Source organism: Chenopodium album, chromosome 16 (assembly GCF_948465745.1).
Source record: "Chenopodium album chromosome 16, dcCheAlbu1.1, whole genome shotgun sequence".
NCBI lineage: Eukaryota > Viridiplantae > Streptophyta > Magnoliopsida > Caryophyllales > Amaranthaceae > Chenopodium > Chenopodium album.
In genome coordinates, this window is record NC_137849.1 from 25841553 (window position 1) to 25913641 (window position 72089).

Below are 72089 nucleotides of genomic sequence, written 5' to 3' on the forward strand. Positions count from 1 at the left end.
CAACATCATTTGAAGAAGCATTATCAACAGTGACAGTAAAAAGTTTATCATCAATACCCCAATACTCTAAACATGCTTCAACTGCTTTTCCAATAGCCTCTCCTTTATGACTAGAAATTGGACAAAAATTTATAATTTTTTTATGCAATTTCCAATCATGATCAATGAAATGAGCGGTAAGACACATATAATTGATTCTTTGTATTGAAGTCCAAGTATCAGTGGTCACAGAAATTCTTTGACATGTCTTAAACATTTCCCTCAATTTATCATTTTCACTATAATACAACTTTAAACAATCACGAGCAATGGTAACACGAGATGGAATGTGAAATTGTGGACATGCAACTTGCACAAAATGCCTAAAACCAGGTTTTTCCACATGCTAAAATGGTAACTCATCAACAATAATCATGTGAATCAATGCCTCTCTAACATCATTCAAGTTAATATTCCTACTCCCACACTTCAATTCACCAGCACTCTCATGTTCTTGATCAAAATACAATTTAGTTTGCTTTTCTTTGCCCTTTTCTTTTTCTATATTGATAGGATTACCAAGACATGATTCAGCATGATTTTTAACATTTTTTGAACCATTAAGATTACCATCAGCAGCAAAAGTTTTAGTACAAAACTTACATTCAGCTCGTAGTTTTCCATTCTCAACATACTCTAAGTAATATTTCCAATACTCAGCTTTCCTCTTACTTTTTCTGTTCCATATGTATTCCCGCCCCGCTTTTAACTTCTTATCTGGAGGCAAAGTAGATTGCAATTCTTCCATATCCTTTTCAGAAAGTGGCTGTGACATTTCTTGAGAAAAAGCAGCAGATCTTTTGGATTGAGAGCTCTCCATCTTCAATATAATTATACACAATATAAGTAATTTTTAAGTAACAATTATAAACACATAACATTTTATAAAAAAATGTGAGAACAACTTACATTGCAAGAGTAAGAATCCGTGGTTCTTGTTGATCCTAAACATATAAAACGATAGAAATCAATTACAATTCAAATTGAATTCACAAAATAAAAAAAAATACATGCAAATATACAATACACCAGCAAGGCAGCAAGGCAGCAAATTCTACAATATGAACTAAAATCGAAAGAAACAGATTTTAAACAAATTTATCAATCTACTCTAAACAGATTTATCAATCTTTTTTTATTTATCAATCTTTTAGACGGATTTATCAATCTACCCCCATGTCCCCCAGATTAGATAAGTATTTAAGGGTAAAAAAGTACACAGATACAGCAGAATAGCAGATTATGCATAAGTGTTATGAAATACATAAATCTGTACAATCATGAATTCGAAAAAAATGAATTCGAAAAAAATGAATCAAAAACAGAACTAAAAAAACCTCAAAAAAAATCATGAATTCGAAAAAAATGAACTACAAAACATAACTTACAAACATGCAAACATCATACAATCTTTATAAGCAATACCAAATCAGAATTATAAACCCAGAAAATCAGAATACCAAATCAGAATTATAAACCCAGAATTATAAGCAATACAATCTTTATAAGCAATACCAAATATAATTAGATTTAATTTAAAAAAAAAAAAGAACTTACAATTCACACCGTTTTCGTGCAGATGCAGGGTGTAGTCGTTGCAGACTCGCAGCCTCGCAGGTGATGCAGCGTGTAGTCGTTGCTGGTCTGGTGGGCGGTGGCGACTGCCGACTGGTTTCTGGGCGCCTGGGCGGTGGTCTGGAGGGAGTGGGTGTTGGTGTGGTGTCGGCTGAGAGAGAGAGAGTGAGTGAGGAGTGAGTTAGGGTTAGTGGGTTTACAAAAATGCAACTGACTTCTTTTGAAATTTGGGATTTTTTTTTTTTTAATAAAAAAACGCATTTTTTACGGGTTTCAGGTCCAGACCTGAAAACCCCGGGTTTGGACCTGATCCGGACCGGGACCGGAAACCTTGATTTTCAAGGACCGGGACCGGACCTGAATCTACAGGTCCAGGTCAGGTCCGGTCCCAACAGGTCCGGGTCAGGTCGGTTTTCAGGTCCGGTCCTGTTCATGTACACCCCTAGTCACGGCGTTGTGCACCGTTACGCGGTGTTCAGCACCGTGACACGGTACATTCTGTCGTGTCATGACAGTCCTGAAATCTTTCTAGTGGCTTATTTCTCTTCTCACAGTCAGCTTCCTTCAGTTTTTCTGACAAAACGTGTGTGTTCTACATATATCTTAGCCCCGGGGGATTTAAGCCCTATCAACCCAAAAACGCTTATGGCAATAAGGGTTCATCCGAGTTATTAAATCCACCCAAACCATGGAGTCGAGTTTGATTTCATCACGAACTCGTGGAGTCGCCCGTTGGCATACACCCTCAAGGGAGGCTGCCTTGCTAACGCGTCTAAACTCTTAACCATGGTACCCTTTGACACCAAAAAGCTTGACCATAGTTGAACATAGATCTTGACCTTAGGTTGTGAACTTTTTTTGTATCATCGTGACTAAGTGCTACGTGGTTTATTTGGTGCTAACCCCACATGTGTTTGTTCATTTTGTTCTTTGGACTAACCTATGACCTAGGGTTTTTTTTCCACATAGTAATTAGTACGGACTTAAAATTGAATAAAACCTAGAAAATTCACAAAACCGGACCTGGAACTGTGCACCGTGTCACGGTAGCTCTGCCGCGCCATGGTGTGTAGTGCCGTGACACGGCACTTTGTCTGTCTGACGGTGCACTGCACTGTGTCACGACAGTCAGCACCGTGACACGGTGCCCAGGAAAAGTGTACTGTCAGTTTGTTTTTATGTGGTTCGTATGTCTGGTTTGATGTCATCTCTAGTTGTACGGTCATAACACGCGTCTATAACCTCACTTAATCACTCACAAGTCATGTCGAGTTCACACACTTTTCCTTGAGTTGTGCACCATTTTGTTTATAACCGTACTTTAGGATGGTCTTGTGTCGTTTTTTTTAGGAGTATGTCGGATGGTATCCTCCCATACATACTTTTATTCTTCTAAAATTTTTTTTTTTCCGGATGGGCCAAGGTTAAGTTTAGTCATTAAAGGTGTGTTTGTTTCAATGTCACAGCACTTGGTCAAGAAGCAAGGGTAGATTATTACAGTTCGAGTCAATACCTCAACAACCTCTTATACCTAAGAGGCGTTTAAGAAAACCACCACAATCATCTCCACAAAGTCCATCTCCAGCTTACTTTCAACCAATGGACACTAAGGAAGAAGTTGAGAGTCTCAACAAGACTATCGAGACACTTGCTGCTATGGTGCAAATACTCACCACTAAGGTCCACACCATGGAGCAAACTAATGTCACTACGGCTGCGATGGACAAGATCAAGGAACAAGTGAGCAAAATTTCTGAGGACTTCACCTACGTGGAGCAACCTGCCACTTCTTTGGCTGTCAAGGATAAGCTTCCTGAGAAGTTTTCCACTGCTGACATCCCAAAATTTAAGCCTACTGATAACCCTATGTTTCATTTAAAGGCTTGTTCTGCAACTATGGCTCTCAAGGGAGTAGATGTAGCACTCTTCCCTACTGTGTTCCCTCTTTCCTTGGAGCACGCTTGTCAACAGTGGTTTTACTCTTTGGATTCCAAGCATACTACGACTTGGGAGGATGTTACTGAAAGTTTCATGAGCCATTACAAATGTAACATCCAGGCTAATACCTCTGAACGTGAACTCTCCATTCTTAAACAGAAGGAAAATAAAGGCTTCACTACCTATATGAGCAGGTGGAGAGAAACAGCTGCACTCTTGGTGGATCCTCCTAAAGAGAAGGAGATGGTTCGCCTCTTTATTTCAAATCCGACTCACAAGTACAAGCAACATTTGAAGTTTCTGCCTTTGAACACCTTTGAAGCTGTGTACGATATTGGGATCAATATTGAGGATGAGTTGATGAAGACTGCTGGTAGCAACAATAACAACAACAATAACACATGGAAAAACAAGAAGAACGACAATCCTTCTTCTTCGTCTTCCAAGCCCAACAACGCTACCAACAATATTAACCTCAATGATGTGTTGACTCTTAGTGCTCCTACTCAGAGATTCCAAAGGCAGAAGAGGGTTTACACGCCTTTGGGAATGAGCTATGACGCTGCTTTTGATCGTCTGCACAGTCAAGGATTGATCATGCTTATTGGACCCTTTCCAAAACCTCGACTAGAGAATAGAACTGCTAGCTATGACCCCAATGCTCATTGCAAGTTTCATCAAGGCAAGGGTCATACTACTGAGAAATGTTGGAGGCTGAAGGATGCGATCCAAGACCTGATCGATGCTAATCAGCTTCCTGTCCCTCCAGGGGGTAAGAAGCCCAATATTCAAACAGGTCCTCTTTTTTATGCTTTGGCTATCACGGGAGATGAAGTCTCCTTTGATCTGTCACTACTTATTCAATCTGTGAATGAACCTCTACCAGAAGTTGTTTTTGTTTCAAGCTATGAAGAAGTGAATGAAATTTGGGATAGTGACGATGAAGACGTCTATCTCAAAGATATAGCCTGTTCATCTCTTGGCACTAGCGAAGATATTTGGGGGGACCTTGAGGTCAAGGTTCTCACCAGGAATGGAAGGTTGCAACAACCTAGTCCACCTCCACCTCCACCGCAAGCACAACCAATAGTTGATCCCATCGACCCTGTGAGCAACGATGTGATCAAGTAACTACAAAAGACTAAGGTGGAAATGAATGTATGGAAGCTTTTGGCTACCTCCCACGAGCATCGAAAGGCTGTGATGAATGCTCTGGTGAAGATAGGAGTTGATAGTGACATGACTCCTCAAGGGCTAGTCAGCTTTCTCACTATTGAATTACCAAGTACCAATAATCTGATTTCCTTTTTTGATAAGGATTTTCCCCCAGAAGGGGATCAACATAACAAGGCCTTACACCTTACTATGGTGTGTAGGCAGATGAATGTTCCCATGAGCCTAGTTGATAATGGCTCAGCAATCAATGTATGCCCACTGCGCACTGCAAAGAAGTTGGGCATAAAAAATGAAGAATTGATCCCCTCCACTCAAGGGATTTGTGCTTATGATAATACTCGCCGTCAAGCCGTGGGTAATATCATGTTAAACATAACTACTGGAGCCATTGAACGTCGCACCAAGTTTCAGGTGGTGGACATTAAGGCTTCTTTTAATCTGTTGTTAGGTCGTCCTTGGCTTCATGAGCTAAAGGCGATCCCGTCATCGTTGCACCTAAAGTAAAAGCCATAGTTGGAGGGGTTCCAATCACCATTGATGCCTCTCCTATGCGTATTCAAGTTATTGACACCCATTGTCCATGTCGAACATGATGAAGAAGACGAGGATCTCTGGGGGTTTTCGCTAGACGATGTTCTCATGATTGAAGAAGAGGAGGAGTGTCACCTCGACTTTGATCCCTATTCAAATACCAACATCAATGCAATCATGAAGAAGCAAGGACATTTCCCTAGAATGACCCTTGGACTTAAGAAAAAGATGGCTGAACTCTGGGGTCACCCTGGTGCACCCAAGAAAGACACCTTTGGCTTGGGGTTTAAACCAACAAAGGAAGATGTGAAACAAGATCTCTCGAAGATGAAAGCTCACAACAATGCTCGAACCATGAAGACAGAAATGGCCATGGATCCTTATCCCTTCACTCTTAATGGCCAGTACATCAAAGAGGGGGAAAACATCCCATGCTATGAGTTCCCTGAGCCTTTCGTCCACAATGGGAAGCGTGAGCCAAGTTTCGAGGAGTTCTTGGATTGTGATTTCATCGACGAAGCCGATGAGTTCTCAATAGCTGAGAAACCAGTTAGTCCGAGCTCTGATGATATGAATATTAATCTTCTTTTCGGGCTGGAAAAGAATGAACCCGAGCCTATCAGCAATGACAATTCTGAACTCATTCAAGCTGTCATATCGAGCAAAGATTTCGACCCCTTTGAGTTAATTGTCCCAGTTGATGGTGTTCTAAAGGGATGGCATAAGACGGTGAAGATCACTACGCCGAGTGGAGAAAAGCTGGAAGTGACCACTGGCGAAGGTCCTATGTTTGATGAATCTGAATCGTCTGGTTCCGAGTCCGAGTCTGAGTCTGAGTCTGTTGATGATTCTTTAGGATCTGAGGCCGACCCCCTTTCTGCTATTGAGTCTTCTTCTGTAGTTCCTCCTATTGTTGAGCCTCTTGTCAGGTCTCCTCCCTCTATCCCAAATAATTCCAGCGAGGTCGTAGCTGACCTTGCCCTTTTTAATGTAATGACCAATGAATTCAATGAAATGAGTACCTTTGCTTACGATGCGTGTCATTCCCCTAACCCTGATCAATATTGCTTTGCTAATGATAAAAATGACAAAAATAATAAAAGCAATGGAAGAACACGAAAATAAAACTGCAATTATTGAGGATACAGAAACAGTTAATATTTCCAATGATACGAATATCAAAGAAGTTAAAATTAGATTAACACTAAGTCAAGACGAACGCAAAGAGCTAATTCACTTGCTTAGTGAATTTGTTGATGTATTTGCTTGGTCATACCAAGATATGCCAGGGATTGACAGGGATATAGCTCAGCATACAATACCACTCATTCCAGGTATGAAGCCAGTCAAACAAAAGCTACGCCGTATGAAACCGGATGTGGCTCTCAAAATCAAGGAAGAAATCAGAAAGCAACTGGCTGTAGGTTTTATCAAAGTGTCCAAGTATCCAAAGTGGATAGCTAATGTGGTTCCAGTTCCAAAGAAAGATGGAATGGTCAGAATGTGTGTTGATTATAGGGATCTCAACAAAGCAAGCCCAAAGGATGGTTTCCCTCTACCTCACATTGACATTCTGGTCGACAACACAGTAAACCATGCACTCCTATCATTCATGGACGGCTACGCTGGATACAATCAAGTACTAATGGCTAAGGAAGACATGGAGAAAACCACATTCATCATACAATGGGGAACATAATTCTATATGGTAAAGCCATTCGGGTTGAAAAACGCGGGTGCCACCTACCAAAGAGCAGCCACAACGTTATTACATGATATGATGCATAAAGAGGTGGAGGTCTATGTTGATGATATGATTGTCAAGTCAAAAGATCGGCCAGGCCACATCATTGCATTTCGCAAATTCTTTGAAAGACTCCGCAAGTATAACACGAGATTGAATCCAGCAAAATGTGCATTCGGAGTTACATCAGGCAAACTACTTGGCTATGTGATCAGTTCTCGAGGAATTGAAATAGATCCCACAAAAGTCAAGGCAATCATGGCCATGCCACCACCCAAGACTAAGAAGGAGATTCGAGGTTTTATCGGAAGGTTGCAATATATAAGTAGGTTCATATCCAAACTCATTGCGATATGTGAACCTATATTCAAGAAGCTAAAGAAGAACGTTCCAGTTACATGGGATAACGATTGCCAAAAAGCTTTCGACAAGATCAAAGAGTACCTGGAAAATCCACCAGTGCTAGCACCAGCAATACCTGACTTTCCTCTTCGACTCTACCTTACGGTCATAAGAGAAACGATGGGGGCAATGCTAGCACAAGAAATCGAGAGCAAAGAGAGCGCAATCTATTATTTGAGTAAAAAGCTTCAAGGTTATGAGACCAGGTACACACCACTTGAAAAGTTGTGTCTCACACTCGTGTGGGCCGCACAGAAATTAAGGCATTACATGCTCACTAATACAGTTCATGTTGTATCAAAGATGGATCCTCTCAAGTACCTGTTCAAAAAGGCAACACTCAATGGCAGATTATCTGGATGGATAGTCAACCTTGCTCAGTTTGACTTGAAATTCCACCACAAAAGGCCATCAAAGGTTCTGCAGTTTCTGACTTCTTAGCAAATATTCCATTGAAAGAAGCTGAGAAAGAAGAAGAAGAGTATGATTTCCCTGATGAGGATCTACTAATGACTGAGGATGATAACTGGACATTCTATTTCGATGGAGCTTCGAATCAAAAGGGTTGTGGTGTAAGAGTCTTGCTCGTATTGCCCAACGAAGAACACATCCCAATTTCCATGAAGCTCGACTTTGATGTCACCAACAATGCTGCAGAATATAAAGCATGCATCCTGGGATTAGAAATAGATGTGGCCTTGGAAATTAAGAATCTCATAATCTATGGTGATTCATCACTAATCATCAACCAGATCTCCAAGATATGGAAAGTGAGAAGTGAAAGTCTCGATACGTATCAAGCTCATCTGGAAACTCTCACGGAGCAACTAGATGAAGTGGAATACACATATTTGCCTAGAGAAGAGAATCAGTTTGCCGATGCACTAGCTAAGTTGGCATCAATGGTGCGAATTCCAAGAGATACGATTCGAATGCCATTGACCATAGAACGAAGATATGAGCCGGCTTATGTTCATGCACTTGATGATGAACAAGAATCGCAAGAAGAAGATGAAGAGCCATGGTATACAGATATCCTTAACTATGTGACGAAGGGAGAATACCCTCCTAACACTGATAAAAGAGCACGTCGTGCTTTGAGGCTCCTGGTCTCACAGTATGTGCTCATTAGGGGAGAACTCCACAAAAGGACCGCTCAAGGGAGAAATCTCTTATGCATAGTTAAGAAAGAAGCATACAGAACCATGGAAAACCTTCACGCCGGAATATGTGGAACGCATATGAATGCTAAAATGTTAGTCCAAAAGATTCAACGACAAGGTTATTATTGGACTACCATGGAGAGAGACTGTCACGAATATGTAAAGAAATGTATGAAGTGTCAAGTCTACGCAAATTTGCAACACGTTCCACCTTCGCTTCTCTACACATATACTTCTCCATGGCCTTTCTCTACTTGGGGAATCGACATCATTGGGAAGATAACACTACCCGGACAAGGAGGACACGAGTTCATCCTTGTAGCAATCGACTACTTCACCAAATGGGTCGAGGCAGCTTCATATGCTAAACTCACGGCAAAACATGTAGCTCAATTCATGGAGAAAAATATCATATGCCGCTATGGTGTACCGCACGAAATGATCAGTGATAATGGGACGCATTTCCAAGCCGAGTGCACAGAATTGTTACAAAAATATCATATCAAACATCACAGATCGTCACCCTATAGACCACAAACAAATGGTGCGGTTGAATCGGCCAATAAGAATGTGAAAATTATCATCGAAAAGATGACGGAAAATTACAAAGATTGGCCGAGCAAGCTACATTTCGCTCTTTGGGGATATCGAACTTCTGTTCGTACATCAACGGGGGCTACCCCTTTCTCTTTGGTCTATGGAGTTGAAGTTGTGCAACCAATAGAGCTTGAAATCCCTTCTCTACGAATCGCGTTGGAAAGCCAACTGGATGAAGTCGACTGGATTAGAGCGAGATATGATAAACTAGTCTTACTTGACGGAAAACGCTTGGTAGCTTTGCATCATGTCCAAATCTACCAACAGCGTATGCCATGACATTTCAACAAGAAAGTCAAGACTAGGAATATCAAAAAAGGTGACTTAGTACTTAAGGCACTTCGCAAAAACGTGTTGGATCCAAGGGTAAAATTTAGACCAAACTGGTCAGGTCCATACATTGTCAAGTCCATTTTGTTTGGCGGAGCGGCGCAATTAGTAGACATGGATGGCAACGGTTTCCACAATTTAACCAATTTGGATCAACTTAAGAAATTTTATGCCTAGTTTCAAGGGTTTAAGACCCAATAGAGCTACGTTTGGCCTGATTCCTTTTAAGGATACGTAGGCAACCCCTCAAGGGGGTCCGGCCACTTTAAAAATAAAAATTCTTTCTTCGTCAAAATACCTAGAGCCACCGTGTCACGTTAAGAAAACACCGCGACACGGCAGAAAACGAGGCGAAACGGTAGAATTTTGGTAAACATATGCAGCAATAAAGGCACCGTGCCACGACATTGAACGTCGCGACACGGCAGCAGCCACCGCACAGCGGCACATATTACCGCGACACGGCAGCATTTTGGCATAAAAATACCACACGGCAACACCGTGTCACGGCAAGATGTACCGCAACGCGGCAAAAACTGTCGTGATACGGAAAATATTCACCGTGGCGCGGCAGTACTTCCAGGATTTTTGTAAATTGTTTTGTTTGATTCTTCTATTGCATCCGACTTCTTGACTTGGATTAAAAAAAAATAAATAAATAAAAAGTCATTGTAATTTTTAATTAAAGCAAAAATAAATATGCTATTATTATTGAAATAAATGTGACTACAACTATTGGCATCATACGCCTTATTAAAACTTAAATCATAAAAGCAAAGCAATATTGGTCTAATCCTTCTTCACTTTAGGAGCTTCCTTCTTCTTTTCAACTAGGTCGGCCATCACCATTAGTGTATCTTTTGTAGCTCGAACCGTCACACCTCTAGTTGAACTTTCACCCCTTTTATAGTTCTTAGGTTGCTTCTCCCTATAAACCATCTTTTCTTTACCCTTTCCTTTTACATAACTTTTCTTTTTAGGCATTATAGGAGTCTTAAATTCAATCCCTTGTGTTCTCGGACCTAGACGATCTTTAGGAGGCGCCTTCTTACTTCCAAGTCGTCCCTTCACATCAAACTTACGTGATCCGACTCGCTCCCTCCTATTTCGAGGATTCAACCATGCCTTGTATACACTAGACAAGGGGGGAGGAGCTTGGTTGCTCGCAGAAACAGTCCACATAGGCCTTCCAATCCAATAGGTCTCATACTTGTGAACATTACTTTCATGCAATGATACTTCACGGGGACTATCGTTATATCATGGAACTACTTGTTCAAGTCCATATTGTCGCATCAATCGGGAAGGGCAATAAAAAGTCAACTTTAACATACTAGGAACACGACAATACGGTGTATCATTTGTCCCAACCATCCTAGTGAGCCTCCACCAAGGCACTGCCCATCGAATGGAAAATTCTCTCTTTGCAAAGAATACCTTCCAATCATCATATGACATATTTGCAGAGTAATTTTTCTTCCTACAAACTAGATCATTGGGACCATATTTTGCAATATTGTCGGGGGCTTCAAAGAGTTCCAACCGCTCCATCAACCAAATCTGCAAATTAAAAAAAAAAAAGAAAAAGAAAAAAAAGCGCAGATGGTCAATCGCGTAAAAAAAAAAAGGAGCGCCGTGACGCGGCAGAGAGCACCGTGTCACGGTAAGGAGTACCGTGACACGGTGCATGCCACGTGTCACGGTGGTTAACCAGAGTGTATTTTTACTTGCAACAGTACTAGAGAGCCCTTCCTGATGGCTTTCCGGTCAGATTTTACTTCGTCGAGACCACGCAAAGTTTCTCCAAGGAAAGTAGGCATAGGGAATCTTCCAGATTCAACATGTTCAAGCGCAGATGCTAAACTAGCATGTCCTACTCTACCGTTTGCAAATAAAAGCTTGCTAAACATGCAAAAAATATAAGCCCTTCTACGATATACATGATATGCCTTAGAGACAGGACGATTAAAATATAAATTTGCAAGCTTTTCTAAATCTACTTCATTACCACACACAATTCTATTCTGGATCGGTCAGATTTAGATGGCGTTCAAAATCCTGGTAATAATATTCACGCAGAGTAGGCATTGCAACGAGATTTCTAACAGGGAAGCCAAAGATAGCACCAAATTCTTCTGGCAGCGGACAGATTTCATCATAATCGAACTTGAAACAATGAGTTTCCGGACTCCAATAATCTAAGGTTGCTCTCAGAAAATCATGTTCAATTGCTACATGCCTTAATGCTAATAAACCTCTGACATGAAACAATTCTAGCTCTCTTTTGTCTGCATTAGTCAAAGAATATGACTAGTCACGCAATGTACTATCAAAATTCTGAGACATTATTATTGAAATATGAAATTCTAGCTATTTTATGTTTCGTAATTATGCATATCACGAATTAACTGGTCGTAATTTATAGCCAAAAGCGTTCAGAAACGCGAAAAATCTATCCAGTTACACGCGCAAAACACACTGCGGCAATATTTGCGCGCCGTGACACGGGAAATTCCACCGTGTCACGGGACAGAATGTCGTGGCGCGACAAAAGTTACCGTGACGCGTATATTCTGACGTGTCACGGTGGTCACGTGCTTTTTAATTTTTATCCTTGACCTATTTTTTCCGGATTATTGTTGTATTTTCCTTCACCGTTTATCCTTCAATCTCGTTTTTTGAGAGTTTTATTCCTAATAAAATTCTCCCTTTATTTTATTTTTATTTTCTTTTTCTTTTGGGGAAGTTGTAAAACTTGTCCCATTTTTTTTATTTTTATTTTTTTGGGAAGTTGTAAAACTTGCCCCATTTTTTTATTCTTATTTTTATTTTCTTTTTGGGGAAGTTGTAAAACTAGTCCCATTTTTATTTTCTTTTTCTTTTGGGGAAGGTCAGTACCCTCCACTTATGAAATAACGTTTTTTTTTTTTTTGCGTCATTAATAAATACACAATCACACACAATTAGTCTCAAGCACACACTAACATGCACACTAATTAAATAAATAATTTCAAATACATAAAGTGTGAATAAAATATACAAAGTGTGTCATGATACATAAATAGTGTCAAGTGTTATCAACCAAGTACATAATGAAAACCCTCGGTCAAAACTGCTCAGATCCAGAACTGGGATCAATGTCATCATGAGACCGCGAGTAAGAGAATGGCGGACCAAAAAGACTCTGCATCATCCGAGTGCGAGGAGTAGCGTCCCTACTAGTACCAACAACTCCAGCGGAAGACGTATTCAAAGCAGGGCCTGTCCAGCTAGTAAACTGCGTAGGCTGACTCCAAGATGTAGGAAGCGTCGGTGGAGGCATCGTCTCAGACAATGGAACTGAAAATAAGCCCTGGTCCATAGAAGTAATGACCAGCCTAAACTCAGGCTGTGAAGGCTGGAATGGCTGAGAGGGCCGAGACTGCTGCCACCGAGTCTCTTGAAATGGTTGAGAAGGCCGAGTTTGCTGCCACTGAGTCTCCTGAAATGGCTGAGAAAACTGAGATTGCGGTCATCGAGTCTGAAGCCCTTGAAATGGCTGAGAAGTCTGAGTCTGTTGCCGCTGCGTCTGAGAATGCTGACGAACCTCAAGGGATCGTCTGCGGTGACTAGGCTCCCCCTCGCCCGAGACTCTATGCCTCGAGCGCGAGCGAGACCTCCGTCGCCTCCGTCGCTCCTAAAAGACACAAAATTAAAAGATATCAGTGATGCAGGAAAAGATAAACATGAGAAAACAGGTGAATATACCTCATGAGCATCGTTTGAGCCACTCTAACAACTCGCACAACGTCGTAGCTTGATGACACAATACTTCAAAGCATCAATCAACTTCATAAAGCCCATCATATCCGAATGTGTGACCTGAAACCAAAAACTCAGTAACAAGCAGTAATAAGAAGAATGAAAGATATATCAGAAAGCTTACCGGCTCGAACTCATCGGGCAGGGACTCCTGCGCCTGTCTGAAACCCTCCGGTGCATCAGCAATATGATCCTCAGTCATGCCAATCAGCCCCGGGTAACGAACGGACTGAGGCAGGAACTCGATCTTCCCCCTACGACGAATAGTGTCTAAAACACGATCGAATAATCAGGTTATTCGACGGTTTAAACAGGGACTAAGCAAAATAAAATTCTAAAAGAAAAGAAAACCTCAGGAAGACGGGGCGGAGGAGCCAAGTAAGGAAGCAAGTCTTGAGAATAATCACCGTCCATGCGCACCAACTCTTGCCAAGGAAAATGTTAGTGCTCCCTCATGTCCAAGAGCTCCCCCAACAAGCGTGAGTACAACATAGACTCAGGCGGAGGTAATGGCACCACAAAGCGATCAGCGTTGTGCTGAAGAACAACACGCTCTCCAAGGTACCAAACAAAGCGTGATGTGCCAAAAAAGACAATAGGCACGCTAAAAGCTCCAAAGCCTCGGGAAGGTCAGCCATGCCAGCCCAAGGCCGATACTAGATCTCGACAGCAATCTGAAAACCATAAGAGATTGCAATAAATGCCGAAGAATAACATCAAAGTAAAAAATAATACACTATGAAATTGACCCTTACACCAACAGTAGAGGTACCCCGTCGCAGCAGCCCGCGCAGACTCGATACGAACTCCACTCGTGACTCTCCTCGGTCACGCCAACTGGCACCGATAGGAAAATCGTGGACCGCTCCGCGATGTCGTCAAGGGGCTAATCCTGGAAAGTACTCATAGAACCACAGCTGCAACAAGAATAATTTCTAAGCACATGAGCTAAACCGGTAAAAACAAAACATGAAGAGGAAAAGATCGCCACCTCTACGACTCTCCACAAACCATAAACAGCAACAGGGGCCTGATTGTTCAGCTGCGTGCAGCCATGACGCAACGATAAGAGCAAATCAGCATATCCTATACTAGCCCAACTGAAGGATCCTATCTCATCAATCCTGACTAGAGACGGCAGGTAACAAACAAGCGCACGAGAACTCCTATCATGAGAAAGAGTCCCGGAATTAAGGATCAAGATAAAGATCCGTACTCGCTGCTCAGGTGTCATCTTAGCTATGTCAAAACCATGGGCAAGAACAGAAGCTAACTCTGATCGCCCACTCCTAGGACCACCCCGAGGCACCGGTCGAGTCCTGATATGATGAACGGCAGGACCTAACAACTCCGCTACCTCATTCGTCCCCCAAGTGAGGTTAGGAATCTGCCGGACGGCCCGCTCGGTGAAGCGCAAGCCGCTGATCATGCTGAAATCAAGAGGTGTCACCGTCATCTCCCCCCAAGTGAAGTGGAAAGTGTTGGTAGTATCCCAGAAATACTCCAATAGGGCTCGGACGACTATCGAACCACAGCCCCGGGGGCTGCGAAATCCTACAACTGCTGAATAAAAATCTTCCAAACCAGCAGACTCCCACAAGGCGTTGGTGGTAGGATCCCCTGTGATGATCCTGTATAGCCGGGGAATCAAATCTCCAGCTCCTGAACCATGATGGCGAAGCACACCATTGACTATTCCGGAAAGCGGACGGTGAGAAATATGGTTCTCACGACAGAAAACCAATTTGTCTGGTGTCCACGAAGGTGGAGTCCACCTACTTGTAGAGGAGCGAGGCTCGGTCTCCAAGGCATCGTCTATATCCTCGAGAACCGTGGGAGTGCCCTATCGAAAAGCCTGACGCCGGCCACGAGTAGAAATATCTCGATCTCGTTGTCTAGGCATGCTATTATGTTCAACAAAAAATAAAAATCTAAATACTTAGCATCATTTCCTAAGTTATTTAGTTATTTATTCAAAAACAGATTAACAGCTACCTCAAGTTGCATTTTCTGCTATGCGCTAAATTTTTACCTCAAGGCTAGAAATTAGCAAAATAATAGAGTTATTTCTAGTACTTAGTTTCTCCATGACAAACTAATACTACAGTTCCCCTAATCGCATGATACTATGTTCTCCATGACAATATAGTACATACACAAAAACAGAGCATGTTTCGAAATTGCACAAAAACAATAAGTCGGCACATCATAGCATGTTTTACAAGATCTACAACAATTTTATCATCATTCCAAGTGCAAGAAACAATAGGAACGACAAGAACACCATTTCACGCAAAAGTAGCCCCAAAAATGGTGATTTGCTCATTTCTTCACCAAATCATGCAAACTTAGTCTCAAATTGCTCATAAACCAACATACATTCATATACAAGCTAATTCATGGTAAGAATTTCGACATAAAAGCTTGAAATCAAAAACCCCCAATTTGATTTTTTTAAGAGTTTCAAGCAAAAATGGCTCATTCACATCAAAATTTAAGACAAAAAGCAAAGAAACTTACATGATTCTTGTAGAGGTTTGAAAAAGAGGAAGCTAGCAAGAGATTTGAGTGAATTTGATGGAGAATTAAGTGAGAATGAGCCCAAAAAGTGCAGCAGCGGGGGCGGAGAACACGAACACACCGCGACACGGTATCACGATCCGTGTGTTCCCTCTGTTCATTTTCCCTATAAATACCCCCTCATTTTTGTTGTTCGGGGCATCAATTTAACACTCTCTTCTCTCTTTTATGCTCTAGCCTAAACACTAGCCTACCTTATTCTCTCAACATACTTCCTTTAAGCATTCCAAGGAGTCCGTACTTTACCCGAGGTTCTGTCCTTAAACCAAGGCGTGAAAGGTAGAACTGTTTGAGGGTTTGGCCCCAAATCAACTCTATTTAATTTAATTTTAATTATTGTTTTATTTATTTCCTTGAAGTTACTAACTCGTTTATTATTTTATAGTTGCAAGCAAGCAAAATCAAAGTAAGGAATCATGTTCCTTTTATTTCCATTATTTTTCTAATGATTTTATATTGTTGGATTATTGTTAAATTGCTTCCAATATTAATGTTTATTCTATTATTATTTATGATCACCATATTGCATGTTAAAGGGAATATATAATTGAAAATCACGCCTAATAAGATAACTTTGACGACCGGTTTAGGTTCCTTTTTAATCTTGTTATTTTAATCAAAGTGATCACAAATATTTTAGCATTATGTGTTGCATTAATATTCAACTAGTTTAGCATAATAATAGTTTGGAACGAATTGAATATTTTGTTTGCATGCCTTTGAGATCGCAGGAATCACTTTTCATTATAAGAATCGAGTAGAGGCCAATACTGGAGAACGTGACTCCATGACTCACTTCGTACCATCATCCCCGATCCTCCATTCGTGGTTCCGAACCATATGGAGTTAGTAATCTCATGGATTATGAATGGGGTGTAACCTTCACGGCTCAATCGTTGTTGCCTATCGTTGTCCCTTAATCGTGGTTGCCTTTTATGATCCGTGAACGGTTTACAAGTTCCTTAAAACCTTGTTGGCGGCTCCCTACTTTCCTTGTCCCTAATCGTATTATGTCAATTCCTACTTCCTATGAGTGCTAAGCATATTCAGAACATGCTTAACGTAGGCGCACTTCAAACGACGCCTATAATCACTTAAGAAAAGAAAGATCACATAAGAAAATCAAGAGACCACTTAAGAAATCACTTTAGATAATCGGGCAATTAGCTTAGGAGAGGGGCATGATAATCGAAAAAATCAATAGAATACACTTCATTTTTTTCCCTTACCAAAAAGATTATTATCAATTTTTAAAAACAATAACCATGCTCAATACTACTTTAGACACATATGTAACAAGCACCCGAACATAAATTTCTTTTCAAACTCATTACATATTTGAAAAAAAAAGAAAAGAAAAAACCTCCACATTGCCGCACCTCAAGACAACAATTACACGCTAAAATTCCAACTAGCAACGCGCGCGAAGAGCGCGCAAAACACCCTAGTTAAGAGAAAATTCTACTATGGTCATGCTTAAAATGACCATCACTATTCTTAAATCCTATTGGTTGATATTTCCTTTATTTTAAATGAAAATTTTCCAAGAATAATACCACCTTTCGACGGTTTTTCAAAAATGGAACAACCTTTAGTTTATCTGAAAATAACACGACCTTTAACACAAGTCTTCCGTAAATGGAACGTGACCTATTGGTAACCTGTTTAATAGGTTACCTGTGACACATGTCACATTGTAATTGGTCAAATTATTTTACACTTTTTATTTTATTAAAAAAATCTTTAAACTAAAAAAAAATATTTAAAAAATTTTTTTAAAAAAAGAAATTAAATCCCCTGCCCAGCACCTCCCCCACCGGACCAACGAGCCCCCACCGAGCCCAACCATCCTTCCTCTTGCAATGCCCATTCCCCTTCTCACCGTCGGCGTCGTCCCACCCCTTCCCCACTAGAGCCCAACCATCCTTTCTCCTCGTTTTCCCCACCCCAAGCAGTTTCCAGCTTCCCCATCGTCGTTTCCTTACCTATCCTAAATTTCGGCCCCCATCCTCCTCCTTTCCCCTCTCTTTTCAAGTATGTTAGGGACGGTGGTTTTGCGATGGTAAAGAATATGGGCGGTGGTTTCACGGCGGTTTGTAAGATGATGGCTGGGGAGATGTCGTTTGTTTGAGTATGGGGGTGGGAGTGAGGGCGCTTCCGAGGGTGGTGCTTGGGATGGAGCAGGGATTGTGGGTTGTTTCCGTTGTGCTTGGGTTGGAATGGGTGGTTTTCGGGGAGTTGGAGGCGGAGGTCGTGGAGAAAGAGGGTGGTAGTTATGTGTGTGTGTGTGTGTTTGTTTTTTTTTTCTTTAGGTTATATATATATATATATTTTTTTTTTAATTTTTAGATTTTTTAAAAAAAATTAAAATTATTAATGATTATTTTTAAAAAGTTAATATTTAAAAAAAAAACAAATTACAACGCGACACGTGTTAATTATAACCTGTAAAATAGGTTACCTGTTTTTTAATCCATTTACGGAAGACTTGTGTCAAAGTTCGTATTATTTTGAGATAAACCAAAGGTCGTTCTATTTTTGGAATACCATTGAAAGGTGGTATTATTCTTGTCAAATTTTCCTTTTTTAAATGCTTGGTCAAATCTCTTTTATTATTTTTTTTTCTTTTTTGATTCATTTTTTTAAAATTAATTGCTGATTTTTTTGAATTTTTTTTATTTTCATAATTATTTTACTACAATCACTTTTTAATAAAATTCAAAAATAAGATTAAATAAAAAAATAAAAAAAAATGTACATTATTGTTCCTTAAGGTTCTTCATCCATGGATAAAATTAACCACCAATTCATGATCTTTGTGCCTTAAATTCACTCACACATCAACAGAGAATGAACACATGCCCCAATCTACACACCATCTGCGATTTTTTTTTTTTTTGTTTTAAAAATCAGGGTCCGTGCGAAGTTGAGTTGTTTCTTATCCTAAATAATACATTTTAATTGAACAATCTCAATTAAGGGATGCGAAATCTGCGATTATATGTATATGTAAATCTTAAATCTTCACTTTTCGATGATCCGTGTTCGTGGAGCAAATCTTGGAAGAAACCGTAAATATTTTCTTCAAAACCTTGTTTGATCCAAAAGAACCGAAGACGAAATTTTAAATCTTGTTTTTGTAATAGGTATCCATCAATATGCTAATAGGACATTACCTATTACAAATAATTTTATTGTTTATTCGTCGACGAACATAAAGAGTTTTGTAATCATATTGAATGCTATGATTATGACTTTTGTGATTATATTTATGTTATCATCAAACAATTTTGAAAAATTTTACATGAATAATACAAACTTTACATGGTCTTTTTTAAACAAGACAAACTTTCAATTACTCTTGAGCAAGATAAACTTTGATACATATTTTTTCTAAACAAGAAACAACTTGTAGGTGGCTTGTTACAATAGGTTACGTATAGGTTATGTGGATTAATAATTTGAATTAGCTTACTTAGCAACATTTTATTAAATTCTAAATAAAGCCCAAGGAACACAATGAACTAATCTTCCTTTTCTAAGGAAAAAAAAAATCAAATCTTCCTATTTAAAAATAAATAATGAAATCTAAAATGAACTATTACTTGTATTGTTTTTTTTTTTAAACAAAAACTTGTATTGTTATTAATGTTACTGTATTAGAGTATATTATTAGTAGCAATATTATTATAATAATAATTATTATTATTAAAAAAATAAAAATCAGCCAACCACCCCAACCGGGCACCCGAATCAGCTCACCCAAATCGACCATCGCTCACTACCAAACCCCAAACTCTCAGCCAGCAATCCTCCCAACCCCCTTGGCTAACGAACGCACCAGCCCCACCCCTACTGATCACCCGCCGCCTGTCAATGACGAACCAAACTCAACCCTCAACCGTTGGAAACCAAACCTGACCACCACCAAACCCCATTCTAAACGAAATTCAGCAGAATGTGATTTGCGGTAGGGAAATGGGTGGGGTTGCGTTGGGCCACCGGGGTGGGGGTGGGGGTAGGAGTGGTGGGTTGGTGACTTGGTGCGGTGGTGGGATGAGGTTTCGTGGGATTGCTGGGTTTTTGGGGTAGAGTAATAAATTAAAATGTGAAATTTTAGACAATAACACCAGGACAAAAAAAATCTAATTTTAATTATAACACCACAAATTTTAGAACTTTTATTATAACATCACCAAAAAAAACCAAAATTTTGATTTCACCACCACTTAACTTTTCCATCCAAAAAACCGTTAGTGAGTCTCACATTATACACGTGTCAGTTATTTATTAGATTAAAAAAATAATAATAAAAAAAGGAAAATTTATAATCTTAACCCAGCCACCACCGGTACCGCCTACCCTTAGCCCCGATTTGGTTAGCCACACGGTTCCTCAGGCCCGATTTGATTAGCCACCGACGCCGACCACCCTCGACCCACGAAACTAGCCAGCAGACCATTCTCGACCCTCAAAACCAGCCCAATCGTACCCCAAACTCAGCCCCAATTTGGTTTCAGGGTACGAGTTTGGTTTTAGGTGACGGTGAGAGGAGTGGCAATTTGTGGGTTTAGGTATGGTTGTGGGTCGGGGTTTTGGCGGTTCGGCTACGGTTTTGGGTAGGGGAGAGGTGTTCGGCGATGGTGGTGGGTTGATGTGCTGCCGTCGAGTGTCAGCTACTCAGCTGGGCTGGTTTGGGTTGGGGTTTGGGTGGTTCAACAATGGTTTCGGGTCGGGAAGACGACGATAAGGGCTGGGCTGGTTTGGGTTGGGGTTTGGGTGGTTCAGCGATGGTTTTAGGTTGGGGAGACAGTGGTGGGGGTTGGGCAGGGGTGACGGCGATAGGAATTGACGCTGGTGGTGGGGGTGGTGGCTGGGTTAGGAATATAGGGTTTTTTCATTTTTTTAAAATTTTTTAAATTTTTTTTTAAAATCCAATAATTGATTGACACCTGTACTGTGTGGGGCGCACTTAACGGGTTTTTTGGATGGCAAAGTTAAGTGGTGGTGAAACCAATTTTTTGGGTATATTTGGTGGTGTTATAAAAAAAGTTTTAAAATTTGTGGTGTTATATTCAAAATTGTGACAATTTTGTGGTATTATTTTCTAATTTTTCCTCCATATTTTATTACTTTCTCCAAATTCTCCTAAAACTCCGCGCATGGAGAATTGGAGCAAGTATTTAAAAACGAAGGGAGTAATAAGTATAAATTCTAACAATTAAAAATTAATAATATATTCATTAAGACGATTTCAACAAGTACTCACACGACTATTTTTTCTTATGTATAAATCACAAACATTAGTCAAAGTAGGACAAATGTATAGTTGCAAACAAAACAAGTATTTAAAAATGGAGGGAACAGTACTTAATACAAAGTCTCATGTTATTTTGGCTCGGAAAGGGAGAGCATGTTCTATACACCCGAATGTACCATACACCCCAGATCATTTATTCATTTAATCAATAAATGAGTAAATTATTACTCTTTCCGTTTTTAAATACTTGCTCCACTTTTCTTTTTCGGCCGGTTTTAAATACTTGATTTATTTCCTTATTTGGAAATCTTTTATAATATTTAATTCATTTCTTTCACTTAGTGGAACCAACATAAATCATACTCCGTATTTTTTTAATTTCATATTCTCCATCCTCAAATTCTCTCAACTACTTTTACTTTTTGCAATTTTTTCCTTCATCCTACCCCACTACCTCCATATTTAATTACTTTATTCAATTTCTCTTAAAACTCTGTACACGAAAAAATACAAGTATTTAAAAACGGAGAAAATATTACTTATTTTTATTGATTAAATGAACAAATAACCTGCCCAAACATAGTACATAACAAATTATACGTAAAGGCGGGTCGATCCTTTTTTTAATCAGGCCGGGCCCCTGACCCAAAGAACATGTCTTGTATGTATAAAAGTGTAAACACCTAAACCCTAACCCTTTCTTCTTCTTTATACCCTCCTGCTTCAAGCGCCGTTTCTCTCACCAGTTCCTCTTTAATTTTCTCTCCTAAACCAGGTAATTGCTGCACAATTCCTCTTAATTCATCATATTCTAATATTCTATATTGTATCTTCTTTAAATTTTATTATATTTTGCCTCCTAATTTGCGGATTTTCTTGAGTAATGATCAATATATGCTATGTTTTCTACACTTTTGGTGCAAATTGTTTGATTTTTGTTGTAGTTTTATGGTTTCTGAAATTTTCACCTGTTGATTTAATGTGTTTTTTGATTTATCAGAATAAATCTATTGATTTTACTATTTTTGTTTTTGTTGCTATTGTATTTTGCCATCATAATTATTTTGTTGAGATTAGAATGAACTTAGGGTTAGTAAATCTGATTTTAGAGGAATACAATTTCGATTTTTGAGGATCAGAGTTTCGATTTTGTAGAATTCCTCATGAAGCGGTATGCTGTAAATTAATGTGTCTTTGTAATTTGAAATTTTATTAGATAGAATTTCGATGTCTGATTTTGATGCTCATATGGTTATTATCGCTGCAATGTTCAATTTTTGATGCTTATATTATAAATAGGTAGTGAATGTATTGTTTGAATTGAAATATGATTGTATTGGTTACTATCATTTGTATTCGACTTAACAGAAGACGTGGTTAACTTTGTATTCTGTTAAAGAAAATTGGATCTGTATATATAGTTGACAAAGGACCTTTTATCGATATCAGTGGGGTGACGTAAGAGCTATAATATAGAAATCCATGTTATTCTGATTAGTAAATACTATTTCCGTTTCACATTATTTGCAATGATTTGATATAAAGTAGAGAGGAAAAATGTCTAATCGTTGCAGATAATATGTAACGGAGGTAGTAATATTATTTGTGAGAATATGAACAGAGCAATTTTAATGAATAGATTATAGCACCCGTACCTCGTAATGACTGTTATAGTCATGGAATTTTAGTTGCTTGTTCTTGATGGGTGTCTCATTTCTTCAAATCGTTTTGCCACAATCCAGTTTTGTTATTCCGCAACAGACATTTTTGGTCAAGATATTTGATCTGTATCCAGAAGACAGGGTGATAGTTATTGATAAATGTGACCATTTCATTTGCGGTGATAGTTATTGATAAATATGACCATTTCATTTTCAGAATGGAGTCTCAGATTAAGCATGCTGTTGTTGTGAAGTGCATGGGCCGCACAGGATCAAGGGGGCAGGTGACTCAGGTCAGAGTTAAGTTCATCGATGACCAAAACCGTTTCATCATGAGGAACGTTAAGGGACCCGTCAGAGAGGGTGACATTCTCACCCTCCTCGAGTCTGAGAGAGAAGCAAGAAGACTTCGTTGAAGTACTCACTCTCTTTCCTGCGGCTATATTTCAGTTTTGGCTTCTAAGGTCTTGGCCTTTATTAGGGTTACTATGTGAGATTTTGTTTTATGTTTAACTGAATCGAAAGTCAGTATTTTTGGATTGTTCATATTAGTATGACGTTTGGGCTACAAGACTTGTTTTTTGCATGAAAAACATACTCTGGCAGTAAACATTTATCCTAAAACAGAATGATGTTTATGTGGAATGCTAGTTTGATTTCGTTTGTGGTTGATGATATTCTCTGAGTTTATTTCCATTAGTCTCCTCCTTGAGTTACTATGAGCTGCATACTTCATCTTTTGATTGCCCTAAAAGTTTTAGTGTTGTACACTCCCAATGAGTAGTACTTTCTGCCCACTATGAGTATTGGCTTACTGATCTATAAATTGCATCTGCTACAATCTATTGCTGAGATTCTTTGCTTTTGCTAGTGACTTGTTGTCTACTGGTCTGTTTATATTAAGCTAAAAAAATTTAGTAGCTCTCTGGTACTATGAGAGCAATCATCATGAGAACATGAAGTAGTAGTCCGTGTTGAGAGTCTACATGAAGCCTTGTATAAAATAAATCTCCGGAATCTCATAGTCTATGTTCTCAACTCACAATTGGCCTCCTCAGTCTCTTATTGAATATGGATATGTAGATCATGAAGTTTTAGTTGTTTATAGCATGTACATGACATGTGTTGGTATTTGATTGGTCAAAAAAGTATTTTTTTTTAAAAAAATCATAGTAATAAATTACTTAATTAAAAACAGCTCCCACCAGCCCAACCACCCTTCAAGACCGCCCACCTCCACCAGCTCGACCCCTTGCTTGCCCCTAGCGATGGAGCGTCGTGTCAATTGCCCTTCCAACATCCCTTGAATCGCCGACCCCCTCCCTCCCCCCGAACCACCTTAAAAAAACCCCTTCCTCATCCCGACCCGGGCTTTGCTACCCTTCCCCTGCCATGTTTCCGTCCCCTCCCATTTCCAAGGGATATGGTTGTCCGGTGGTGGTGGTTTTAATTTTGAATTATTTTTAAAATAGTTTATTAATGTTAAGAATAATCATTTTTTTAAAAAAGAAAATTAAAATTAGGAAATTGACATTTGCTATGTGGGAAAACACATCGCTTTCATTTGCTACTGGTTATTTATTTATTTATTTATTTTTTTTACTTTGCTATCACCTAAATTATAATTTGTTAAATTTCACTATCACTTAACGTAATCCGTTAGGATCTGTTAGGATCCGTTAAGTTTATTAAAAAAAAAAATAAATAAATTAAAAAAATTAAAAAAAAAAAAAGAAACAACCACCTCTACTGTTAGCCCCATCTCGTTAGCCACCTGTCCCCCTCCCCCTCGCCAATAGCCGGCGCCCAAAGTTCCGGCCGTGCCAATGACCCCACCCCCTCCCTTTCCCCCACTTACGGTGCTTACCTCCCTCCATTTTCCCACTCTCAGCTTCTCGGTCTCCAAGCTTCCTTGCTTAACTTACTTCATCAACACCAAATCTCCTCCTCTTTATCAACAAATAGGCCTAAAATTCTCTATCTCTCTCCTGATCTCAAATTAATAAATAAAGAAGTAAAAAGGGGTAAAAAAAAAATAAAAAAAAAGGAAATCAAATTAGAAAAATCAAATCAAATAAAAGGAGGAGAGAGAAGAGGAGGAAAGGTTTTTCAATTTGGGGCTAAATAGGTGGACGATTGAAACGACTGTTCTGTTTTGGTTGTTGTGCGGCAGCTGCTGTGTCGGCAGTATTGGTGGTAGTTGTGCGGCAGCTGCTGTATGGTGTGTGGCGAGTTGTTGGCTGTGATTGGTGGAGGTACAACAGGGGAGTTAAGGTGTAGGGGTGGTTGTTGTGTCGTTGTTGTGCTGGAGTTTAGGTTCTGGGCTTGTTGTTGGAGAGAGGTGGGCAGCGTGGGTAGGGAAAGGGAGGGGGTGGGGTCGCCGGCGCCGGCACGAGGAGGGGCAGCATTGATGGGGGATAGGAAGGTGGCAATGAGGTGGCTAGGGATGGAGGGGTGGCTTGAAGCCTGGAAGGCATCGGGTAGTGAAATTTAACAAACTCCGATTTAGGTGTTAGCAATGTAAAAAAGAAAAAAAAAAAAAAAAACAAAAACCGATAGTAAATGTGAAGCAAGGTGTTTTCTCTGGTAGTAAATGGTCAAAATTTCCTTAAAATTAAAACTTGTTTTTTTGACCACTTATGTGATAACACGTGTAAATTAAATTTAATTAAATATAAATTATCCATTCAACAAGTTATTGTTAACTTTGGATTATTTGAAGCAAATTGACATTAAATGTTAGATTTTTTTTAAAAAAAAAAAAATCAAAAGGTGAGATTATTTTGGGCTGATGAGGCAAAGGTTGGATTATTTTGGAAAATTTATCATAAATTATACTCTCTTCGTTTTTAAATACTTGCGCTACTTTTTATTTCCAGCCGTTTTTAAATACTTGCTTCATTTTCTTATTTGGAAAATTTTAACAATATTTAATTCATTTTTCTCAAGTAATGGACCTAACATAAATCATATTTTTTTATTAATTTTATATTTTCTCTCTTCTAATTCTTTCAATTACTTTTGCTTTTTACAATTTTTTTTCATTCTCCCACCTATCCCATAATCCCACTATATCCATATTTTATTATTTTCTCCTAAAACTCTGCGAATGGAAAAATAAGCTAGTATTTAAAAACAGAGAAAGTATCACGTTAATGCAATTATACTTATTTTTTATATTTGCAAATGGAGTTAAGCTAAAATACGGTCCCTCAACTTTGTTATTAGTAGCACATTTGGTCCCTCATCTTTAAAATGAGGCGAAAAGGTCCCTCAACCACCCTTGCCTCACCAGTTCCGGTGGAGGAACTTCCTAGTTAGCAAAATTTAGGGACTATACTTATTTTGTTAAAGCAAAAGTTTAGGGAGTTGTTAGATCATAGTCAATTAATTAAATTAAATACAAATAAAAGTTTTTTTTTCTTTTTTTTTTTTGAATCAATATAAACAAAAGCTTAGGAATTCATAAAGTGAGTTTTTCTAACCAAATATTTATAAAGTGAGTTGGCAAGAATAAAAATTGCTAATAAAATTTGATAATCATGATATATTTTAAATATATATTTTTTATCATTCCTTTACTTCCTACCATTTTTTCGTAATCAAATTTTATACAATATATCCCACCTAAACTCATTAACCACACATCCTCAAATCCTTACTCCTAATTAACCCCTTATATATTTCACACACCAAAATAAATTTAAATATAAATAAATAAAACCAAAAAATATAATGTGTTTTCGAAGTGAGTGAGTAAGACAAAGCCAAACTTTGTAATATAAAACTAAATAAATTTATGAAACTAGAATAAAAATAATACCACCCCACTTTTCTCATTAATTGACAATTTATTTTTTCGTGAGTTTATGTTCTAAAAGGTTTTCAATTTTTTTGGGTTTTGTGTGTGTCAATTTCAAGGTTTTTTTTTTTTTTTTTTTTTTTTTTTTTTTTTTTTTTTTTTTTTTTTTTTCTATTTGTTTTGTGTTTTTAATGATTTTTAATTTTTTGGGTTTTATGTGAGACAATTTTAAGGGTTTTCCTTTTTTTTTTCTTCTATTTTCTTGTGTTAATTTCTAGGAGAAAATAATAATTTCCTTAGATTATTAATTAAATGTGTTTAACTTAAGTAAATGGCAACGACCATACATTCACGCGTAAATTATCTCACTTGTATATTTTTAAAAAATAAATAATTTTTACTAAAATTAAATTGGTTTAGTTGAAATGAAATTAGTTTAATTGAACTAAAATACACTTAGGGGTTAAAACTTATAATCACTCTTGTATGGGAGCACCATGTGTCCCTTTAAGGTCCCTAAACTTTGACTTATAATAATTACATTAGCCACCTCACCTTATAAGTCTCTAAACTTTCATTTCTAATTTAATAAATGCCACCTCATCATTTAAAGGTCCCTAAACTTTGTATTTAAAATCATTAAATTTATTGCCACATGTGCACCAAGATCCTAAACTATGCTTATTTAGATAATTTGTACTTGAAAAGTGAGTCATTGGTGGTTGAGGGACCATTTTGCCTCATTCGAAAGTTGAGGGACTAAAATGCTACAAATACCAAACTTCAAGGACCGTATTTTAGCTTAATTAATTTGCAAATGCTTGGGGTAAATAAATACATACTCCCTCCGTCCCTTAGTACAAAGTCTCTTTCTATCATTTATTACTCACATAATAAAGAGAAAAAGACTTTTAATTTAGGGACGGAGGGAGTAGTATTTTATCATCCATAAATTAGACTTTATATGAACTAGACACAGAATAAGAAAAGTAATAAGCATTCATATTCCTTTTTTGAGTGTTAAAAAGGAAATACACATTATTGAAGAAACAAGAGGCGGGCAAGTGGTCACTGCACCAACAGATCAACTTTTGATAATCATTCACTAGCTAGCTAGCTGGTTCATTAGTTCCTGCTTGTTCACTATGGGTTCGCCAGTAATGAACGCGTCCTTGCCCTTGAGGTGATCTTATGTATCGTAGTCGCCTCTCTTTCGAAAGTATCTCTGCTAACCTACATTGGTCATATATATCACATGTCAAGTATTGCTCATATAACTGTATAAGCTTTACTTCTTTGTACGTTTCTTATTTGCGAGTTCCTTGCAATAAAAATGATCGAAATGTATGCAAACGATGTAAATTACTGACCTCTTGAGTATTTCTTCATTTGTATGTTGACTGGTTGGTTCACATAAACCAGTGGCTAAATTCACCTTTGAAATTGGTTTTTTAAGCAATTCTTCACCAATGCTTACTAGATTGACCAAGTTTTCCTCCGTTGAAATATCAACAGATGCTAAATCTCCGGTTAATGTATCATCCTACATGCAATTCATATCAATTCCATACAACTTATTAAATAATAATAATAATGTAAGCAAATTTATGTATGTATAATTTTATATATAGTTTAACAAAATCTTGCTTTTTTTTTTTATTTGTTTTTTTATGCTTTAATTCTTCAATTCACAAATACATCATAAAAAATCAAAATTTTTACTTAAAACATGAGAGGTTAATATATTAAAATCTAAAATCATTGGAATTAAGAGTTCATAACAATTGATTAGATTCAGAGAAACATATATATATGCATTATAAATCGACTTAAATTAGTTAGTTATATGCATTAATATACAATTACACATGTAATATACGAATTCAAAAAACGAAGATAGTAATATAAGTCTAGCTCTCTTTTATCGTTAAAAAAACGTAGCTAAATTTCAAAAATGAAGATAAATGTACCAAGTAATTGAAACCATTGACAATATGAGACATATATGCTCCCTCTACTTACTATTTGTTGCAACACTTCATGTCTTTATCACTTCACGTTTTTGAATGCATATATTCAATTACTTAAACCTCTAATTATATGTTGAAACCCATTGTAGCCCACTTGTGAGTGTCCCACATTGAAGAAAGAGAAGAGGTGGTTTCACTTTATAAGGTAGAGGAGTAACTCCTACTATTGCCAATTGGTTTTAGTATGGCAGCTCCTAAGCCTTGTTTGTGGTCCAAACTCTCCTCATCCTTGTTCGGGTTGCCCAAACCCATTTCATATTATCTTGAAATTTAACATGGTATCAGAGCCCAGGTTTGTTGGGCCGTTCATAACTGGGTATTTGTTAAGCCACTGGTTAAAGGGCTTCTATTGGATGTTCATTCCCAAAGAGGATTTATGTTGTACCTTCTGGTGTGCTCTAATTCTAAAGACACTCACAAGTGAGAGGGAGTATTGAAACCCATTGTAGCCCACTTAGCTCCTAAGCCTTGTTTGTGGACCAAACTCTCCTCCTCCCTGTTCGGGTTGTTCAGGCCCATTTCATATTATCTTGAAATTTAACATTATAAATACAGAAAAAAAAAAAAAATAAAAAATCTTATGACTACACATAAATATATATGTATGAAGTATTTTTTAACTATAAATCATAAAAGAGTACCAAAGTAGAATGTGTGATTAAAGCAAAAGTCAAATACTTGCAACTAAATGTAAACATTGTAAGTATATAGTACCTGGATTCTAATGTAATTTTTGTCACTATGAAGGGCCTTAAAAACAGTGGAAAGATGAAAATCCACCATATCAGCACTAGCTTGCATGAATACATCGATCAAAGGAGTGGATCCACCACAAGTAAGCCACCCTAAGACACCCCATTTTGCTGCAGTTTCTGCATCATACTTCTCTTCACATTTGGTTGTTCCTGTACCTAAGGACAGTACTAGATATCTATGATAATCTGATGGTTTTATAGGAAAGAAATCCGGGCTTCCGCTATATATCTCATTTGATACTTCATTTATCGCGGCCAATGCCTAAAATATAAATTAAACAAAAATTATAGATAAATGTAGCCTTGATGATGGAGTAATTCATATAGAAATTGTATGATAAATTACCGGATTGTTGGCAGCTACACCACCATCGATAAGGTTGAATTCTCGGACTTCTCCATTCGGTCCTTGGGTGTGGAAGTGATGGGGTGGGAGGTAAGTTGGTGCAGCTGAAGTTCCTATGCATATATCCGAGAGTAAGGCATCTAGACTTGGCGTCCTTTTTATCTGATCATTATTCGTATTGTATTAGTCTCTCAGTTTCACACAATTTATACATATTTACATACGAATAATAATGTTACATGCATATTTGTGCACAATATGTACCAGATAGGTATATTTTTTTTTTTTTTTTGAAAAATTACTCTGTACCAGATAGGGTATATAGTGTCTATTCATTTGGACTCAATAATAAGTTATGTCTCAATCAAACTCCTTATAATAGTGGGAGCAAATAACTAATTGTGTTATCAATAATAATACTTAAGAGTTAGAGAGTTAATTTAGATTAGTATGAATTAGGTGGAGTAAACTGTAAACAAATTAAAGGCTAGATATAATTTGATACCTCATAGCTGGAGAAGACAATCGGCTGCATTTGCTTAATGTCAAATGTTGGGACAACAATGTTAGTTAAAGTCTGATGTAGCTTTGTATTTCCCAACTTTTCCTTGGCAATTTCATGTAAATACTTCCCATCGTATTTGGGTCCTTCCAGCGACTTCATTATATCCCTTGCATGACCAAAGATAGACCTACAAAACATATATTGATCTAACACTCATATATTTTGTACTTGTGCTGTTTATATTTTTGTTTTTTCATATTATTAGTTTATATTTTTATTTTTATGAGTTTGGTGCATGCAAACCAATTTTTAAAAAAAAAAACTTTTTACTTAACAATCTATCTATCCTCTATAAAAATAATACAGAAGCAATGTATCTATAAGAATTAGATTTTCATACTCTGTATATACTTCTTTATTTATAATCATGATAAATTAATACCATTGAAGTTTAAAATTTTGTTAAAGCCTCTAGGTGATAACAATTTACATACTGTTGAATAATATACATATCTTTTTAATTGTTTTAGAAGTTTTGATCTGATCATTAGTGATAGATGCCTATATGGCGTACTTAAATAAGAATTTAACTTTACAAAAGTAATTATAAAATATTAAATATGATTTTTTAAATTGTGAATACAAGCATTATAATATCAAGTATATATTGTTTCAAAAAAAAAAAAAAAAAAAAGAAAAAAAAGAAAATATCAACTATATATGTATCGCATAAAGTGTCATATGGTCCTTTTTTTTAAAAAAAAGAAGGATACACACTTCTCTTGAGGGAAAATTCCGGGGCAATGGTCTAAGTAGAATTGCTTAATGTCTTTGGCAGCAAACAAAGGGCGGTTGTTTTCATTTGGTGCAGCAAGCATGGCTGTCACCAGACCACCTGTGCTGGTTCCTGCCATCACGTCGAAGTAATCCGCTAGCCTCACATCCTCTCCATCCAATTTCTGCATCAAGTCACTAATTAGCAAACCCTTGATTTCAATTTAAAACCTTAAATGATGAACTCTATTTTATAATTTGTCCCACACTTAGGGCCTGTTTACATTTACTGAATTGAGCTAAAGTGAAGTGAACTGGATTGAAGTGAAGTGAGTTGAAATGAATATTTTATGAGAAAAGGAAATTAGAAGCTGAATTGAATTGAACTGATTAGAGCTGAACTGAACTGATTGAAATTGAATTGAACTGAATTGAAATTAAGTTGAATTGAACAGACCCTTACTTTTGTAAATTAGGTATCTAATTTTGTGGTTAGTTTGTATAATTTAGAGTAGTATCAAGAAATCGAAGCACATAAGGTAAATAAAGAAAAAAAAATCAAAAGAATTCATCAATGGGCCCACAGTAACATCATGCATACAAGAGAGACTTGGGCGATTTGGTGGAAAAATTGGTTGTTTTGAAAAATAGTTAGTGCTTAAAATAACATTATAGGTGTATGTTTATGGTCAAATTAAAAATTCAAGTAACAAGTATCTAAATGTAGATATTATTCACAGGGGTGTAATTTAGATGGGTTCGATTGAATTTTGCCATATTCAAGTCTAATCCATATTGATAAGTCCTATATAAAGCATGTTTACGTGACTTTAATGGTAAGACGGTTGATTTGATATAAGGCTTGTTACAAATTAAAAATATAATGAGTACCAACTAATAATCTCATGGAAAAATTAACAACAATAAGCTGAACTTTGGGTGGTTTTCCAATATTAAGTTCAAAAATAAGCTAAATTTTATGACCACTTCCAATATTAAGACATGACCTGTTATATGGGTAAATACAGGTTAATGTTCCATGTGTCAAAACGTTATTGTTGAAATATGTTTAATTAATTTTTTTAAAAGTGTAATTAAATTAATTAAATCCTTTTTTAGGAAAAATTAATAAAATCCTAATTAAAAGCCAACTAACACAATTAACTAATTTAAAAAACAAAAAAAAAAAAAAAATTGAAAAAAAAATAAAAAACCAGCTAACCTCCTAATTGTCAGACCACCCCTTACCCCAACCAGCCACCACCAAGCTCCAACCCCTATCCTTGCCGGCAAAACACCATCCAACCCCCACCCCTGCCCACAAAACCCTCTCAGCCCCAGTCGACGACTCCACCCAACCCATTCTTGAATCCAAATATACTATCTCAACTCGGGAACCCCCCATCCAACGAACTCATGTTCATGAACCCCCACCCATTCCCAACCCATGCCCTCATCGGTGAAACCCCCACCTAACCCCACCTTATTCGATTGGACCCGTAAAACCTCCACCCTAGCCGGCGCCCACCGCAAACCTAGGAGCACCTAACCCGACACCTCAATATTTGAAAAATTTTATACATTCATTTTTGTATTTAAATTTAATATTAAGGTTATTAATTTTGTTATTAATTAATAAGTTAATGTTTATTTAATTGAGAGTTAATTATGTTATAAGTTAAATGATGACCTATTTGACAGGTCATAGGTTAAAATACCCATTTATAAAAAATAGTCAACAAAGTTAGACTTATTTTTGAATTTATCAAAGTTAAACTTAATGTTGAAAGATTAACTAAAGTTTGACTTATTATTGTAGATTTTTCTTAATCTCAAAATACAATAAAAGAAACAAAGAGGGTATTTTCTTAGCATCAAATATATGGAGTGTAGTGAGTTGAACATAATACAATTATACAATAACCTAGCTTGAAGTAAGAATTGGTACAAATTAACTTTACCTGAAGCTCATCTTCTAAGAAGGCTAGAATGGTTCCCGGAATCAGCCCTCGAACTCCGCCTCCGTCGATGCTAAGAATAGTAATTAAGTTACCGTAAGTCGGAGCTTGTAGAAGCGAACTAGCTCTTTCCATGGCTAGCTACCTATCAAGACTACGTACGTGCTTAAAAAACAGCGTCTTGTGCTTAGTCTATATATATTAGATGGATTGGAGGAAGAAATTAGTGAATCATTTGTGTGAGTATAAATGTATGATTAACGAAGGTGTACTTACTAGTTTGTAAATAATTTATAGACTAATTAATTAAATTCAACCGTACTGAAAATGAAACATTATTTTGACGTGGTAAAACATACCAATAATATAGGCGTATTGATTACAATATATATTTATACGTTACATTGTTGTTAGTATTTTGTCAGATCAATAAATGGAGTTATGGAGATATAACGATTAGATCTGTCATTGGTTGATGAAATGCAAATTGTTGTCAATTGGATGGATATATTATTTCCACATAGGTAAGAAAATAGACATATCTATCATCTTTAATATCTTATCCTTTTCTATACTCCATATAGCAAGGCAGCTATCTTAGCTTGGATGTAAATTCTTTGCAAAATGTAGTTAGACTAGGTATGAGTATGACTGTACTTTGTGAGTGACGATCAGTTTATGTTATTGGACTGGGGTATTTGATTTAGTTTTAATCCTCATGTTAAAAAAAAAAAAAATTACTATATAAATTATTTGTTATAATCATCCGTAAAGGTGGCAAATAGATCATCAGTAAAGGTGGCATATCCAATAAATTTGTGTATTACGACCTCAGTTGTTTTTTTTTATTTTATTTTATTTTTTTATATTGTTTTTTCAAAAGGTGGTAAAGAAAAGGGCCTTATTGGGCCGGAACCTCTCATAGGTTCTCCGGACTCATGTTAGCGGGCTAGACACTTTAAAAGTGGGGGAGAAGAGTAAGGAAATTCACACCTTAAAGTGCCTCTAGTGGTGATTGAACCTCTAATCTCAAGCTTGGAAGGTATAACCCTTTCCACTAGATTAAGTTTAGCTTGATATTACAACCTCAGTTGTTGCTATATTATAAAGTGCTAACTTCAAAAATATATGTACTAGGACTACTAGTACAAATACTGAGTGTCAACCCCACATCATAAATTCATAACTAATGCATTGTCGACCATGGCGGCTTAATTAGATACGATTAACGAAGTATGTAGCACCTAATGACTTCTCACCCATGTATGCTTCAAAGTTCAACGTTTGTAGCAACTTCAAGATCCATTTTTGATTCTCATTAATTCCACTTGTTCATATTATTGTATATACATGTTCATCACGTACTTAGTCATATTAGGTACATAAATTGCCCGATGAGACCAGCTAAGTGCAACTGTGCAAGCTGCCTGAGAGGCCCATCTGTACGGAATAGTGCTGATACCGTTAAGGTTTAGTTGCTAGATTACAGTATGCAGCTAATCATTTGTTGATTAGCATGTCGTTTTAACACCAATAATGGCCTTTTACTCGGCCACGTGGAAAGCTGCTCCAGAACATGTAGGCACTTGCTACTTACAAGGTCAGTTTGCCACCTATGCTGATAGATGGCACCAGCTTGGTTATCTTCCTATAAATACCCAAGCATATTTTCATTATAAGGTACAATCTCTCTCTCTAGAAATATTTTCTTACCTTCTCATTTATCCTTTTCATTAGATTACTAACTTTAGCATCGTAGCGGTTATCCTCGAATAATCCCCCCGGGTTAGCTAATTTGTGCTGACTTTGTAGGTGCTTAATTGGACTGTAAACCTTTACCAATCCTCAAGAACTTACGGTACCGAAGCTCACCCAGAACAATTGGCGCTAGAAGGGGGGATAGTAATAAATTCTATCATCCAAAGGACCTCCGACAGTCATGGAAGGAAACAATGAAATCATAACACCAGTGCCAGAAATCGAAACCCCCAATTATGATAGCGGCATTCTTAATGCCAACACAAGCAAAATCGTAAATAATGTACCTGAGATCACGGTCGAGGATGAGACTCATCTCATCCAGAAAGACCCGGAAAATATGCCGATAACACTCGAGCAAAACCGAGTACCAACCCCAAACCCTCTGGAGGAGTTTACCCCGGAGGAATTAGAGATAACGACCAAGGTCATGCGAGCAATCTCCAGGAAGAGAAAGGAAATAGCTGAGATGACAGTTGGTAGGGCAGAAGGAAATAGGGGGCCGTCAGCACCTGTGTTCGTCAACCTCGAAAGCCAGTTTAATCAGGCAGCCCTACAACCCCAACCTCAGCCGCAACCCTAGGAAGTGGTTATATCGTCAATACACCCATCCTCTCAAGGTATACGGGCAGGAGAGTCGGAGTCTTATCGGCAAGAAGCCAGCAGTGGGCCACCAAGACGTATAGCCAGAGCTATAGTTAGGCCAAGAATATCCCCATTCACTCAGGAAATCCTTGACCAACAAATGGAAAAAATCAAAATTCCATCATGCACCTATGACGGCAACGGGGATCCCAAAAGATATGTGGCAGCCTTAGAAAGCCACATGTTGTTATACACTAACACAGACGCTGTGTGGTGCAAGGTTTTTCCTACGATGCTAACAGGGGCCGCCTCAGGATGATTTTCCAATTTGGAGCCCGGTTCCGTTGATTGCTTTGAAGCCTTGGTTGAGTTATTCACTGGCCAGTACATAAGCAACAGCGCAAGGCAGAGAACGTCAAGGAGCTTATGGCAGTCAGGCAAAGAAAGGATGCGTCGCTCAGGGACTTCGTAAGACGTTTCAATAATGAAGCTAATACCATACCGAAATTACATCAAGAAATAGCAGTTGATAAATGACTTTTATGTCACTTTTAGGGTATTTTTATGCTTATTTTTCGGTTTAGTTTATAAATAATTTCCCTAGTTTTACGCTTTATTTCTCTCTTTTTCTTATTTTACTTATTTAATCCTTATTTTGTGTATTTTAGTAGTTTTAAATAGTTTTTAGTTTGTTTTCGTAATTTATTTTATAATTCTTTATTTATATTTTTCTTCTCGTTTTCCTCCTTTTATTTTCTTTTATTTTTATGATTGTTTTCTTTATTTTATTTTATTATTTTTTTTAGTTTTCGTATTTTATTTTACTTTATTTTGTCTTTATTTTATTTTATCTTATTTCCGTTTCTACCCTCGATTTGTGTTTTGTGTAGGCGAATACTCGTGGGTCAAGGCACTTGTTCAAGGTCCCAATTGCTTCCTTCCAAGAGCAGCTACACAATTTCAGCAGCCCACCTTAACCTTCACCCCACCATCTCCTATCCTACACCACACTCCCCTGCTCCCTATCTTCTCACTTAATCACTAGCCGCTCACGCAACTGCTCACCACCAAAACACAGAAACCAACTTCATTGCCGCATCTCAACAACCACCGCAATACACCTCTTCGCGCAACCACAACAGCCACCTGACCATAATTAACACCAACCCGCAAAACCCACACTCCAGCCACACCACCAGCCGCAGCGCAACCCAGACCGCAACTCCAATCAGCAGCCCCTACTCCTCCTTCTCACAACCACACTTCAGCCACTCATCACCACACCCACACCAATTAAAAGCCACCGAAACCACCAGCCGCGCCACCGTTCTCAATCACTGACTAGCAGCTACACCAGCAGAGCAGCCTGCCAATAACCACCTATTCAGTCCCTGTTTCGACGACCCACTAGAGCGGGCGCTCTTTCTTACGAAGCGGACGCTCCATTTCATTCTATTTTCCCCAATTCAAAGCAGAAGCTCGGAGCGGCCGCTCCGATGGGTGTGCGCGGACACTCCTATGGGTCTTTAGAGATCACGTGACTTACTCGTGAATCCTTAAGGATTTCGAAATCTAACGGCTGTGATTGATTGCTGGTTGATGAAGATGATGATTGACGGAGTTGATGTTGATGATGCGTGGTGAGGATGAAGAACCAGAGAGCAGCCACGAATTTTGGGCAATTCGTGGGTCTGATTGTTTTGGTTTTTGGGGATTTTTGTTTTATTTTGTTTTCCTTTCTTTTTCCTTTTATTTTTATTTTTTATTTCCTTCTTTCTTTATTTCCTTCTTTATTTACTTTTATTTCTTTTTATTTTCTTTTAATTAGCTTGTAGTATAAATACTCCTCTAAACTTTGAATAGAACAATTATTCACCCTAGATTAGATTAGTTTAGTCTCATTTTTATTTTCTTTCTCTTAGGGTTAGATTAGGATTCTCTCTAGTTTAGGAGTAGTTTTAGAGAGAGAAAACTTTGGATTTTTCGTGGAGTTTTGAGAGGTTAAAGAAGCAATTTGTGGATTTTTTCTTCTCATATATTCAACGAGTCTTCCTAACTTTCTCTCACCTTTATTGCTTTCATTAATTCTTGATTTTGCTTATTTGTTTGTTGATTTGAGTTGTTAATTAGATTAGTTGTTTGATTCTTGCTTTATTTCTTGTTTTACCTTGTTTTCTATGCTTTTGTTCATCATGATTGCTTAGATTTTGATCTAGGGATATGGATGAAGGGGATGTTGATGTTTTTAATTGATTAATTGTGTTTAAATTGTGATTGAGGCTTGATTTATGAGCATTGATGATGACTTTATTACTTAGGGACTTTCTAGCTAATTGCCCCAATGATTTTTATCGTGCTCTTAATTAATTGTGCGAGGGTGAGTTAATTAAGTGTTTAATTTCATCCATGTTTAGGCTAGTTAAATTGCACGGGAGTGAATTGATCTAGTCGATTTAATTAGCATGTTTGATTGTGCAAAAGTGAATTAAATGTGTTGATTTCTCCTAATTAAGCCCATGATAATTTGTGCACATTTGGTTAGTTGAATTCATTAATATGCCTCGATTCCCCTTTCCCTAGTGCTTTTAACGCTTGATTTTATTTGTCTTACTTGTGCTCCTTATTGTTCTTTACAAACTTCATTTCCGACCTAGTTGTTTAATCGACTAAAACCATCGACACTTAGTCTCCGTGGATCGACCCTTTACTTGCCACTAACTAGTTTAGTGTAAGTTTAGGTATTATAAATTTCTAATTTGGTTTAGGTTAGTAGTCCCAACGACCTACTTTACCCGCGATCAAATTTTGGCGCCGTTGCCAGGGACTAAGGCGTTATTTTATGTGTGTTGATTAGATTAGCTAAGTTCTTGTATATTATTTGATTTTTGCTTGCTTTTCTTTGTTTTTTGTAAAAAATGGCATGTTTATCTTTCCTCAATTTGATAATGAACCCTTCTATGCTTACTTTGATAGATTAGATGGTTTCCTTAGTTACCATGGGTGTTCTCTTTGTGAAGCATGTAACATAGCTTATTGGGGAATGAATGAGTATACTAGGGGAATGGTTGAAAGCATGTTTAAAGGTGAATTTTGTGCTTTGTCTTTGGATGATGCTTGGAATTTCTTCGTTTGGTTTGCTAGGGATACTTGTGATAGGGATTCTCATGTTTCTAGTTTTGGTATAAATTGTCAAAATTCATCTAATTTTTGCATGAACTCCCTTGATGTGCCTAATGCTCCTTATGAAGAACCTATTATGCATGTTAACCCCTCTCCCTTATATGCTCATTGTGATGAGGTTTGTGCTAATTTTGATGATATGCGATTTGGCTTTGGCCATGAACCTCAACCCAATAACATTGATGCCCAATTTCTTTCCCAAATTCGTCCCCAAATTCAATATCTCACCCAACAACTCCAAGAGCTTCAAGAGGAACAAAAATTGAGAGAAGTGAGGCTTGCCCAAGAGATGAGTGCTAGGATTGATGTAAATAGATGTGAGGCACCTCATTTGGAGTGTGAGAATGTTTTTGAGGATGATGTGGGCCAAGGGTGTGAAGGTGAGGGGAGATTTTCTTGTGATGAGAGGATTTTTGAGGATTTTGATCCTTTTCATTCCCCATTTGAGCTTGAATGCCATCCTTCCCCATATTCACCCCCTTTGAGAGCTACCCTTGGTGAGGATGTGAGTGAGCCATCTTCAATTTTGAATGAGGGATTTCATGAGGATGATGATGATGAGTTTGAGCAATCAAGAGTGATTGAGAGTCCCTTGAGTGATGGTGGAAGAGTTGAGAATGAAGAAAATGTCGATTTTGAGGATCCCAACCCCCTTCCCCATCTTGATGAGTCTACCTTGCATGTTTGTGACCCTTCTATCCATGAGTCTTTAGACTCATTTGAGGTTATGGCTAGTATGTTCATTGAAGGTGTAACAAGAAATCATAGCCTTTTGAGAGAGTTCATTGGCAATGCCTCATGGGAAAGGGATGAGTTTGAGAGAAACCTATATCCTTTCATGCATGGTTTAGAGACTCTAGGCTACAGCAGTAGAGTCAGCAAAGGGTAAATAGGCCCGGAAAAGGTTTAGGCCGGTACAACAGTTATACGCAGTGAACACACCTAGAGCTGCGATATACTTGATTAATCAGAACAGAGAAGACTAGAGCTTGCCAGCGCTAATAACTAAAGGCCGAGATATAAAGAAGTGTTGCATGTTTCACAGGGATGTCGGTCACTATACTGAAGAATGCATTCAATTGAAAGAAAATATTGAAGACCTCATCAGGAAAGGACACTTATCTCAATATCGAGCTCAGGCAGGATCGAGCCGACAACAACCCTCACAGCCAAGGCAAACAAAATATCGAAAGCAAGGTGATCCCTCTATGCAGGACGACACGTATCGGCAAGGACATGTAGAGGTATAATGACAGGGCAACGCACCACTAGGTCAAAAAATCACTATTACTGGCGGACCTGTGCATGGGGGATCTATCAGTGGGGCAAAGAAGAGTCTGTCGGAGTACAAGCATATTGTGAACGTGCCGTGAGTAGAAGAGTGACCCCGACCTGCCAAAATTCCTTCCATATCTTTCTCGGAAGCAGACATTAAGGGTATAGTTTTCCCTTGTGATGATCCGTTAGTATTGATACTAACGGTCAAAGGGCAATATAAAGCGAGCATTAGTAGACGGAGGAAGCTCTGCTAACATCCTGCTCGCGAAGGCGTTTGATGCCATTATGATAGGCCGGAAATACTTGACACCAGTGTCATATCCTGTTATTGGTTTTAACGGCTCCACAGTCAGGCCTGAAGGTAGCATCGCTTTACAGGTCCGAATTGGCTAGGGCGCAGCAGCTAGAGATGTTATGACAGTGTTTCTAGTAATCAATGTACCATCAGCATACAATGCCATTATCGGCAGACCTTTGATTCATGATGTGCAGGTTGTAGTCTCGACGTACCATCTGACGATGGTGTATGTATCAAACACCGGTAAGAAGAACGTGTCAGGGGAAGTCAAACCATGGCGAGAGAATGCTATGTGTCGGCATTGAAACAACCAAGCCGACAACCAGCTATTGACCCAACAAGTCAGAAAAGAGAACGCACTCCATCCACGCATGACTTAGCGATGGAAAACTTCGATACACGACCGGTAACGGTCCCTCGCCCCTCTCCAGGGGGAGAAACTGCTGAAGTGGAGTTGCAGCCCGGAGTCCCAGGACGGGTAGTGCGAGTTGGGTCCGATATGGATGTCGACACATGTTGCCACTTGGTGGAACTTTTACAGGAGAGTGCAGATGTGTTCGCATTTTCGGCAGATAAAATGCCAGGGATTCACCCTGCTGTTATGGTGAATAAGCTGAATGTGGACAAAAGGGCAAGACCGGTGAGACAGAAGAAAAGGAACTTCTTAACAGAAAAAATTGAAGCTATACAGGCTGAAGTGTTAGCGGCGGGGTTCATTGAGCCTTGCACATATCCTAAATGGTTGGCAAACGTAGTTATGGTGAAAAAACCATTAGGAAAATGGAGGATGTGCGTTGATTTTACAGACTTGAACAAGGCTTGCCTGAAAGATTGCTATCCACTACCCAGGATAGATAGACTGGTAGACTCAACTTCTGGCCACGCTTTATTGAACTTCATGGACGCCTTTTCGGGATACCATCAAGTCAGTCTGTATGAGCTCGACAGAACCAAAGCGGCCTTCATCACCGATGCAGGGGTATATTGTTATAAGGCAATGCCGTTTGGGTTACGGAATGCAGGAGCAACATACCAAAAGCTGGTAGACAAAGTCTTTGTAAACCAGAAGGGAAGGAACGTGGAAGTATATGTTGATGACTCGATTGTAAAAAGCTGACTGGCCACAGATCATGTTGCAGATCTAAGGGAAACATTTGAAACTCTTCGACACTACCGGATGAAGTTAAACCTAGAGAAATGCATTTTTGGAGTTCGGTTAGGAAAATTTTTGGGTTTCATGGTCAGCGAAAGAGGGATAGATGCGAATCAAGATAAAATTGAGGCCATCCTTAGCTTGCCGCAACCGAAATCAATAAAAGACATACAAAAGCTTACTGGTCGTATGGTGGCACTGACAAGGTTTATTAGCAAATCAGCTGATAAGGCCTTACCGTTTTTCGTGGTTTTACGACAGAATAAGACGTTTGTCTGGGGAAAAGAACAGGAAAAAGCGTTGGAGGTAGTGAAGAATCATCTAAGATCCTTACCAACAATAGCAAGGCTAGAAAAAGGGGAGAACCTACAGTTGTATATCTTGACATCACCTAAGACGGTAGCGGCCGTGCTATTAGTAGAGCGGAAAAAAGTGCAAATGCCCATCTATTTTGTGAGTCACGTTTTGAATGCAAAAGAAACACGGTACCCCTTGGTGGAGAAAATTGCATACACAGTGGTCATAGCGGCGCGAAAGTTACGGCCGTATTTCGATGCACATTCTATTGAAATCCTAACTAATCAGCCGTTAGAAAAATCTCTCCAGAAGATGGAAACCTCCAGGCGCTTGCTTAAATGGGCAATAGAGTTATCAGAATATGTGATAATCTACAAGCCGAGAGTGTCAATAAAAGCCCAGGCCTTATCTAATTTTATTGTCGAAACTTGTTACTCAGAAGAGGAAGAAGATGGCGGATTATGGAAGGTCTCTATTGACGGCTCCGCAGCATCAACAGGTTCAAGAACCGGTATAATCATGATTGTTCCACAAGGAGATGTGTTTGAGTACGCTATCAAGTTCAAGTTCAAAGCCTCGAATAACGAAGCTGAGTATGAAGCAGCTCTGGCAGGGGTGCAGTTATGTATAGCGGCCGAGGCGAAGCGAATTGAATTATCAACAGATTCCCAGTTAGTTGCTAGCCAGTTTAGCGAAGAATACGAGGCTTAAGAACAAACAATGATTGCGTATCTGGGTAAGTTAAAGGCCTTAACGGCAAAGTTGGAACACTTTGAAATCAACTTAGTTCCACGTGCTCACACAGGCAGATGCTTTGGCGAAATTGGCTAGCTCAAGCTTCAATGATTTCGAACGAACGGTAATGGTTGAAATTTTGGAGCATAAAAGCATTGATGAAGAAACTCCAAAAGATGTCAACTGTGTTAACAGAGGCAAAGAATGGTACGATGATATACTGGCCTATATGTTGTATGACGTTCTCCCCACCGATAAGGTTGAAGCACGAAAGATTAAAAAAGACAACATCTGGTTTGTCATGTTCCGAGGAATGTTGTACAAACGAGGCTTCTCACTGCGATTGGGAAGGTGCATAACGGCTTACGAGTCCTCCAGGATGATAGAAGTAATCCATGAAGAGGATTGTGGAAATTATGCCGGTGGACGGTCAATGTCTTTGGAAGCAATGAAAAGGGGATATTATTGGCTGACAATGAACGCAGATACACTGGACTATGCCAAGAAATTCAGGAAATGCTAGAAGTATGGGCCGGTAATAAATCAGCCACCAAACGAATTGACACCTATTCTCAACCCAATTCCTTTTGAGCAATGGGGAATGGATATTGTCGGAACTTTTACATCGACCACATGGGGAGAAAATTCTTAATAGTGGGGATAAATTACTTCACTAAGTGGATAGAGGTAGAGCCTGTAGCAAAGATAATGACAAATGAGGTGAAGAAATTCATCTGGAAAAACATATTCACTCGCTTTGGATTGCCGATAGCAATTGTCTTTGATTATGGTTCCCAATTCGACTGCAGCCCAGTTAAAAATTTCCTAAGCATATACAGAGTAAAATGTGCATACGCAACAGTGTGCCATCTGTAGTTAAATGGACAGGCAAAGGCCTCTGACAAGAAGATTTTAACCGCCTTAAAAAAGAAGATAGAAGATGCAAAAGGCTTATGGACCGATTTGGTACCTGAAATATTGTGGGCAAACAGAATGACAACAAAAGAAACTACAAGAGAGTCACTGTTTAACCTCACTTTCGGCTCAGAGGCGGTTATCCCTGCTGAAGTCGGCCTTCCTACATTCCGTATTCAACATTACTGTGAAGAACAAAATGACCTGTTGCTTAGACAACAATTGGATTTCTTACCTGAGATAAGGTTGAAAGTTGCTATTAACTCTGCAGCATACAAGAATCATATGAGTCAGGCATACAATAAACGTGTTAATTATCGACCTCTTAAGGACGGAGATTTGGTTCTGCAAAGAACTGCAGCAACATGCAAAGGGAATGCAGACGACAAATTCACCACAAATTGGGAAGGACCATATCAAATTTACGAGACACTCTTACAAGGGTCATATCGTCTTATGACGTTGGAGGGGGTGCCGTTAAAAAATGTTTGGAATGCCATTGTTCTAAAGAAATATTATGTCTAAATGTTTGTTAAGTGTTTTGATTACTTGTATGATATTAGAGTGACATATGGTTAAATGTTTTGTAAAGTTATTTCCTGTTTACTACTGTCATAATGTACTTTGCATTCCATTTTCTATTTGGCTGAAGCCGTTAATAAAGATATTAGCGGATAATATGCAATACAGAACCACCCCCCACTTTCGATTTGACATGCAAACAGCCTAGCTAGCTGTCTCGCTCATTCAAGTGGGGAGGGAGGTTGGATAACGAATGTGCCTAAAGGCGAGTTGAAACAATGGTCAGATCCACTATCTTTACTAGGCCTGCAAAAGGTTACAAGTATAATTCCGGCAATACTTTGTCTTGCATAAAATCCCCCGACATTGAAAGTTTTGAAGTTAATTATTATTATCTGTAAAACTAGGGAGAATAATAGTAGTGATATAAAAAATAAATATATATACACACAAAAATGACATCACAATACGAAATAAGGTAAAGGTAAAGAAAAAGCTTTGATAAGATCGGCAGTTAATCACCCAAAAAAAGGCAAGGGTCAGACCGATTGTGCACACATTGTACAACAACAAAAATCACAGATTAAGTCTGATACAATAAAGACAAATATGAACATTGTTCAAACAGATAGCAGAGATAAAGAAAAAGACGACCCGCATGACGAATTTGGTTTTGACTGCCCGCCCATTAATCTTTTTTCAGCTCAACTTCCTTTTCGAGAATCTCCTTAGAGTCCTTGTCGACCCGTTCCTTGCTGGCAGGGCTGGCAAGAAGGGCGTCATCAATCCTTTCCTCCGGCATGTCGCACGGATCTAAATTCGTCATCACTTCAAAAGGAGGTGGCTCTTTAAAATAATCTTCTTCATAGCTGTTAGGAGAGTGGTGCTTCTCGTCAGTATATGCATCTTCAGCAGCTTGCCATCTTTCTGATTCCCACTCTTCGGCTTTGCACACACAGCAATATGTCGCTACCCACCCGCCGGTATAACGGTCTACCAGTTAGTTTCGGTACACATCAGACCGCATGAATCGGTTAACTGCCTGACGCCTTATACCGGGCTTTTCACGCTGTGCTTCTTCCAGCTTCCTCTCCAGCTTTGCCTTGAACTCCTTCTCTGTCTTAAAATTTTTCTCCAGCTCAGCAATTTGCTTTATCAGCTTCTCTTGGTCGACAAGTTTTTCTTCAGCTCTAAATGGTCAGCAACTTGCTTCTGTAAAACTGCCATGTCGACCCTGAGCTTCTCACGCTCCATAACGGTAACCTTACGCTCGTCGTCAGTCTTTTTGAATTTTGTCTCGGCCTGGTCGGTGCACCGTTGATAATACTTGTACGTGTGCACAACCTTAACTGCCGAATTGACGGTCTTGAAAAGAAAAAACAAAGAAAATAAACTTAGTAAAAAAAAAGAAGAAGAATAAAGACTGGACATTATCTTACCCGAAGCATATTATTCATCAATTGGCCGCATGAGGCCGCTAGACGATCAACAGGCCTATCAGCTGGTGTGGCCAGGTCCTTCAGCATCCTCCAACCCATGCTCCCGCCGGTAATGGGTCATCATAGATAACAGACTCTCCCCGATTAACGTTAATACAGGGGCACCATGGCTCACTAGCTTGGCCTCTAGGAACTAAGAATTCCTAAGCAACCACATCAGGAATATTTACCTGCAGGATTTCAATAAAATCACCGGTCAATACTAGGATAAAAGCATTCTTACTACTGGAGCCAAACCACACTGAAGTTAAAGCCGGCATGTCCTTTTGAACAACCTTCTCGGCAGTCATAGCTTTGTCAATAACGATCACCTTGTCAGCTCCAGTAATAGCTGGATTGCGTAAAATGATGTTTAGTTTCTTGGAAACAGGTGGTTGATCGGTATCATCTTCCAGATTGACAACATGAGTGCTGTCTACCGGAACCTCTTTCAATTTTCCTGCTTGCTGGTCTTTCTGTTGCTGCCTAGCCTGCTCAGCATCATCTTTTTTCTGCCTCTTTGATTGATCTCGGCTAGATAGCTCACTTCCCCTTTTGGAAGTAAAACTACCACCCCTTTTTGTGGGAAGAGGCCTGGGCTGGACTCTGCGATGTTCGCTGGCAGTCATATCTTTCTTTTTTCTCTTTTTTCCTTTTGATGCTCTAGTGCAATAGACCGGAAGAGTATCGTAGTTACTCTAAGGGTTTGGAGGACACTGATGCTTTATCCAGCCGTCTAGGTACAACCCTAGCTTCTCAAAGTCTAATTTGTTGTTACCTGCAGTCAGACAACATTGTAAGCTTTCAAGTGAAAACAATAATGTCGGAAATGACGATTGACGCATATAGTGGGAACAAATTGAACGGCGATGCAGCTAACAACTATTTTAGAATAACTGATTTTATGTATAAAAGAAAAGCAATAATAAAGAAAAAGGAAGAGAGAAACAAAATCTGACTTAAAAAAGGCCATACCAAATTCATCAGTCTAGTAGAGATCGACATGAGACAAAGGGGCGTTGCCCAGAATATAATTACAGTTGGGAAGCCATACCCCCGGCACAACTTTGTTTTTCTTACCAGCGGTTACATATGTACAATTAAAGAAGTTAAAAGCATACTCTTCCAATTTACCTAACTTTCTACTTTTTATAGTGCTAAACATGCTATGGGGAGGGCAGAAAACTCTACGAACCTTATAGTTGTTAGGAACACTTAGAAAATAAAACTAATTCATCCATTTTTTACAGCTTGTTAGTTTCGGCCACACTGTACACTTGCCAGGTGCTGTAAATATTGACCAGAATCCAGGCGATTGACTGTCTTTCTTAATCCAGTGTAACCTTTGAAACAGATTCAGTGTTAAACGAAAGTCCATAAATATCATTACCCAGATAAGAGATATCATATTGCGTATAGTTGGAGGAGTTAGCTGTGTAACACACATGTTCCAGGCCCTGAGAATTTTCTCGACAAACGAGTGTAACAAAAACCTTAGCCTGAATTCGAGGTGCTTGGAGTATACAACAATATGGCCGTTAGGACCGTTAAGGGCAGTTTGCTCTTCTTCAGGTAACTTAAGATCATAACCTTCAGGTAAGTTGAAAAAAATGCCTAATGCGACAATAATCCTTGTCGATAGCAATCTGGCGCCACTCTAGATCGATAACTATATTGTAGGCGTCGTTTGAAGTGCGCCTACATAAGCATGTTGTGAATATGCTTGGCACTCTTAGGAAGTGGGAATCGACATATACGATTAGGGACAAGGAAAGTAGGGAGCCGCCAAGCTATTTATAATGAAAACAGTCCGGATATGATAAAAAAGGAATCGGAGTTCGAAAAGGAATAAAACACGACGCTGTCGCCGCAATAGCCTCTGTCGCCGCGCGACAGAGTGCAACGCCGCGCAACAAGCCTGTCGTCCGGTGCTACCAGACAGTTTTTGCGGATTTTGTTTTATCATATCTTTTGATCCAGAAGTCCAAATAAGGCATATAATATGTCGTTAGAAAGATATTGAAGTCTACTTTGCAACCCAATTAGAATTAGATTAAAATCTTTTGTAGATAAAAAGATATGGCTGAAATAGTGGGACGGTGTTTGTTTTGGATTGAGTTTCGTATTCCATTCATATCTTTTTTGTTATAGCTCGGAATTAGTATTATAATATATCATTGGAAAGATAATTTCAAGATCTATCCAACCATGTAAGATTTGGATAAAAATTATGAGGCACAAAAATAATAGAATTAGGACTAAAAAAGGAAAGTTTTAAAATAGGAAAGTTTTTATTCAATTTCAAATTTCTCTCGAAATTTTCCGTGATTTTTGTCATGAGTGGAGGGTACCGACTTTCTCTCAAAAAAGAAAGACGTGAAAAAAAGTTTTGTTTTTGACTTTCCCTCGATGAAATTTTTTTGAAAAAGTTTTAAAACTTCCTCAAAAGAAAAGACATGAAAAAGGGAAGAAGTTTTAAACTTCCTCATTGAGCAAGACGAAATGAATTGTTTGGATTGAACTGTTTTTCTTGAAAATAATGTATGCATGATGCATGTTCTTAGGTGAGGAGGCTAAGGACAATTACATCATGTGACATGAAAAATGAATGAATTTAGGTCATGGAGTTAAGCATCATATGTGGTGTAAAGAAACGATATTGAACGTCACTAAGGTCTGGAAGCTAAGCACATATATAGATGAAGTGATTATTGCATAATGAACATTGCTTAGGTCAAGGAGCTAAGCACGATATGCTTTGTATGATTACAAATCATTGATATATAAATGTTGCTCAGTACATTATGCGATGCGTGAAACAATGAACATTGCCCAGGTCAGGAAGCTAAGCAAGTATATATAATGTTTCTTCTAATGAATGTTGTCTTGAAAGATGATGAAGCATGCACGGTACGGAAACAAGATTTCATGATAAAGGGTTCCTAAGGGAAAGATGATATGGCTATGTATGTATGAAAGAAGTGTGTGAAAGTAATACTAAGGTGAGGCTGCAAAGGCTATGGTGATGGAAAGAGATGTGAGAAAAGTCGAAATGGTGACTCTTTAGGCTAGGTAAGCTAAATGATCTGGGTTCAAGCCCCCAATTCTAGCTCTAGATGGATAGGTTCATAGGGATAAGCATTGGATATTCTTTGAGTCGATCATGCATATGAATGTGGCCGCACCTCAATGTGAGGTGCCTACGTATCCATTAGGAATCAGGCCGAACGTAGCTCTAATCGAACTTTGCACAAGTGTATGCACACCTCAAAGAGGTATTCCAGGGGTTGTAATGTGGTTAACTTGATGGTTTAAGGAAAAAAGGGTAAAAGGCTCAAGAGCCGAGAGAATCCCAAAGATGTGTAATTGTGAATTTGAAAATTTTGAATTTTGCAAGTTTTATTTTTCATAATTTTTTTTTTGCTTTGAATTATTTTTTTTTTGTTGTCATTCTTTTGAATCAATGTAGGCAATCTCAGATCATGCAGTCCATCACTCACTTAACATTCATGTTTCTCAAGCACGGTACCAAGCACTCGATGAGAGACACAATTTTAGATGTGTTCGTATCCAAGACATTGGAACACTTACGTTTAGACATTGTTTTTTTTACTTACTTTTTTTTTTATTTGAACTTGCTTTCTGAATGTTACACAAATTGCACACTTCCCCATCCCAGGGTTAGGGGAATATGGGTTGAAGAAATGAAGGCCAAACGTTAGACGAGGCTCAAAATGGTTTGTGTCAAGAAATGGAGTGTATGTTTGAATGGTTAATGGAAAAAATGGGTTGCAAAGGTGCCTCAAATCATTAGTGTACCTTGTTTCGGGTGTTTTTGTGTCCCTTTGGAGAGTTACAACTCAAAGACAGGGTCCAACAAAGCCGCTTATACCTGTAAAAGAACGGAGCTCTGGATGTTTGGAGGTCCGCCTCCGAAGATTAAGTTAGTACAGATTCGGAGTAAAACGTGCGGAAAGTAAATATCTTCTCGGATTCCGAGATCAGGTGTTCTCTGTTTTCGAGAGCAATAAATGATGTAATGATTAAGACGTGCCCCAATAAATGGGAATCTCCCCATTTATAGGGTCTTAGAAAGGTGTGCCCTGTCCTAGGGTTTGATGACCTAGGATTTAGGGCAGCATCGTCTTGCGGCTCCCTTGGGATTTGGGCCTTGAAGGCCGCCATTCCCAGAAGCCATATTTGCGTGACACGTGTCAACATCTGGGAGGTCCATTTGGACACCTCTTTCAGTGACACGTGTCATGCTCTCATTGGGCAACTTGGTGGGGTAGATATAACCAAATCATTTTCCCCTCGCAGGGGTGACGTGGCTTGTCACGTGGCGCCTGTGACAAGTGTCAATTTTTCATTGGTTCGGCTTTTTACCTTTTACCATGGGTAGAATATAAGGTTTTTACCCTAGACTTTCCATCCTTTCTATAAATAGGGGTTGACCTCTTCATTATGTTCACACGTTTGCGTGAATCTTGAGAGAGAGAATCTAGAATCTTTGACTTCTAAGAACTTGTCTTCTTTTGTGATAGCATCCGACACTCGGCCACAAGTCCGCCTGTAAGCAGATTTTTGACCAAGCAGCTTGCGTACCTTCATTTAGTAAGGTAACCGTCTGATCTTTTCTTATTTATATTAGTTTTTTCTTTTTCAAAAATGGTTTCCCAAACGCACCCGGCACGGCCTAGGTTCGGTCACCGAGAACGGCTGAATCTAGAACTAGAAGTGCCGAATGCTCGTTCGAGGACTGCCCTGTGAGAACTTCTCCAAATCCGACCGTGTCTATGCCTCTGCAAGACATCTTGGCCAGAACAAAGTAAACCAGTAGGACGTATAGGGCGGATGGTTCTTGGTACCATTCGGAGAGTTCAACTGTATACTCGAAAGGCTCCATTAGGGCGCCTGTTGTCGAGATTCATGATCACCTGCCCAGCACTGTTAGCACCCCGAGCTCCTGGATTCTGGAGGAGTCGGATGATGAACAACAAATTCCCGGGCCGAGTGATTAGGTGCCGGATGAGGAAATGGGGGAGGACACTGCTGGCACTAGCCAGCAGGCCCCCAACTTGGATGTTAACTCCGATGATGACTCCGATTCATCATCATCTGACAGCGCCTCCATTGATTCGGAGGAGGCGCGTTCAAAATTAGACTCTGCTAGAGAGTCCTTGTCAGTGGACAGGGGGGAAGGATGGGCGGAGTCGTCTGCTTCGCGTCGGCTGGAATGTGCTGCATATTATTTGCATGTTCCCAAAGGCAGGCGGGAGAAGTTGACGGAGGACTTTGGGTAGTTCATTTCCAACCATGTCATGGGACATGGATTTTTCTCCCTGTGCCGGACGCTGAAGATATAGTCGTCTAGCCAGAGAAGGCCAGCTACGACGACCAATGCTTTGGCTGCTATGAGGCGGCCATTCAAGCTGGTCTTCGCTTTCCTCTTCATCCGGCCGTGGAGAGGATTCTAGATGGATACCAACTGGGTATCTGACAACTAGCCCTCAACTCTTAGGTCAACATCATGGGCTACGTTGCTGCCTGTGAAATGCTGGAGGTGGATCCCAGCTTTGAGGCATTCGCTCACATGCATTATCTGAGCAAGACTTCTCAATTAAGCGGCGCCGGATGGTTCACCCTTACTAGAAATTAGGGTTATATGATTGATGCGGGAGCGTCCAAGATTTCCTTTCTTGATAGTTTTTAATGTTTCTTTAGATAGATTTTTTCTTACAAGTTTTTACCTTTTCACTTGAAAGGGTTTTTCTTGTTTTAAGCACCTTAGGATTCCTTAATTAGTTTTTTAAGGTAGTTAGTTTAATGTGGGTTACTAGGAATTCAAGTTAGAGTAGAATTAGTTTTCCTAAACCGAATAGGATTAGGATTCTATCTATTTTATCTTTTCCTTGTAAAGCCTATAAATAGGCCACATAATTAGCAATAAAATTCAGAGTTTATTTTTGGAATTAATCCTTTCGTTGCTCGTTTGATTGTTAATCAAAACATCACTTGTTGCGACTTGTGATCATCTTTTAGTTGCAAATAGGAAGAGACCCTCTATTCTTCTGAGAATTAGAGTACTATCCATTTAATTTCATCCATAATAACCATATTTTTCATCACTATAATTCACAAAGCCATTAAACCACAATTGTGGTTGCATTCTATACAAAATCGAACTAAAATCCGCATCAATGATGGCGGTGGGGAAGGAGTCCAAATGGAAGGACTGGAGGAAGAAGTTTTACAGTCTCCTCCCCCGACCGCCTGCGCAATAAGATATACAACCGGTGGAACCGGAGCCCTCCTCTCCTCGCTGGGAAGAAAGCCCCGCCGCCTGTCCCAAGGCAGGCACAGGATGAGATACTGGATCGAGGCCTATTTACTGTGGCCTTTCGAACCAATGAAGAGACGAGGGAGAAGGAGGTCACCCCACAAAGCTACATTCCCCGTCATGAGTGGCTATCTGATGAGACATATTTGGCCGCTTACGGTCTTAGTACTGAGAGGTCGAGAGGTAGTAGGCCGCTTGGTTTTATTTTACTTTGTTGTTCTTGACTTTTTCTTTAGTTTCCAACGCTTTAATTTTGTATGCAGACCAAGCAATGGAGAAGCTCTCGGCCACCAAGAAGTCGGTTGCACATTCTGCAACTTATTACCGTTCGTTCATCCTGGGCAAATGGACTAATGAGGAGCAGCCGTCAGGCGGAGCTCCTAAGGTTAGAAACTTTCCCACTATACTTGGGTTGAGATTTCTTAAGGCCGCAAGTATACTAACTTGTGTATTCTATGCAGGGCGGTTCGTCCAAGCCCTCTCCCTCCAAACAGCCGAACTCGAAGCTTCAAAAGAAGTCGTGTGGTGATGTTGGCGATTCTAGCAAGCCCAGAAAACACATTGCCCATAAACCCAGAAGAGTCACAGATGACCCCCTCCCTTCAACTGATAGGTTTCCTAGTAAGCCGGACGCCCAAAGGGTGTCGAAGAGTGGCAAGCCACTCACTACTACTGTCGGCTCAGCAGAGGGCAGGAGTAAGGCCGCTAAAGAGGGGGAAGAGGCGGAAGGTATAATCACTAACCTTTTTCCTTAGGCTGTTAAGTAAAGTAAACAGGCGCCTAGTACCTCAAAAGGCACCAGACCTTTTGGCCACTTTACTTACAATGTCTGATTGTGCAGAGATCCCCAAGAGGGCGAATGTCCTTTAGATGGCCAAACAGATGCTGAGGGTGCTTGATCTTGAGTACAAGGCGTCCGTGAGAGGAGTCGGGACCCTTAACCTTGACGCCATCTTGGCGCTTCTCTGTGAGGTAAGATTCCTGTGATTTTTTGTTTGTGATATTTCACCTTGGGTGATGCATATGGCCGTTTAATATTGACCATTCTCAATGTTGGCCGAATGCAGGCTATGCTGAGTGTGAATGGGCTTAAAAAGCCAATCAGCGACAAGTCCAAAGGCGTAACGACTACTAAAGCCCGGGCCGCCTCCTCATTAGACACCGCTCAGTTTGAAATTGCCCAAAATGAACTACTGACACTTGATATGATGTATTCCCAGGCGTCTACAAATCTGTAGGTCAAGCAGGACTTGGATGCAGCGAGGGGGCAGATTACTGAGCTTCAAAATGAGGTCAAGGCCCTCAAGGAAAAGCTGGAGCCCCTCCAAGAGGCGAACAAGAAGGCTGACCACCTGTAGGTTGATAAGCTCAATGGCCGGCTGCAGAACCAAGAGACCCATCTCAGGTCTAAATACAAGTCCCTAGCTAAGGAGGAGAAAAAGGTCCTAGTCAAACAAATGATGGAGGACTATGACTCCATCATGCGGATGGCTTGGGAATCATTGCGGCCAGACTCTGACTACCAAATTTGGAAAGCCAAGTTTGACGTAGCCAATGATGAGTTTAACGACCGCTCATAAAGCAGGCAGAAGAGAGGCGGCCAGGGGTGTCGAGGAATCCGAATCCTCGGACGAGTTGTCTTCGGGTGATGATGATGATTAGGAAGAGGACGAAAACGACGATGGACAGCCGCAAGGGGACAACAAGGATGATGCGACTATTAATGCTGAAGACCTCTCCTGATACTTTTAAGCTTTTTAGGTATCTTTCTGCGGCCGAATGGCCAAGTATTTTCATTTTCGGCCTGCGTGCCGAGTATTTATGCATCTTTACCAACTAGGGGATCAGGCGAATCAACTATTTCTCCCGGTTTTATAGGTTAACTTTTGCAGTCGTCCACAAGGACGACTGTTTTGAATTTTAATGAAGCATTCGGTCAATCTGACCGATTTTGATTATATTGACATCTTTCTTTAAAATTTTTAAAGCTTTCAATTTTATTTGATATGCATAGATTTTAAGCTAAGTATTTAACTTTCCTGTATACTATGTAATTATTTGTTTTATCGGATGTCCTTGCCCTTGGCCGGATGTTCGCTTGGTTTCAAAAATGGGTTGATTAACTTAGAAATCATTAATACTTTAAAGAGTATGATTGGTTTCGAAGTCAATCAATCACTATGGTGATTGCCCCAAACCAAGCGACAGACGGCCATCTTGAGCAGACGGATAGGCACTTGAGAGTATCCGGCTAAAGGCCTCGATTAGTCGTTTAGACGCTATTAAGCCGCTAAGTCCTTGAACTTAGCTTATTTTATTAAGCATAATTTGTCCGTCTGTATTGCCCTAGAGCAATAACAGGCTGTGATACATAAATAGTATAGCATCTAAAATGAAATAGTAGCCGTTTTCCATCTGTATTAAAACAGTTGAAAAACTAACGCTTTTTAGGTTTCAAATTAGATTAAGTCAAACGGCTGCGAGCGTTATTGTAGGGAATATTTCAAGCATCACAAACTTGAGCCCCACTGTGATCATACACTTAAGCATGGTGGCGTCCAAAGGGAAGGAAGCTAGAGCAAGAGAGTCGCCAACAAGTTTTAGGAACTTGTAAACCGTTCACAGGGTGAAGGTTACACCCCTTCACGATCCATGAGATTGCTAACTCCATAGTGGTTTGGAACCATGACTGGATATTCTAGGATGAAGGTACAAATCCAACCTAAAAGAGATTGAACTTGCCCTAAAAATAGGCCTCTACTTTATTCTTCTCATATTCATTTACGCTTTCTGTTTAACATACAATAAATATATTAATCCTAAACCTGTTTAATCTATGTTGGTTGAATATTAATGCACAAATAGATTTATTATTGGAGATCACTTAAATTATAATCATATTAGCCTTAATAAAATTATTAATTATCTTATTAAGCGTGATTACAAGTACAAATTCCCTTTAATCCTACAAGAGAGGGCGTGATCAAGCAATAACAATGACATATCAAGCAACAATAACAACATTGGCAAATCATCATTATCATAATAATCTCAATCAAAGCATAATAATATTGGCAAGATCCTAGGCATGATACTAACAAGATTAATAGCAAACCCTAGCATGTCTCTAAACAATAAAGATCAAAGCTTTAACCCTAACATGATACTAACATGATAGAAGAAATAGGAAGCAAGCTATGATATTAGAAAGCAATAAAAGCATCCTAACATGATATTAGGGATTAAAATAATATAAGTATGCTTTCTAAAGATATAAAACAATGAAATTACTTACTTTGTTGCCTCATATCTCTTTCTATCAAAACAATACAGACATTAGTAACTTCTAGGAAAATATTATATAATAAATCTAATCAAAGAATTGAAATAAGATTTGGGACCAAACCCTCAGAAATTATCAACCTTACACGTCTAGGGCGAAGGCAACTTCGAGCTTTGTTAGGTGTGTCTAAGTCTCGTGAATGCGGTATTTTTATTTGTAAAAGGCTAGGCTTAGAAAGAGGGAGAAAGAAAAGCTATTAGCTTGAGAGAGAAAAGAATAGAATTAGATGATGATTGTTGATGATTGTGAATGAAAAAAACGGGGAAATACGATCCTATTTATAGAGAAAATAGCCCATAAACGATCAGAAAAAGACCAAATCCTATTAGGAGTAAAATTGCCTCTGTCACAGAACGATAGTGTCCAGCGCGACGCGACAGGTTTGTCGTTCAGCGCCAGCTTTGTCATTCCGCGCTGATTCACGCATTTTCTAAAAACTCGTACGGAATACTTAATATAATTAAATTCGATCAACAACGTTCGTACTTATCTTTGAAAATCAGATTTAATCTCTTTAAACACTTGTTTTAATCCAAATAGAATTCTTTATTTTCTAAAAGATATACTTATCATTCCTAATCTCATTAGAACTCAAAACAACCTTCTAGATTATTCTAGAAGATTAAAATCAATCCTAATAACTTTAGGAATATTAATTAATGGGCCCTCCACTAGATCATTGGGCCATAAAAGCATTTCAAGCCCAATTTAGTATATTAACCATAATTTCCTCATTATTCATCGGAATTGGGCTTATAATATATCGTTGGAAAGCACTTTTCGAGCCCAATCCAACTACACTATTACTGTACCCTTATCATAGACTAAACTAAATTGGACTGGACATTTTCCGTAAATAGAGTTCATTTTTAAAAACAAAAAGAAGAGTAATTTTTTTGAAAACAACCGCATCACAAGACTTTTCACACTTTCACTTCGTTCAATAATCAAATGACGTGAAAGGTATTCATCACTGAGTTTGGTTTTCTTGGGAGACACAATTAGGTGTCTACAGAAGCCCCCACTTTGATTGAGTTTTGAGAAACGCATGTTTCGAAAATAAAAGTCAAAGTAGCGATAGGGACGGAGAATGATTCAGAACATTCTACGATCCTAAATCATTCTTGTAACATCGATACCTGCAAACTAACGTTAGTAAAAAACATAAAAGAGTTAGAGACGCGTATCTTGCATGGTCAAGCACGTGTCTCTAGGGGAACCGTTTTTATTGCTGCATTTTATTGTGACGGCCTCCACAAGCTAGGGGACATCGCCTGAAGACTGCTCTGCTTGTAGCTGCCCTCAATTTCCGCTGTGAAAATCTTCCACATCTTAGGGAACACCATCGAAGATTACTCTGTTTGTAGCACTCTTCTGTCGCTTCGTGACCATCTTCCGCAAGCCAGAGAACACGATCGAAGACAACTCTGCTTGTAGTCATCCTCAGATTTTTGACAAATTTTCACATTTTAGGAAAAACTGTCGAAGATAGCTCTGCTTGTAACCATCTTCAGCCTTTATGATGATTTTTCACATCTTAGGGACTATCGTCGAAGATCGCTCTGCTTGTAGCAATCCCCTATTTGGTGTGATAACTTTCCTTGGAAAGCTATCGAAGATCACTGCTTGTTGATCCTCAGTTTGCTGGTGCTTTGTTGTAATGCTTGCTGTGCTATTGCTTTTGGGGATAAAACTGTAAGGAATCTTTCAAGCATCCCACACTTAAGCCCCACTGTGATCATACACTTAAGTATGGTGGCGTTTGTAGGGAATATTTCAAGCATTAACCCCAAGCTTGAACCCCACTGTGACCATACACTTAAGCATGGTGGCGTCCAAAGGGAAGGAAGCTAGAGCAAAAGATTCGCCAACAAGTTTTAGGAACTTGTAAACCGTTCACAATTGATGATTACACCCCTTAACGATCCAGGAGATCGTCAACTCCAAAAGGTCTTAAACCAAATAGGGTTCGGGGATGAAGGTACAAATCCAACCTAAAAGAGATTGAACCTGCCCTAAATAGGCCTCTACTTTATTCTTCTCGTATTCATGTGCGCTTTCTGACTAACATGCAAACAATAGGTTAACCCTAAACCTGTTTATCTATGTTGGTTGAATTTAATGCACAAATAAACTATTATTGGTGATCACTTGAATTATAATCATATTAGCCTAAACAAGATTATTAATTATCTTATTAAGCGTGATTACAAGTACAAATTCCCTTTAGTCCTGCAAGAGAGGGCGTGATCAAGAAATAACAATAATAATCATCAAGCAACATAATAATCATCATAATCATCATTATAATCAATCATGTTAAAGCTAAAGCATAATAATAGCAAGATCCTAGGCATGATACTAACAAGATTAATAGCAAACCCTAGCATGTCACTTAGCAATAAAGATCAAAGCTTTATCCCTAACATGGTACTAACATGATATTAGAAAAGAGAATAGGAAGCATCGCAGGAATCATAATAAGCATATTTGATATTATAACCTTTTCCCTAAACATGATACTAGAAAGCAATAATAACATCCTAACATGATACTAGGAATTAAACAAATTTAAACATCCTTTCTAAGATTACATACTTTGATGCCTCGTACCTCTTTCTAATAACAAAATACACGCGTTAGTAACTTCAAGGAAAATATAATCAAACAATCAAATTAAATAATTGAAATAGAGATTAGGGACCAAACCCTCAGAAATTACAACCTTTCACGTCTAGGGTGAAGGCAACTTCGAACTTGGCTAGGTGTTTCTAGATCTCGTGAATGCGGAATTTTGTAAGAGGGAAGGTTTAGAAAAAGAATAGAGAGAGAAAGCTTCTAGCTTTAGAGAGAGAGATGATTGTTGATGATTGAAAACGGAGGTTCAGGACCCTATTTATAAGAAAACAGTTCGAAAATAGGTAGAATTTGATAAGGAATAAAACTCCACGCTGTCGCTGCAAAACCGACCTTGTCGCCTGGCGACAGGGTCTGTCTCATGGCGACAAGGCTTGTCGTGTGGCGACAGCCTGGATTTCTACGCGCTTCCAACACAGAGTCCACATATGAATCAAAATCAATTTGTAAAATCCGTATGAAACTGAAATCGTATTTTCCATAAAATAATATTTTATTCCAAATAAAACTTTATTAAAATATAATTATTAATTCTAATCTTATTAGGATTAAAAAGAATCTTTTAGAGAATTCTAGAAGACTATAATCAATTCTAATAACTTTAGGAATAATAATTAACATTGGGCCCTCCCCTAGATCATTGGGCCGCGTGTAAAGATCAAACCGGGCCCAGTTTAGTATTTTGGCCATAACTTCCTCATTATTCATCGGAATTGGGCTTATAATATATCGTTGAAAAGCTCTTTTCAAGCCCCATACAACTACACTATTATTAGACCCTTGTCGTGAACCAAACTAAACTGTATTGGCTGTTTTCATAAAATAGAGTTGTTTTCGAAAACAAAAAGAAAGAATTTAATAAAAACCAACCGCAACACTTGACTTTTCACACTTTCACCTCATTCGATAATCATTCGACGCAAAAGGTATTCATCACTAGGTTTGGTTTTGGGGAGACACATTTGGGTGTCTATAGAAGCCCCCACTTTGACTGAGTTTGGAGAAACGCAAGTTTCGAAAACGAAAGTCAAAGTAGCGATAGGGACGGAGAATGATTCAGAACGTTCTGCGATCTTAAATCATTCTTGTAACGCCGATACCTGCAAACTAGCGTTAGTTAAAACAGATAAGAGAGTCAAGAAACGCGTATCTTGCACCGTCGAGCACACGTCTCTGAAGGTAACCGATTTGTTCCATTTTGTTGAAGACCGCTCTGCTTGTAGCTGCCTCCTATTTCATCGAAAACGACTCTGCTTGTAGTCATTCTCCGCCGCTTATGACCGTCTTCGACATCCTAGGGAACACGATCGAAGATAACTCTGCCTGTAGCCATCTTCAGTTGCTTGTGACCATCTTCCACATCCTAGGGAACACGATCGAAGATAACTCTGCTTGTAGCCATCTTCAGTTTCTTGTGACCATCTTCCACATCCTAGGGAACACGATCAAAGATAACTCTGCTTGTAGCCATCTTCATTTTTTGCGACAATACTCCGAAGAATATCACCGAAGACCAATGCCTGTTGATCTTTTAAAGCTCGCTTGAACTTTGCTTCCGCTATGCCAGTACGTCGGCGCTTCTGCTGCTTGTGAACCATTACGTCGGTGCCTTTGCTGTTTATGAACCATTATATAGGTGCCTCTGCTGTTTATGAACCGTTATGTCGGTGCCTTGTAATGAGCCAATGTTTAGGCGCTTTAAGCTAAGTGAGACGATCTTTTATCAGGTCGATCAGTTGATTCAATCGTAATCGAGCCGATCATTTAAATCATGTCAAGTTGCTTAGAGGGGCTAACTGGCGTACCAAGGAACCTGAAATTGCTGCACGAGGTTCACATAACCATATTATGGAGCCTAGTATTCTGGCGCCGCTCCAGCGCTAGCCAGAACTTCTTGTCGCCGCTTTTCCTTCTTGTCGCCGGGCGACAGACTTTGTCGTCAGGCGACAAACTTGTCATTTGGCGACAGAGTCGGGTTTTTTAAATACCCTCCCTTTCTTCTTCATTTTCCGTCGCTGCTGTTCTGTTTTTTGCATTCGCTCAAGAACTTCAATCTTCTCGTTTTCGCTCAATTCTCAACCGAATTCGCTCAAACTTGTTGCAAATCAAAGCTTATTCCTTCTATTTTCCCGATCCATGTAAGTTTTATTCAAACTCAACTCGGTTTTCGCTAAATTGTGCGTTCTTTGTTCACGAATTTTCTGGAAATTCGAACATATTTTTTTGTTTAATTCGCTTCTTTTACTGAATTTTATGTCTTGAAATTGCTTGATTATGTCTATGCATTGCCTTAGGAGTGTTTTGAGACTTGTTTGACTCAATTTGGTGAAGAAATGAGCGATTCACCATTGTTGGACCTCTTGAGGTCGTGAAGAACAATGTGATCCGTTATTGATGTCTTTACTAGTTCTTCTTGTACAATTTGTCACAAAATTTGTCATAATATTGCAAGAAATTGTTTGATTGCTTGAAAACGCTGATTATGCTCATGTTGAAATTGTGCTCTGCTTTTGTACTACGTACTCCATTTTTGCGAACATAGTATCATGCGGCTAGGTGAACCTTAGATACCATAGAGCCTCATTCTTTATTATTTGCATAATATAGCATGGTTAGGCAACGCGGCTCTGGTTCTCAGTCGAGGGATGCACGCTAGGAGGACGAGCCCGTCGACGAGGGTGAGGACCTCTCTACTAGACTTGGACCCCTTCCAGAGTGGGATGAGCGCACTTTTTTCTTTTCTCCCGAGCACTATATCTCCGAGCGGGTGCGACGCGGGCTCATCAGCGGGAGGACTCGCAGTCATGGTTCAGGCAACAACGTCATCGGTACGCTATATAAAGTGTATTTCAGCAGAGACGAGGTGTTGCGACAGCTCTGGGAGTCCTGTGGGTTGACTCCCCTCTTTCGGGCCACTCAGGCCATGTACTCCTATGATGGGGGTAACCTCGTTGTCCGAGCTTTGGTGGAGTTCTTTTGGGACACCACCAACACCTTTCACTTTCCCTGGGGTGAGATGACGGTCACTCCTGCCGACTTTAGTCTCATCACCGGTTTGGAGTTTCGTTCTTCTCCACTGACATTTGACAGTGATATTACTGTCTACTCACCGATGGTTTCTGAGTTATTGGGTCCGATTGCTGTTCGAGCCCGTGCCGAGGCTCAGCCGGGACAGCTTAGTTCCCGGTGCATCCACCGTTCCACCTTAGTAGCGGCTTTTGAGGATGATGCGACTACTCGTGAGCAACGGGTGCGCATCTTTGTTCTTCTTTTTCTCTGAGGGACCCTTTCTCTTGACAAGGGTAGTCGAGTACTTCTCTACTACCTACGAGATGTTCGCTACCTTTCTCTGGTCGGGACGTGTGACTGGGCCAGTTTGGCCTATGCTGACTTTCTTCTGGGCCTGCGACGTTCCTGCCGTTCTAGGGCCTTGTCTGGAGATGTCGCACTTTCCAGTTTCTGGAGGGTCGTAGAGGTATATTTCCATCCTTTTGAAATTAGCTCTAGACTTGTGCAAGCATTTGCTGACTTTTCCTTATCTATGTAGATTTGGTTCTATGAGTACTTCCCCTCGCTTGTACTGGTGAGACCTTCACCTCGCGAGCTTCCCGTTGGCGCTGGTTGGGGAGGTCGTGCTGGCCAGGTCGAGACTGTACGCATTCGAGATTTGATCCTCTCGGTAGGTTCTTGTGAACATTTGTTTTTTGATATTACTTTTTTGAGTGCATTGATCTTACATAGCTGTTTTGTAGGAGCCTGACGTGGTATACCGACCATGGGCTGATTTAGCTATACCTGCGTTGGCTGTGCGATATACTGCCGAGCGTCATTACTTTCAGGGGACGTATGACGCTACAGTGTATCTTGGCGAGAGGGTAGCTATCCAGCACTCCTCGGATGTTTTCGTCGTCCCCGCTTGCCCTCCTCAACATATGTTTCGTGAGGCGTTGATGCGTGACTGTGCGAGTCGATCATCTCCTGGCACTCCCTGGCGGTCTCATGTCTATTCAGGGCAGAGTTACGAGGATGACTTGCTGCCTTTGCTAGCGCCGGCCCCTGTTTTGTCTGAGGAGGCAGCGGTATGCTTTAGCTTTTGTTTCTCTTTTGGTAGCCCCTAAGTGAATTCTAATCTTTTGAATGTTATTTTATCAGGATGAGCCTAGGGAGTTCGTCCCTCCGAGGATGTCTATCTATTACCAGGGCACGTTCGGATCGATCGAGGAGATGATTCCTCCAGCCCCCGAGGATCAGCGTTTTGTGGAGCGCTCCATTCCTCGTCACCAGACTCGGGTGAGCTTATCTTATTTTCTTGCTTTTGTATTTGTTCTGTATTATCACTGACATTATTCCCTTGACAGTTTTCTCGCGAGGTGGTGACAGCTATGGCGAGGTGTATAGACGACTTTCGTAGCCAGCTCGTGAGGTTACGGGACCGAGCTACCTGTCGGAGGAGCGACGTTGAGGAGGTATTTCTCTTATCTTTCTTTTTCATTATATTCTTTCCTTAGTGTCTGATTTGATTTACATTTGCAGGGACAACCTATTCCTTCACCCCGCACTCGGTCGAGACCCGAGGCTAGGAGAGAGCCGAGTAGATCTGGCTCTAGGCATCGCCGTACTTCTGATAGCAGCCGAGGTGGTCGGTCTGAGGCTGCTCCGACCGAGGGCTCGGCTTCTTCTCCTGAGGATGTCTTTGCTGGGCCGACGGGCTAAGGAGGTGCGACATCGGCTCCTTCGATGGGTGGTGGGACGTACGAGGTCGGCTAGTCGTCGCAGCAGCCCTTGCAGCCTCAGCCGTTGTCGATGGGTGAGCCTGGGTGGACTGGCCCTGAGCTAAGATTTTCGCCGACTGACGGATCAGGAGGTGGTGAGGAGCATACTCCCCGGACTACATCATTCTTTGATATGATGGGCGTACCTCATCATTTACGGACTCCGACGCCATAGTTTGTACCTGTACTTATTTTTGACTTCATAGGACTTTGTCTTTCGTATTATATGACTCATATTGTATATACAAACTTTTTATATTAAGCCTGTTTTATTTTATTTTTCATTTTATGTGAGTGTGAGTGTGTGCATCTGTGACTTAATTTTTGCGCAAAAGTTTCCGTCATTTTTATTATCAATGGAGGGTATCCGACTTTCCACCCCAAAAGAAAAAATGAAAAATAAGATGATGTCGATCAAAATAAGCCGAAGCTCAATTTAATCAAAAAGGTGATATGGAATGGATTTGTATGAGGGTATTGAATAACAGGGTGTAATATGCAAAATGAAAGTCGAATCGAAGTCAGAAAAACGCGGGTTGCATAGCGTGTAATTGTCGCTTGCTCAGACGGGTTGTCGCCACGCGTATCCTTTTGTCGCCAGGCGACAGGCTTTGTCGCCAAGCGATAGACGTTGTCGTCAGGCGACAAACGTGTTGTTTGGCGACAAACTTGGTATTCCAAATCCTTACAGAATTCGAAATCTGCCAAAAAATTGTTTATAAATAGCCCCCAAATCTGCCAATTTCAGTATAATTCAAACAGATTAACTCAAAAAATTAATCATGGCTTTAATTAAAAAGAGTTTTTTTGATTTCACTCGTGGGTGGTGTCGTTCTTTAACTGCTAAGGAGAGAAAAGAACTCGACTTTTTTCATATGGGGGGTATTTATGGTATACAGGGGGTAGATCTTGATATAGACTTCATTCATACCGCCTTAGAATATTGGGATCCTAATACTCATTGTTTTAGATTAGGCTATGATGAAATTTGCCCTTTCCCAGAAGAGTTTGGTGCCATTCTAGGCTTTCCTCCATTAAATCTTGTGGTAATGCCTTCGGTGAGTGAGTATTATTACAAAGATTATGAGCGTTTTCTTGACCTTAGGGGTAAAGATCTAAAAAACATAGTGCATGGTAATAATGTTGATTTAAAAGATTTGCACGTTTTTATTTTGATAGACCACGCTCCGAATCTTTTCATGTCTATAGGAGAAGAGCTTTCCTCTTTTGCATGCTTAGCTAGTATTTTCTTACTAATGGTCAAGCCATTAATTGTTGGAGAGACTATGCTTAGTCTTGATGAATTGAAAAAGAATCCAGAAGCACCTCTTCGAGGCTCTCCAATTTTATTACAGGTAGAAAAATAATATTCTTAATTACAGAAATTAAAAATATATTTTTGTATAGTAATACTGATTATGTGCATTGGTTTTTACAGATGTGGCTCATGGAGAGGCTAGAATTGATTAGTGCTCTTGATAATATTGACAAATATACCCCCAGTTGCTTTGTTCGGCGAAAGAAGCGTTTCTCCTTGAAGATGGGTCGCCATGAGTGGGGCAAAGTGTTTGCCTGTTGTGACTTCTCCATTAAATGGGTCATTCCCTGGTGGAAGCTTGAAAAGATGATTGGTTGTAATACCCAACCCTTTTGCCGTCTTCCTAGTTTGTCAAAATTGACCTTTTATTATCCCTGTAGAGTAAAGAGGCAATATGGGATTGCTCAAACCATTCCTACGGGAGATCTTCATCGTCCTTATGAATTCCCGGTTTCACAAGAAGTTGAGCGATTTGACGGGTATTGGTGTGCTAGGCCTTTATGGAAAGTGATTTCCCACAAGGCTCCACCTTCTTTGTCCAATGATGTGAAGCAATGGTTGATTGGTAGATCTCAAAAGGACCGAACCAAAATAGAGAAGACTAATGTGAAGACTCGCCTTGGTGACAAGAAGATGTCTGCTAAGGAACGCCTAGGTGAAAGAGTTGAGTTTAAGACTCCTGTGACGCCTAAAAAGAAGAGTGCTAAAAAGGACAAAGAGAAAAGGAAGGTGGACTCTACGGAAAAGAAAGTTTGGGTAGTGAAGAAGCATGGAGTTTTAGCTGTGGGAGTGACTATCCATACTAAAATCGAATGTAGAGCCTCTAATGGATGTCTCTTAGCAAAAGTGATGGATGAAGAAGAAGCCTCTGACAAAACTTGGAAAAGGATGAAGAAAGAAAAGAAAGATTAGAGTATTGCTTTTCCTTCGATTTATTAGACATGTTAAGTTAATTTTAATTTTTTAAGCTTTATTTAAATTCCATCAATGATGTAATTCTTTTAATTATTAATGCAATTTTAGCTTTTTAATTAAATTAACTTTACATTTGTTCATATGAAGTAATGAAAACAACTTAAAATATTTTTTTCCGAAAAATTTCTTCAAGTACGGAAGTCGAAGAAATTTCCAGAATGCACCGAAGTTGTCCAGATATACGCAGAAAATTGGCGTTGCTCATGCGAGTCTGTCGCCAAGCTTTTTGCCTTGTCGCCTGGCGACACTCTTGTCGTCTGGCGATAAATTTTTTTTTTCGATGCTGGGACGCGAAATGCTTGATAATTAAAGTGGCCGCACCCTTTTTAAAGGGTTGCCTACGTATCCTTTCTTAAGGAATCAGGCCAAACATAGCTCTCTTGAGTGTCTTACTCAAGTAATTATGGGTAGTACTTCTTAAGTTGGTCAAGATTGGTCATGTTTGAGAATTCATTGTCGTCCATGTCGGTTAACTGAGCTGCTCCTCCTGACAGGATTGTCTTGACAATGTATGGTCCGGACCAATTGGGCGTGAATTTGCCTCTTGGATCCAACACATTCTTCCTTAGTGCTTTTAGTACCAAGTCTCCAACCTTGATGTTTCTTGTCTTGACCTTTTTGTTAAAGTGTCTAGCCATAAGAGTTTGGTATCATTGGGTATGATGTAGAGCTTCTAGTCGTTTTTCATCAAGTAGAATTAACTCTTCATACCGTGCTCTAGTCCATTCAAATTCATCGAGTTTACTTTCTAACGCAATGCGTAGAGAAGGTATTTCTAGTTCTACAGGGTGTACAACATCCATTCCATAGACTAAAGCGAATGGCGTGTTTCCTGTTGACATTCGAATTGACTTGCGATAACCCCAAAGTGCAAAATGGAGTTTGTCAGGCCAATCCTTGTAATTTTCTGTCATTTTCTCGATGATAGTTTTTAATTTTTTGTTAGCTGCTTCAACTGCTCCATTTGCTTGAGATCTATAAGGGGAAGAATGGTGATGTTGAATACCATACTTTTGTAATAATTCTTCACATTCGGCTTGAAAGTGAGTTCCATTGTCGGTTATCATCTCATGTGAGACTCCATATCGACAAATTATGTTCCTTTCGATAAAGAGTGCTACATGTTTTGCAGTGAATTTAGCATATGATTGTGCTTCTACCCACTTTGTGAAGTAATCGATTGCTACCAAGATGTATTCGTGACCTCATGTTCCAGGAGGTGTGATTTTTCCAATTATATCGATTCCCCATGTTGAGAATGGCCATGGTGAGGTGTAAGTGTAGAGAAGGGATGGAGGAATATGTTGCAAGTTTGCATAAATTTGGCACTTAGGGCATCTTTTTACATATTGATGACAATCCCTATTCATGGTAGTCCAATAATATCCTTCTCGCATTATCTTTTGGACTAGCATTTTACCATTAACATGTGTTCCACATACTCCTTCGTGGACTATTCTCATAGTTCTTTGAGCGTCCTTCTTGCCTACACATAATAGGGCTCGACCTTTAGGTACCCTTTTGTGTAGCTCATCATTTATGAGTACGTATTGGGAAGCCAAAAGTCTCAAAGCTCGTTTTTCTCTTTTGTCAGCATGAGGAGGGTATTCTCCTTTGGTGACATAATTGATTATGTCGGCATGCCATGGTTCTTCTTCTTCTTAGATTGTTTCATCATCCTCTATAGCTTGAATATATGCTGGTTTGTGTCTTTTCTCTATTGTTAGAGGCATTTGCTCAATTTCCTTAGGAATCCTAACCATTGAGGCTAATCTTGCCAAGGCATCGGCAAATTGATTTTCTTCTCTAGGTAGATATGTGTATTCCACCTTTTCCAATTGATCGGTGAGAGTTTCCAGATAGGTTTGGTAAGGGGCTAAGCTTTCGCTCCTTACTTTCCATCTTTTGGATATTTAGTTGATGATCAAGGAAGAATCTCCGAATATTCGGAGTTTCTTTACACCCAATGCTAAAGCTATTTCGAGGCCTACCACGCATGCTTCGTACTCTGCAGCGTTATTGGTAACTTGAAATCTAACTTTATTGAAATTGGAATATGCTCTTCTTTAGGTGATACTAATAGGACTCCTACGCCACATCCCTTTTGGTTTGAGGCTCCATCGAAGTATAAAGTCCAAGTATCATCTTCCGTGACCATTAAGTCTTCATCTGGAAATTCATTGTCGTGTATTGGTGTCGGATCTTCTATTGGAAAGTCTGCTAAGAAGTCCGAGACTACAGATCCTTTAATAGCCTTTTGAGGCATGAGCCTTACATCAAACTGGGCTAGGTTGACTATCCACCTTGAGATGCATCCGTTAAGCGTGGATTTCTCAAATAAGTACCTGAGAGGATCCATTCGTGACACTTACAAAGACTGTATGAACAAGCATGTAATGTCTTAACTTGGTTGTGGCCCACACCAATGCGAGGCATAATTTCTCGAGTGGTGTATAGCGTGCTTCATATTGGAGCATCTTTTTGCTTAGGTAGTAGATGGCGTTTTCTTTTCCTTCTACTTCTTGTGCGAGCATAGCTCCCATTGTTTCTTTGGTGACTGTTAAGTACAACCTTAGAGGAATTCCTGGAAGCGCTGGGCTAATACGGGAGGATTGGCGAGATAGGATTTGATCTTCTCAAAGGCTTTTTGACACTCGTCATCCCATATTACTGGCACATTTTTCTTAAGCTTCTTGAATATTGGTTCGCATATTGTCGTTAGCTTAGATATGAACCTACTTATGTATTGCAACTGGCCAATAAATCCTCGAATTTGCTTCTCGATTTTGGGCGGTGGCATTGACATGATTGCTTTGATCTTGGTTGGGTCTATCTTTATTCCTCTAGAGCTTATGACGTATCCCAAGAGTTTGCCTGAGGTTACTCCAAAAGTACACTTGGATGGATTCAACCTCATGTTGTATTTTCTTAGCCTCTCGAAGAATTTTCTTAAGGCCTCTTGATGTCCTGGACGATCTCTAGATTTCACAATCATGTCTTCCACGTATACTTCGACTTCTTTGTGCATCATGTCATGGAGTAGGGCAGTTGCTGCTCGTTGGTAAGTGGCACCCGCGTTTTTCAACCCGAATGGCATTACCGTGTAAGAGTAAGTACCCCAAGGTGTTATAAATGTTGTTTTCTCCATGTCTTCCTCGGCCATGAGGATATGTTATACCCTGCGTATCCATCCATAAATGAGAGAAGTGCGTGATTCGCTGTATTATCTACCAAAATATCGATGTGTGGTAAAGGGAAGTCGTCCTTTGGACTTACCTTATTTAGATCTCGATAGTCGACACACATTCGAACCCTACCATCCTTTTTTGGAACTGGGACTACATTTGCAACCCATTCGGGGTATTTGGATACCCTGATAAAACCTGCAGTTATTTGCTTTTGTACTTCTTCTTTTATTTTAAGAGCTACGTCAGGTTTCATTCGACGCAACTTTTGTTTTACAGGTTTCATTCCTGGGATTAGTGGTATAGTGTGTTGAACTATTTCTCTATTAATGCCTGGCATATCTTTATATGACCATGCAAATACATCGATGAATTGTTTAAGTAGATTAATTAAATCGGTTCTTTCATCTTTGTTTAACGTGAGTCCGATTTTAACTTCTCTTTTGATGGTTGAATCTTTTGAGATATCAACCGTTTCAGTGTCGTCAATTATTGGTGTTTTATTTTCAAGTGTTTCCATTGCTTTAATGATTTCTTTGTCATTTTCATCGTTAGTTAAGCAATACTCGTCATCTGGAGCTAAAGAGAAACACGAGGAATAAGGGGAAGGAGACATATTATTAAACTCAGAAATCATTACATCGAATAAAGAAATGTCCGTTGGGACTTGATTACTAACTATCCTAGGAGTAGGTGATAAAATAGAAGAATTAGAGGGAGGTGCTACAACTAGAGACTTAGAGGACTCGATAAGGGAAGACTCAGACTCAGACTCCGACTTAGACGATTCTTCGAACATTGGCCCTTGTCCTGTAGTTGTTGAGATCTTCTTTCCATTTGCAGTAGTTACTTTTACCGTCTTGCGCCATCCTCGCACTAAATCCTCTGCTGGAGTGATAAGCTTGGAGGGATCAAAGTTCTCGCTTTGTAGGATTGTTTGAATGAGTGAGGAGTTATCCTCTATGTATCTTGGCTCATTCTTTTCTTGCCCAAAGAGAAGTCCCATGACATTAAAGTCAAAGCATGGGGGTGCTTTTTATTTATGTATGGGAGTTGGAATCTCATCTAGAAAGCAACAATCTAGAAATATTTCGAACCCAGGTTGTCTTATGCCATTTACAACGAAGGGTTCTGGAAATTTGTAACATGGATAATCTTCTCCCTCTCTTATGAACTGTCCATTTAAGGTAAGAGGGTATTGATCCATTGGGATTGCTTTCTTTTGTGCGCGAGCCTTTCTACGTGCTTTGGATTTTTCCTGGGCTCGCTTTAGATCTTCGAGAGTCGGTTCGAAACCAAGTCCGAAAGTATCTAATTTAGGGAGTCCAGGTAGTCCCATCTGTTTTGCTATCCCTTTCTTCTTTCCTAGGGTCATTCTAGGGAAGTGTCCTTGTTTTCTCAGGATAACATTGGTTATCATGTTTGAGTGGAGGTCGGAGCGAAGAGGGGTCCTTTCATCTTCCTCGATCAAGGAGACCTCTTCATTAAAGCCCCACAGATCTTCGTCATTCTCGTTGTGCTCCACATTGATTAGTGGTTTTTCTGCTGTTTTGATCCTCATAGGTGAAGCATCGGTTGTAATTGGTAGGGTTGTGCACAATAGGTTAACCGTATCGTTAGGCCTTAACGGTACGGTTAACCGTTATGTCGGTTACTTCAAATTTCGAACCGTAACCGTACCGTTAAGGAACGGTTAACCGCTTAACCGTTCCTTAACGGTATGGTTACAGGTTAACCATTAACCGTTTAATAAATTTTAAACCCTGCATTACTTCCAATAGTTCCAAACGTCCAACTCTAATATAAACTTAAAAATAAAGTAATAAACAATAAAATTCATGTTCTAATTAAGATTACAAATCCATAAACCAAATACATTACAAAGTTTAAATTAGTACTAAGTTTTTTTTAAAAGTATAATAAGTAATAACTCAAATATTAAGTGATCCTCTTCAAAATAAGACCATGGCAGCAGACTGGCAGCAAGCTTGAAGATCAGATTGCATCATCAATCATCCGAAATGAAATTGGATTCATCTATCACAATTGTTGGTTGCTGGACAGTTAAATCCTTCATCCCTGTAAAATTATTTTAAAGAATGAAATAGGCTTAGAAGTTAACATCAAATTTATAAAATAATACAACTATACAAACAAATAAATAGTTTGAAAAAAAACAGTAAGATAATAGAAGACTGACCTTCCTCTAATTCTTCCAACTTAAGAAGACTCTCCTCTTTTATTATAGGAGATCGAGACTGACGTAGCCAATCTTGTGAGCAAATAAGTCCTTCTACCATTTTTGAAGTCAATGAAGTTCGAAAAGAATCAAGAACTCGACCTCCAGTACTAAATGAAGACTCAGAAGCAACAATAGAAACAGGAATAGCTAGCACATCTCAAGCAATTCGAGCAAGAATAGGATACCTTTTTTGTGACTCACTCCACCAAATTAAAATATCAAAATTAGGATCATTTGGCTCAACATCATCACCCAAATATCTATCCAACTTTGTTTTTTTTTTCTCTGAAGTTCCTAGTGTCCCTTTTGCCATTTTATACCTGTTATAGTAATGATCTTGCACATTTAGATTTCTGTCCTCGCTTCTCATGTCATGAAGTGCAGATTTACTTGAAGTAGGAGTGGAACAATTGTCATCAGGCTTCTTCTTCTTTGATGAAGGCATTGAATTTTCATAAAACTCATATAAAGTTTTGATGGTGACTTTAATGATGGAGCACAGTACATTAGCATTTTCAACATCATAAGTATCACACACAACCCATTCAACAAAATTCCATTTATGCCTCGGATCAAGAAGCAAAGCTATAAATAACAAAATGTTGATGTTATGTACATTAGCCCAATACTTGTCACGTTTGAGTTTCATTTGTTGAGCCATTTGTCTAATGCTTTCATTATCATGATCACAATAACTAGAGATCAAGTCTCCAACACCATAGATCTGAGGTACATAAGAGTTATCTGACAATTTTAACCAAAAAAATAAATAAATAAAAAAAAATCATGATAAAGTAGTAGGCAGAAAGTTGAGCACCATAAATCTGAGGTAAATAATAGTTACCTGTCACATGAAGACTTGCTGACATCTTTAATGTAGCATCATAAAAGATGTGGAGGAAAGGTAAGAAAGCGCTAACTCGGTTCCAATCATTATCATCAGGAATACCTGCACTCCTTCTCAGTTCTTTAGTATATGCACCACCCTTGGTGTACAAATTATCAAAAGCATTTTTGAACTTGACAGCAGCTTCAAGCATTAAGAAGGTGGAGTTCCACCTTGTCTCAACATCCAAGCAAACCAAACTCTTGCTTTCAATATTTTCTTCTTCAATGCAAGCCTTAAATTTTTGAAGTCTAGCTGGTGAAGACCTCACAAACCTCACAGCACCTCGAATTCGAACAATTAACAAATCAAGATCCCTTAACCCATCTCTTACAACCAAGTTCAATATTTGTGCGGCACATATCATATGCAAATACTTACCATCTAACACACTACCCCCCCAATGAGTGATTCTTCTTTTAAGGTATTGGATGGCCACATCATTTGAGCTAGCATTGTCTACGGTAACTGTTAAAAATCTTTTAATATTCCACTCTAACAAGCATTTTTCAATGGATTTTCCAATTACATCACCTGAATGACCCAAGACAGGACAAAAAATGATTATTTTTTTGTGCAAAGTCTACACATCATCAATAAAGAATGCTGTCAGGCACATATAACTTAGGTTCTGGCCAGAGGTCCAAGTGTCAGTAGTGAGACACACCCTAGAAGATAGCTTACTTAAAAAGTCCTTTAACCTACTCCTTTACTCTATGTAATGACTATAACAATCTCTTGTTATTGTTGTACATGAAGGAGGAATAAATTCAGAACACAATTGTTTACAGAAATGTCGAAATCCTTCACGCTCCACAAAAATAAAGGGTAACTCATCTACAATAAGCATTCTAGCAAGTGCCTTCCTACAACTATCTGGATCAAATTGCCAAAGCTTAAGGACTCTAACAGTTTGTGGGGTTCCATCTTCACCTACAAATGTTTTTGTTTCAAAATCAATGAGCTTTTGTTTTCTATTCAAGTTGGCAGGGTATAGTTTGCATCTATTAATATGATTTAACATGCCACTAGTCCCATTTGATGACTTATAAGCAATTAACTTCTTACAATATTTGCAAGTCACCTTAGTGTCACAAGCTTTATCAAAATGATCTCATACTGCAAATGTTTTTTTTCTATCAATACTTACAGAAGTTCCTGCTGACTTTTTCCTTTTCTTTCTGGAACCTTCCACAACAGTCTCTCCTTGACTTTCTGTTTCAAA

The 72089-nt window shown here is 39.1% G+C and overlaps 3 protein-coding genes across 3 annotated transcripts; 2 read left to right on the forward strand and 1 right to left on the reverse strand.

The window, feature by feature from the left end:
* Positions 1–27580: 27580 nt before the first annotated feature.
* LOC145586327 (patatin-like protein 2) lies at positions 27581–33311 on the reverse strand. Its single transcript, XM_081643117.1, has 7 exons — positions 32971–33311; positions 31013–31194; positions 30236–30422; positions 29731–29892; positions 29344–29646; positions 27970–28142; positions 27581–27832 (listed from the first exon to the last, which is right to left on the reverse strand). Exons 1-7 carry the CDS (start codon positions 33100–33102, stop codon positions 27709–27711), a joined length of 1263 nt encoding a protein of 420 aa, XP_081499243.1. The 5' UTR covers positions 33103–33311; the 3' UTR covers positions 27581–27708.
* A 9067-nt stretch (positions 33312–42378) lies between these two features.
* Positions 42379–42774, forward strand: LOC145584021 (uncharacterized). The gene has a single exon (XM_081640961.1). The coding sequence runs from the start codon at positions 42379–42381 to the stop codon at positions 42772–42774; it is 396 nt and encodes a 131-aa protein (XP_081497087.1).
* Positions 42775–42845: 71 nt separating this feature from the next.
* On the forward strand, positions 42846–43691 carry LOC145584022 (uncharacterized). The gene is made up of 2 exons (XM_081640962.1): positions 42846–43028; positions 43140–43691. The coding sequence occupies exons 1-2, from the start codon at positions 42846–42848 to the stop codon at positions 43689–43691; spliced, it is 735 nt and encodes a 244-aa protein (XP_081497088.1).
* Positions 43692–72089: the final 28398 nt, after the last annotated feature.

Bases quoted from the DNA above. Each gene is read 5' to 3' on its own strand.
- LOC145586327 (XM_081643117.1), bottom strand. From the start codon at position 33,102: ATGGAAAGAGCTAGTTCGCTTCTACAAGCTCCGACTTACGGTAACTTA. The intron at 30,423-31,012 runs GTGTGTATCCTT...TATGTTTTGTAG, and splicing joins GGAATTTTCCCTCAAGAGAA to GTCTATCTTTGGTCATGCAA. The intron at 27,833-27,969 runs GTCAGTAATTTA...TGACCAATGTAG, and splicing joins AATGAAGAAATACTCAAGAG to GTTAGCAGAGATACTTTCGA.
- LOC145584021 (XM_081640961.1), top strand. From the start codon at position 42,379: ATGGTTGAAATTTTGGAGCATAAAAGCATTGATGAAGAAACTCCAAAA.
- LOC145584022 (XM_081640962.1), top strand. From the start codon at position 42,846: ATGGGGAATGGATATTGTCGGAACTTTTACATCGACCACATGGGGAGA. The intron at 43,029-43,139 runs GTCTTTGATTAT...TTAAATGGACAG, and splicing joins TTGGATTGCCGATAGCAATT to GCAAAGGCCTCTGACAAGAA.